Source organism: Dendropsophus ebraccatus, chromosome 8 (genome assembly GCF_027789765.1).
Source record: "Dendropsophus ebraccatus isolate aDenEbr1 chromosome 8, aDenEbr1.pat, whole genome shotgun sequence".
Taxonomy (NCBI): domain Eukaryota; kingdom Metazoa; phylum Chordata; class Amphibia; order Anura; family Hylidae; genus Dendropsophus; species Dendropsophus ebraccatus.
In genome coordinates, this window is record NC_091461.1 from 94,051,916 (window position 1) to 94,113,887 (window position 61,972).

The following is a 61,972-nucleotide window of genomic DNA, read 5'->3' on the forward strand; positions in this document are numbered from 1 at the left end:
TTATATTAATAATATTACTATCATCATTATTATTTGTATTATTAGGTCCTTTTGGCCGATATGGGGACTGAGATTTATTTGTTGAATGGAAGGATGATGGATTTCACCTATCACCCTGTTCCTTATGGGGTGCCACTACAAATTCCCTGTACTTGATGTTGACTTTGTGAGGGCTAATGACCGATTCCAACTACGAATAACCATGATGTTATGGTTATTCTTTCTAATAAGATAGTGATTTAGTATATTTATTGGTATTATGCACTTTATATGAATTACACCTCACATTTTTGTTTTCACTTGTTTTCGTTTTGATTATTTTCTCGTCCACTTCACACACTCGCGCACTATTCACTTTTTGGGTATAAACCCACACACCGTATAAGCAGCGTATTTACTGCTGCGATACGCAGCAAATACGCAGCAAACACGCAGCAAATACGCAGCAAAAACGCAGCAGATTATATCTAAATAACTGAACACAGCATCAAATCTGTACCAACAAATCTGCTGCGTATTTGCTGCGTATTTGTTGCGTATCTGCTGTGTATACGGTGTGTGGGTTTGTACCCTTTCACTGTATTTTGCACTAAGCTTTAGCCTATGTTCACACTACGTAAGCTTCCGGCCGTAGTGCGCTCCGTGAATATGCGGCCGGAAACTTACGTAGTTAGCGTACAATGCAAAGTATACGATCCCGGCCGCACAGTTCACACTTCGTACGAATGTACGCCGGGATCGTATACGGCGCCGTAAGAAATGAACCAGACCATTGTTTCCAGCCGGAAGGCTTGTAACTTACGCCCGCAGCGTATACCGCAAATCCGTACGAAGTGGTGATTTCTTCATTTTTCCACTCTTCTATGCCGATCCAAAAGGTTCTGTGGGGTGTCCGTGGCTAGGCGAAGATTTCCAAGTAAAAGACCGCTGTCAGATCGCTTAATAGGGGGCTCGGGAAGCAAGTAGACTACGGGCGTACGTTCGCAATGCGTACGCATTGCATACACATTGCGTACGCATCCGCCCGCACATCGAATATTCGCACACCCGTTGTTTCAGCCGCACATGTACGGCGCCGTACGAAATGCGTACGGATTCGTACATAGTGTGAACATAGCCTCATTGATTATTTTAGTGTGGCTTTTATATTTATATTAATTGTTGATTACACAGTAATGTTTATTTTTTTCACTGATCTTTGATTGTATATATCTATTGCACTATATTAATGGTTTTAGGATTATTATGGTATATTGTTGAATATCACTTTTAACAAAATTTTCTTTGCATATTTATTATTTATTTATTATGTAATGTAAATTGCAGGTATGCACTTGGGGGCTCGGTTCACACGTTGTAACAGTGCGGCTGTATTTGCGGCTGTAATTGTGCGGCGGTATTTTTGGTGGTTCGTGTGTATGCTTGGAAGTATAGGATATGCAGCTGCACAGTGCACACTATGTCTGAATCTACGGCCCTATCGTAAACGGACCCGTAAAAAATGAACAAGACCATTGTTTGCGGCTGGACATGCGGCCGTGGATTGACAGGCGGTCCGTACGGAGTACTTCAAAAATAGCCGGCAATTATGCCGAATGCCGATGCCTCTAATAGTTAATATATTAAATTAATCAAACACATTTTCTTTGTAATCAAGACACTTTCGTTGGTCAATAATTTATTTCTAACGAATCCATCATTTTGCAATTAAATATACTGTTAAAAAAAAATAGATATATAAATAAATGTATATTTATCTATATATTTATTTTTTGACAGTATATTGAATTGCACAATGATGGATTCGTTAGAATTAAATTATTGACCAACGAAACTGAATTTATTTCCACGAAAATGTGTTTTATTCATTTAATATTAATTAGTACAGGAAGCTCCATAAGCCGTTAATTCATATTCCCGGCAATAGAGCATTCTGTACTAATCATCACTTTACTTTAATGAAAACATCAAATGTTTCTTCTAATTATGTTATGACAATAGCATTATTAGAAGAAACATTTAGAATTATATGTGCGCTCAGCTGATTGGCTGTTCGGCTGAGCGCACATATAATGAGCCGGTCCGCAGTACAGTGACTTCATTGTGCTGCGGACCAGCGAAGAGGACACATCGGGGTGAGTATAGAGCTCTCCCCACCCCCTCCCCAGCACTGCACCCCTCCCAGCAAGGAAGGGGGGGTCAGTTAACCCCTTCCTTGCTGGGATGGGTGCAGTCTGACATCAGTCTGGCCCCCAGGGGGTTAAGGGGGATGCAATACATCCTCCCTTAACCCCTTGGGGGTCAGACTGTAAGCAGCAATCTGTAAAGATGCTGCATACTGTAAGGAGCACAACACCGCTCACAATGATGGGTGTTGTGCTCCTGTTTGTGTGTTTTTTGTGTGTTTCTCCCTTTTTGTTTTTCAGATATTGGTATCCTGGGGATTACGTCGGATTCCATGGACTACGTCGATGACCAGCGGTTGTTCTTTGAATTTTTTTAATAAAATGGTCAATGAGGGGTGTGGGGGTGTTTTTATTTGAATAAAAAATATTTTAAACTTGTGTCTTGTCTTTATTTCTTTACTTTATAGACTTAGTAGTGGAAGCCGTCTAATAGACGGAATCCATTACTAAGTTGGGGCCTAGTGTTAGCCGGTATAAAATGGCTAACACTAACCCCCTATTATTACCCCAGTACCCAATGCCACCAGGGGTACTGGGAAGAGCCGGGTGCCAGTGGTCCCGGAGCGTCAATATTGGCGCTCCTGGACCGGGCGGCAGCAGGCTGGTAAGATTTAGGCTGGGGAGGGCCTAAACCAATGGCTCTTCCCACCCTGGTGTTACCAGGCTGCTGTCGTTTGGTTTTTAACCCGGCTGGTTATAAAAATAGGGGGGACCCTATGCGTTTTTTTTTTTAAATAAATAAATAATTTAAAAAAAAACGCATAGGGTCCCCCCTATTTTTATAACCAGCCGGGTTAAAAACCAAACAAAGAACAACCGCTGGTCATCGACGTAGTCCATGGAATCCGACGTAATCCCCAGGATACCGATATCTGAAAAACAAAAAGGGAGAAACACACAAAAAACACACAAACAGGAGCACAACACCCATCATTGTGAGCGGTGTTGTGCTCCTTACAGTATGCAGCATCTTTACAGATCGCTGCTTACAGTCTGACCCCCATGGGGTTAAGGGAGGATGTATTGCATCCCCCTTAACCCCCTGGGGGCCAGACTGATGTCAGACTGCACCCATCCCAGCAAGGAAGGGGTTAAGTGACCCCCCTTCCTTGCTGGGAGGGGTGCAGTGCTGGGGAGGGGGTGGGGAGAGCTCTATACTCACCCCGATGTTGTCTCTTCGCTGGTCCGCAGCACAATGAAGTCACTGTACTGCGGACCGGCTCATTATATGTGCGCTCAGCCGAACAGCCAATCAGCTGAGCGCACATATAATTCTAAATGTTTCTTCTAATAATGCTATTGTCATAACATAATTAGAAGAAACATTTGATGTTTTCATTAAAGTAAAGTGATGATTAGTACAGAATGCTCTATTGCCGGCATATGAATTAACGGCTTAATGGAGCTTCCTGTACTAATTAATATTTAATTAATAAAACACATTTTCGTTGAAATAAATACAGTTTCTTTGTTCAATAATTTAATTCTAACGAATCCATCATTATATACTGTCAAAAAATAAATATATATATAAATATACATTTATTTATATATATATTTATTTTAACAGTATATTTAATTGCAAAATGATGGAATCGTTTACATTTAATTATTGAACAATAAAAGGGACTTTATTAGACAGAAAATGTGTTTTATTAATTCAATACATTAACCATGAGAGACATCGCAAACCCCGGTAATAGCGATTCATGTAAACTGTGTTCCCTGCTTTCCCAGATGCATCCAGAGGTGTTTGCATCACTTTCTTAAGATTTTATTTGTTATTTTTAGTTGAACCAGATTTCCAAGTAAATGACCGTATGTTTTGAGCCGCATGTCTATTTTTTCCCACGGCCGGAGTTTCATCCGCACATTTACAGCCGCATAAAAAATACAGCCGCACAGTTACAGCGTGTGAACCCAGCCTACTAGTGTATATTACTAATGTTAGAATGGAATAATTTATCTGGTCATTGACCGATCACTATGTGGAATAATGTATTAATTGATTGTATTACTATAATGTATTGATGTTAATAATTTAATCATTGTAAGATAGTAAGGGTATTATACTGATAGTATGCGATAGGGTTAAGTTGTACTATGTGTGCCTTTAATGATAGGCTCTGACGCGCATGTGGGCGTTCTTGATTAGACGCCAGTACGCGTGATGTCAGCGCGTTGTGTAGTTGAAACGAAGTTGAGGCGCATTATGACACGTCATCACGCCAACGCAAGCTGCTTACGATGGCTGCGTCATTACGCCGCCACGTTGCGACGCCACTATGGATGTGGTGGAGCGGAGATAGCCCTAGTAGAGATAGCCCTAGAATACGCCCCTCCTTTTTAAATCCCATCGGCCATCGGGATAATGATCTCTCCTTTGCCGGGAATTACCGCCAAAACTATTAGTGTAAGTAATTGAGTCTGAACCCAATTTGGGTGTATACCAACAATGCATCTGTGTTCCGTGTGTGTGTGTATATATATCTGTGGTAAATGAACTGAGTCCATTAGCTCCTGACGAAGCGAGCGAAACGTACGTTGGGCTTTTGTGCCAGACGGGCGGTAAGATTTCAGTGTGGTTTTTCTTGTGTTCACTTATTATTTTTTTTTGTGTATGGTTGGTAACTCCTGATTCCACCTCTGTTTTTTCACTAATACTATTATTGTGATTAATCCATGTAGGGGTTGCGCACAGCCCCCCTTCACTTTAAATTAACTTTGTTTTTTTATTTCTTTCATCTACCCTTTTGAGTGGTTCTTACATCAGGCATAGGTTTCCATACGAATAGTGACCACTAGATGGTGATGTTGTATTAACATTCACCTTATTAATTAATTCTTATAATTTTGTGATTATTGATTTCTGATCACTATATACCACACTGATATCTTCCTTCCCGCTTGGTTTTGACCTCTGTGTTTTATCCCATATTCTTATTCTGTGTAATTTTATTCATAATATCTAATAAAGACTTTTGTTATATTTTTTCAACTATTTATTTGTGCAATTTCTTCTGATGTCTTTTGGTTTATGCGTTGCACTGTAGGACTTATCTGGCAGGACTTTTTCTTTGGGGTTGCAGCACTTAGACCCGCCTCCCTCTTGATGTCTTCGTCACAAAATGGCTTCCACAGAACAGCTTGGGGTCAACAGTCATTAGGTAAGAATGAGTTTACTTCACTTCCTGGTGGGGGATTGAGGGGGAAAAAGATAGGGAAGGGGGCAGATAGGTGATTAAAGCCTATTACAGAGTTATATAACTTTATAATGCATTTCAATTACTGGAAAAAAGCTTTTCACTGGAGTACCTCTTTAAGAAATGGTTGTCATTTTTCTAACAGCCCAGAGGTCCACACTTTCTCTCTGACCTGCACCATTAGGCCATCTTCACACTCAGTATAACACTGGCCATTTTGTGACCCGTCCAGATTATACCCGGGTATAAAATGTCCTAGTCCAGAGTATACCCCGGGGTATAAAAAAGCCTGAGCCAGAATATACCCTGGGTATAAAATATCCTAGACCAAACTCAATCCGGGGTGTAACATAGCCTAGAGCAGAGTATAACCATCCAGGCCAGAATATATCCTTCTAATGTCAATCCAGGCCACAGTATACCCCTGGGGATAAACTCTACACCTGGGGGTGTAAAGCAGCCTAGGCCATGCTATATCTCTCCGGCCATACTGTTATTATTTCACTGGTTTTCTCACCCCTGGCCCAGGCAACAGTATACACCAGGGCATATATATTCTCATACCCAGGGGTGTAATATAGCCTAGGCTATACTATAAACCTGGGGACAGTCTAGCCCAGGCCACAATATATCCCGGGGGATAAACTCTATATTTAAGCAGGTGGAGGTTTTTATGGGCTGTGCAAAATTTTAAAATCATCATTAGACGCAAGTGCCTTGATACATCTTGCTAAATTTATTGCACAATTTATGCATTTTTTGCAGTCCGTTTTTCTTCATCCTTTTTTGCAACAAAAAAAAATGGAATAAAAAAAGGATCAAAACGCATCTTTTTTTAGTGTACACAAATGCGGTCAACCACTGTATTTGTGTACGCTAAAAAAAAAACGATGCATTTTTATACGTTTTTTTATTATGGAATGGAAAAACTGATTAAGGGTAGCTTTACACGTACCGGATGCGCAGCGGATTTCACGCTGTGAGTTTGCACCGAAATCTGCTGCGGATTCTGTACTGTGAAGCTGAATGGGTCCCATACACGCAGTGGATCCGCTGCGTGTATGGGACCCGGCCCCTTTAGCCCCCTGGCCGCCCACAGCCCCGGCCCCTTTAACCCTCTCGCTGCCGTCAGCCCGCCCGCAACCCTCAGCCCCGGCCCTGAGCCCTGGCCCTGAGTATACACAGCTGCGTTATGGGACCCGGCCCCCTTAGCCCCCTGGCTGCCGCTTTAGCCCCCAGTGCTGCCTGATTGGCTGATGGGGAGCGAGGGAAGCCGGGAGCATCGCACACAGCTGCAGTGCTGAGCAGGTAATGTATGCTCTGGGCTGGGGCTGAGGGCTGCGGGAGGGCGGCCGGCGGCGGGTGGGTTAAAGGGGCTGCGGGCGGGCGGCGGGGGGTAAAGGGGCCGGATCCCATACACCCAGCGGATTCGCTGCGTGTATGGGACCCATTCAGCTTCACAGTACAGGATCCGGTACGTGTGAAGCTACCCTAATGGAAAAACTGATCAAAATGGAGGTACACAAACGCTTCCTTTTTTCTCATCCATTTTGCAAAAAACGAATGGGGGAAAAATGGACTGCAATAACACAGTGTGAACCCAGTCTAAAACAGATTGGCTACAAAGCTATGCTAGGGTAGGATTTTGCGCAAAAAAAATGAAAATTTGCACTTGACAAATCTAATTAAAAATAGTTAATAGAACAACCCCCCTCCCCCTTGCATACATTGAAAACAGTGCAGGCATTGAAAACTGATGTAAAATTGCGCAAAAACCCTTGGACAGGTATTTATGAAGTGCACAAAATCTCCTTATTAGCCAAAAAAAACAAAACACAATGATAAATGTCCCCTATGGGGGAGATTTATCAAGCATGGTGTAAAGAGAAACTGGCTCAGTCGCCCCTAGCAACCAATCAGATTCCACCTTTCATTCCTCACAGACTCTTTGGAAAATAAAAGTGAATTGGTTGCTAGTGGCAACTGAGCCAGTTTTACTTAACAAACATGAAGTAAAGTGAAACTGGCTTAGTTGCCCCTAGCAACCAATCAGATTCCACCTTTCATTTTCCAAAGAGTCTGTGAGGAATGAAAAGAGGAATCTGATTGGTTGCTAGGGGCAACTGAGCCAGTTTCACTTTACACCATGTTTGATAAATCCCCCCCAATGTTTGATAAATCTCCTCCTATGTGTTTAGATTTTTAAGATTTCCATCAGTAGCTTCTCACTTAACTCAGCAGACAAAGCCGAATCCCCAATAAAATGTTGAAAAATGAAGTTTTTCTTGTGTATATCACTCACTGCTACTGATATCGTGGGGGTATGAATTGGCCTAGGTCAAAATACACCCGGGGTATAATCTAGCCTAGGCCAAAATACACCCGGGGTATAATCTAGCCTAGGCCATTTTAACCCCGGGTATAGTCTGGGCTGGGGTATACTCTGGCCTGTTACACTGGATCACAAAACGGCCGTGTGTTACTGCAGTACCGGCCGGATGATCTTCAGTTCCGGTGAGCTTGTGTGCGCCAGCATTCACCTGTGCACACAATGGAGCGTGTGGCTGGAGCTGCACACTCAATTGTGTGAACTGACAGGTTCTCTGCAGCTGTTATTCAATGAATAGCGGCCGCAGAAAACTGACATGTCAATTTTTTGCAGCACCACTAGAGATCCCGGCCAGAGTGTATACTATGGGGGACATTTATTAAGTCCAGAGTTTTTTGCGCCAGGCTTAAAGATGTCCCTGCAGCACCGACACTACGCAGATTTATGTAGAGACGCACTTGCCTCTATATAAATCCTGAGCACATGGAGGGAAACCTACCCCAGCTCTGAGCTTGCGTAGGATTGTTTATCATTTTTCCATGCACAAAATCATAAATTCAGCGGACCTAGAGTCTGTGTCGCCTGTTACTCCTTTGATTTTCCGTACACATTTACTATATCAGATACTTATATTGCTGGGTGTAGTAGTGCCAAATAGTTTTTCCAACTTGCTTGTGGATTGAACATTAATGTACAGCCTGAGAGCTTGTAATAGACTAGACAGTCTAAGGCTATGTTCACACAACGTTATTCTTCAGTAAAGAACAGCCGCTGATTGCAATGGAATTGGCGTCCGTTCTTTACTGCAGGGGCGGCATTGCATTGAAGTCAATGCAATTTTGCCCACTGTATTCACACATCGTTATTTTAATGGCCGTTCTTTAGAAATGACGTTAAAATAATGTACATGTCTATTATTTCAGGACTGAACAGCGTCCGGAGATAATAGCTGTTCACACAATGTAGCCGCACTTTACGTTGAAGTGAATGGTTAATTGATTTGCGAGCACACCCGACGGTTCCCGCAAGTCAACTGTAAAAAAGGAACGTTCCTGTAGCTGATACAGAGGTATCGGCTGCAGGAACGTGCTGAATGCTATACTACGCAACGGACGCTGTTAAACAAAGTGTGAACATAGCCTAAAAATGCACAATATTTAGGCAGTCACTCTGTAAGAACTAGACAATAATAACAAATCTGGACCAGCGTGTTCTGCGGAGCGTACATACAATTGTGACAGGGTAAAATCTATCACCAGACTCCTCTAGGAAAATATACCATTACCTGCTGGCCATTGCAAATGTATGCTTACAGATCAATCTCCCATTTTGGCCTTGGGTGGTTGGGGGGGGGGGGGGGGGGGGGGGGGGGGGGGGGGGTCCTGTGTGTCCTTTCTGTGGGTTTTTAATTTAGTGTAAAATGTTAATATTTCCATTAGGTAAACAACTGAAAACTAGGAATATTAAATGGACATGCTCTGCAACCCCACTTAACCCCTTGGGGGCCAGTGGGTCTCAGCATTAAAAATCTGCTGTGATCAATAAATTTGACATTTCTGATGACAGAAGTTATTAGATTTGATAAAGAATATGCCTGAAGATGTTAGAGATTCCCATTCTTTGCTTCAGTCATGTATAGCTAACTGCTGGGTTCCTGCAATACCAAGGCTTCTCCTTCTCTAGTGTGGAAGACTATTCTTCAGAAAAGAGACTGGGCTGTTGCATTTACCTTTTCAAGACACCACAGGCAGCATCCTATCTGCCACTACATCAGGGTCTGCCAGGGCAGCTTCCTCCTACATCACTACTGGTATCAACTTGCAGAAGCCCTCAAGCCAAGGTTTAATGATGCAAGTTGGAGGAAGTGCATAATGTGATCAGGATGGAGAGTGGCTGGGACGTGGTTAGTGATTTGCTGAGTGGGCTGTCACTCTCCTCTGGGCTCACAGTTTCGTTTTCCTCAGAAACAAGCACAACCGAAGCAGCTCGACAGTGTGAGAACCGCATCAAACAGCTCCCCATGTCTCAGCTTCCTAGACAATGTGAGTGTCATGTGGGGAAATATTGGGGGAGGGGCCATTACCACTGGATATGTTAAGTTTTACATGGATTGAAATGTTATGTGTATGATTGTAGATAAAGTTCTGCCTGGTTAGCGAACAGTAATGGGGCCGGCGGTGAGGGGAGCAGACAGTCCCCTGGGGGCCCCCTAGCGCAGTGGCAGTGTGGGTCACAGGCAGCGTCCTGCAGGCTCTGGCTGTCATCCCTGGCCACAGCTAATGGCTGCTATCACGGGTCACACACAGGCTGCAGGACGCCATGTGTGTGCTCCATGTGTGTAGCTCTCTCCCTCCCCCTCCTCTTCCTCCGTCTCCTGCTGTGACTGGTGTAATGTTACAGCAGTCGGGACGATGGAGGAGAGGGCTGCTGGATGAGAATGACAGCCTGCTGCTGCTGCCGCCATGTATATGAGGGGGATGCACCACTACACCCAGCCTGGCCTGCTTCCATGTACATAAGGGGGATGCACCACTACACCCAGCCTGGCCTGCTTCCATGTACATGAGGGGGATGCACCACTACACCCAGCATGCTCCTGCTTCCATGTACATGAGGGGGATGCACCACTACACCCAGCATGCTCCTGCTGCCATGTACATGATGGGGATGCACCACTACACCCAGCATGCTCCTGCTTCCATGTACATGATGGGGATGCACCACTACACCCAGCCTGGCCTGCTTCCATGTACATGAGGGGGATGCACCACTACACCCAGCATGCTCCTGCTGCCATGTACATGATGGGGATGCACCACTACACCCAGCATGCTCCTGCTTCCATGTACATGATGGGGATGCACCACTACACCCAGCCTGGCCTGCTTCCATGTACATGAGGGGGATGCACCACTACACCCAGCATGCTCCTGCTGCCATGTACATGATGGGGATGCACCACTACACCCAGCATGCTCCTGCTTCCATGTACATGATGGGGATGCACCACTACACCCAGCCTGGCCTGCTTCCATGTACATGAGGGGGATGCACCACTACACCCAGCATGCTCCTGCTTCCATGTACATGAGGGGGATGCACCACTACACCCAGCATGCTCCTGTTGCCATGTACATGATGGGGATTCACCACTACACCCAGCTGGCTGCTAGAGGGAGTAAGTATACTGTATATGTAGTGTGTAATGTGTATGAATGCTATGTGTATGATGGATGAATGCAGTGTGTGTTACATGTCATGTGTTAGTGTATGTGTGTGTGTGTGTAAAAAAATAATAATAATTATATATATATATATATATATATATATATATATATATATATATATACAGTGGTGCCTTGGATTAAGAGCATAATTCGTTCCGGGACCATGCTTGCAATCCAAATCCACTCTTAAACCAAAGCAAATTTTCCCATAAGAAATCATTGATATTCAAACAATTGGTTGCACACCCCAAAAATAATGATTTATTATTCTGAATAACATGTAAAATAGATTAAACAAACATTCAGAAACAGCAGAATCTGTGATATTATAAGTAACTGTACAGTAATGGAGAGGATGGGAAACACAAGGGCGGACAGAGACTGCAGGGAGCATGAAGGAGTGAGCAGGGCAGATGTGGGCACAGTATAGCAGCACTCTCTGTCTGGGGAGAGAGGGGTTACAGCTATGAAGAGATTACCCCATAGTCCTGTCCTCTGATGTAAGCCCCAGCCTGAAGTGGATCTGCTATGATTTGGAAGGTGAGGGAGTCTTTCTGGGTCATAGTACAGGGCTGTAGACCCCGCTATGCAGACCATGACCCTCTTCCACTCGCGCTCCCACCCAGTACAGGGAGCTCTTAAACCAAGTCATAATTTTGACAAACTGTGAGCTCTTAAACCAAAACGCTCTTAAACCAAGTTACTCGTAAACCAAGGTACCACTGTATATATTTTTTTTATTTTTTTTTTCCACTGACCCCAGCAGAAGTGTTGAGGTGACTAGACTGTGTATAGGAGCTGCAGCCATTCTCAGGCCTCATCAGTCCTATATAATTGCTGCACATGACCACTGAGGCCGGTGATTGGCTGCAGCTCATATGTATAGTGTATGATGATGTCACTAAGGGTAATATGGTGTATTTTATTCAGGAAAAATAAGGTGGTATTCAGTCCTTATGTTGTGGTCACTATATGGCGGTAATGTTGGTCTGTATAGAGTGTGTTGAGTCATTATGGGGCGGTCACTCTATGGTGGTAATATTGCTTTGTATTTAGAGTCCTTATGCGGTGGTCATGCTATGGCGGTAAGATTGGTCTGTATATGGTGCTTATACAGAGTCATTATATGGCAGTCAATCTATGGCGGTAATATTGGTCTGTATATGGTGCTTATACAGAGTCATTATATGGCAGTCATGCTATGGCGGTAAAATTGGTCTGTATATGGTGCTTATACAGAGTCATTATATGGCAGTCACTCTATGGCGGTAATATTGGTCTGTATATGGTGCTTATACAGAGTCATTATATGACAGTCATGCTATGGCGGTAAAATTGGTCTGTATATGGTGCTTATACAGAGTCATTATATGGCAGTCACTCTATGGCGGTAATATTGGTCTGTATAGAGTGTGTTTTTGGGTCATTAAGCGGTGGTCATGCAGTGATATTAGTCTTTACATGTGTGTGTTTTCTTCAGTAACAGTATGGCGGTAATATTGGTCTGTATTTAGTGTGTATATAGTGTCATTATGTGGCGGTCATGCAGTGGTGATATTATTAGTCTTTATATGTCTGTGTTTTCTTCAGTAACAGTAGGGAGGTAATATCTGGTCCTGACAGACAAATTGTTCTGAAATGACACATTTTTGTGTGAGTCTTTTACAACCCTAGCAAAGTAGTAAGGGCATGGTACTCTTAGATCATGCAAATGTGAAAGTTTATTTTACAGTGTAAGGCTATGTTCACACTACGTATATGTCCGGCCACATATTTTTCGCGGCCGGACATACACGTGTGAAACTCCGGCCGGGGATTTACGTAAGTTGTGGCCGGCTACGTACGGTCCGCGAACTTACGCCCGTAGTCTACTTACGCTTCCCGAGCGCCCTACGTAGCGATCTGACAGCGGTCTTTTACTTGGAAATCTTCGGCTAGCCCCGGACACCCCACAGAACCTTTTGGATCGGCAAAGCGAAGTGCAAAATGAAGAAATCACCACTACGTACGGGACCGCATGTTACGGCATTTTCGTCCTCAAACAATGGTCTGGTTCATTTTTTACGGCGCCGCATACGATCCTGGCGTAAGTTCTTACGTAGTGTGAACTGTGCAGCCGTAGATCCTATACTTTCCAATGTTCGCAAACTACTTAAATCTCCGGCCGCTTATTCACGGAACGCGCTACGGCCGGAAACTTACGTAGTGTGAACATAGCCTAAAGATACAGGTTTTTACTCCGACCGATATATAAAGTATATGTGGATATGAGGATATGTGACGTAGCAACGTTTCAGTCCTGCTAGGACCTTCCTCAGGCTGTGCGGTCTCTGAACGTGGTGAAAAGAAGGAGTCCGGACCCAAATGCTACAATATTTCAGCTTTTGGGGCCCCAACTTTAACTTTGGCCAGGGCCACATTTAGAGTACGTTCACACCTACCGGATCTGAAGCGGATTTGACGCTGCAAGTTAGCAGCGAAATCCGCTGCGGATCCAGTACTGTGAATTTGAATAGGTCCCATACACCCAGCCGATGCGCTGCATGTATGGGACCCGGCCCCTTTAACCCCCGCGCATCCGGCCGAAAGCCTGCCCGCCCGCAGCCCCGGACCCCAGCCCGCCCGCACCGCCGGCCACCCCGAGCATACATTACCTGCTCGGTGCCGCGGCTTGATTCAGGCTCCTGGCAACAGGTACATCCTCTTTAATCTGAACGCATGAATTGAACGGTGCCGGCACGGGGAAGCAGGTGCAGCGGTCCGTTTTTCGGACCGCGGCCCGGTTCCCGTGCACGGCGCCGTTCTATGCACCAGAACCGGCCGGTGCTCAAGCACTGGAGGCCGGCTCGCCCCCAGTGGGAGGGAATTCCCTCCCCTCTATGACGCGGCTCCCTCCCACTGAAGGCGGCACAGCTGGCCTCCAGTGCTTGAGCACCGGCCGGTTCCGGTGCGTAGAACAGCGCCGTGCACAGGAACCAAGCCGCAGTCCGAAAAACGCCGTTCGATTTGTGCGTTCAGATTAAAGAGGATGTACCTGGTGGTACATCCTCTTTAAGGTCATAACTGCTCATATGGGGGGGGGGGTTTACTGGAGGGGTTTATTTTGCTATGGGGCCCCATGAATCCTAGCTATGTTCCTGATTAGCTGGGTCTGTTTGCAGCTCCTTCCGCGGACACTGAAGGGCTACGGAGAAAATGCACAGAGGACTTCTGATGCAAAACAGCCTAATCTACATCACTATCTAAGTCACTATGTGGTGATGATGCAGTGATAATATTTCTTTCTTATGTAATGGTAATAGGGATGCGACTGGGGGGGGGGGGGTATGCGCGGCACACTGCCGTGAATGTCCCTCTTTCCTTCCAGCATAAGTTGGGAGGTATGGTTTATGTGATGTGACATCACCAACTTTACAGAGACCTGAACACGCCATGCTTTTAGTAAGTGCAGAGAGAATGCGCTATAGGGGAATCTCCCATAATAAGTGTCTATTAGTAATTTTCAGAACTTTTTTTGGGCAATAACATATCTTAAAGTGTAACTGTCATTTCATAAACCAAAATGAGTCTAAAGTGACTTCTATAGTGACCACTGCGGCCGGTGATGACAGGCCGCTGTGAATCTAGAGTGCGCGCGGGACCCCGGGAGAAGCGGACGGCAGGAGCAGCCCTGGAACGTGGATGGGCAATGTATATCGTTAGTCGCCAGCCACGCACCACTATTACACGTAGCGGTGCGCGGTCGGCGCCCGACAAAAATAGGGTCTAACCTATATCATTGATCAGCCGATGATCGTTGTCATCGGCTGATCGTTGCATTTATTACACAGAGCGATAATCGGCCGAATCGGGCCAATTCGGCCGATTATCGTTCCGTGCAATAGTACCCTTAAAGGGGTTATCCAGCGCTACAAAAACATGGCCACTTTTCCCCCTACTGCTGTCTCCAGTTCAGGTGCAGTTTGCAATTAAGTTCCATTTACTTCAATGGAACTGAGTTTCAAAACCCCACCCAATCTGGCGACAACAGTAGGGGGAAAGGGGCCATGTTTTTGTAGAGCTGTATAACCCCTTTAATATAAACAGCAAAAAACAATGGGGAGAAGGCATCTCTGGTACTCCAAAGGATGATAATTAATTATTATTATTATGTTTCTGGATGACAATAAAAAATGCTGATCCATTCCAGGTAGTACAGAAGCAGCAATAGGATCGGCACTCAACCCGGGACCACTTACCACTGAATAAACCTGTGTGAAGCGACTGTTCCGAGTGCAGAGTCTTCCTGCTACTTCCATCTCAGGAAGCGACTTCAAATGTTTTTATAGCATAAAGGAACAAAATGCAAGACCTAGGGAAACCCAATAGAATATCAGAAAACACTCTGCGAATGTTGTTATGTACTGTTTCCCCTGGCATAAAGGGGTCTTAAAAGGGTATTCCCAGTTGAACCAACCTGTGGGGCTTGTCTAGTTTATATTTTTTTCAAATACATTTATTTATCAAACTTGCCTCTTACTCCTGATATGTCTGTTATTTCCCTGCCATTGTTGACAGCTAGCTGTGTAGGTTACCTACCACTGCTCTACTCTAAAAGCAGTGGTCTGGCCGCTTTAAATATAGTATAAATATTTTGATATATATTATACAATATATTAAATAAATAAAGCCCCGTCCTCAGTTTCCCAGTCAGATTTACTAAGAGGTGCAGGCCTCTGCTTGGGAGCAGGTGTAAATCATGATAAATCAGGTGTGGGAGAATGCCATGCCTCCTCCCTGCCCACCCATGCAGTGGTCAGTCTATGGTGGTAATATTGGTCAGTATATAGTGTGTATAGTGTCTTTATGCAGTGGTCAGTCTATGGCAGTAATATTGGTCAGTGTATAGTGTCATTATGCAGTGGTCAGTCTATGGCGGTAATATTTGTCTGTATATAGTGTAAATATACCACCATAGAGTGGTAGAGTAAATTGCCACCATAGAGTGACCGCCACATAATGACTCTATATACAGACGAATATTACTGCCATAGAGTGAATGCTACATAATGACTCTATATACACACTATATACAGACCAATATTACCGCCATAGAGTGACCACCACATAATGACTCTATATACACTACATACAGACCAATATTACCACCATAGAGTGAACGCTACATAATATTGGTCTGTATATAGTGTATATACAAGCTCTCTGCTCGTACATGCCGGCCGCGTCAGCCCTCCTCCACCCCGCAGGGAGCACGGCGTCCCGGTGCTTCCTGGTGTCTACGGCCTCCCTGCGGGGTGGGGGAGGGCTGACGCGGTCAGCATGCAGTGCGGACCGAGAGACGGTATGTAGGAGCAGAGAGCGGCGGCCGCCGGCGAGACAGTGTGAGGGCCGGCGGCAGCGGGGAGTCAGCGGCGGGATAGTTAGAAAGTGGAAGCTGGGAGGAAGGGGAGCGGAGGAGGGGGCATGCTAGAGCCCCTGTGATGAACGGCTGTGCGGCGGCGGGGTAATGGGGATAGCACAGGTACTACTCCCCCATCCTCTGCTCATACTATGAGCAGAGGATGGGAGGAGTAGTACTGTGTATATATGTCCAGCACCGAGCAGGGAGGGAGGGGGGAGGTAGATGCACAGGCACTTCTCTCCCTCCCTGCTCGGTGCCCTCCAAATGTACTGGTTAAATACATTTATGGATTACTTTAGGAGCAAAGGACACTTGCTCCCCTATTTATTCCATATATGTATTCAAGCAAAAACATACTGTACATTACATTACATTTTTACATACACATCCATGTAATTCCAATTGAGTGTCCAGCAGGGGGCGCACTATATATATAGAAGTCAATGGTACTCATTGACTTCTATATGTAGTGCGCCCCCTGCTGAACACTCCATTGTAATTACACCCTGATTCGTGATGTCATCAAATCATTGAGAATTTGAAGTCTCTGTGATCTACTAAATTAAGGGAGATAGCAGTAAATGTCTATTTCCCGTAATTAATGTACATTAGGAATTTGTCTAACTTTCCATAAGTAATAACATATTAAAAAATACTTTTGGCCGGACATCTCCTTTAATATACATTGTACTGCATTTTGTATACTATCATTCCTGTAATCTTCTATTGGGGCCAGTTCACATGGAGCAAAAACAGCGGAATTCCATGGCGGAACTCTCCGCCACAGAATCCCGCCTGCCTCAGTGTGACACTGTTTCTCTATGGGAGGACTCATGTGCCTCTTCTCTCTGTGGCTGTCCGTTCAAAGAATTGACATGTCAATTATTTGAGCGGACATTCAGAGAGAGCAGAGGCACGCGAGCCCTCCCATAGGGAACCATTATCACACTGAGGCAGGTGGCAGATTTTACTCCTCAGATTTTACTCTGGCCCTTACAAATGATCAATCAACATCAATCTCAATAGACTGACCCTTTCTTTTTACTATTGAAATTTTTTTTTTACTGAAGTTCCTGTAGTTTTTTTGAGTGAAGTTTCTGTCCAGTAACCTGCTCTCAGGCAGCTGCTGCTGTGGCAATAATGCAGGTTCAATATGGCAGCCCCCACCATCATGTTAGGAGAGCAGAAAAAACACACAGTCATACATTCCTTTTAAGCATGAGTTGAGAATTTCTTACAGTTCATGTTATACTGAACTCATTTTTTTTCCTACTTTCAGTGCCTGATTCTACAATGTATGTAAGAATCAATGAGAATTCAGTTTATGCCAATCAGACTGTACCGAACCAAGCTCCCACAGCTGTTCCTAACTCCCTACAAAGTGTCTCCATACCGCTCCTGTCATACAATGCCTCTCCTTCAGGACAGGCGTCGACTGTCCCCAATGCGGCACCACAATGGAGTGTGGCTATAGTGCCAGCAAACTCAGAACGATCATCTCCTTTTTACCAAATATTCCTGAAAAGCAAACCGAAAGCATTGGGGGTAAGTAGCAATATATTATTTAAATGGATTTACAATCTTATAAAAAATAAAGAAATATACATAAATGTGTCTGAATGCTCATTGGGTGATGCCCCATAGATCATGTGGATAGAACCCAGGATGTTGATACTGCAGGGCCAAAACTGAAAAAGTTTTTGGGTCCTGTTCTCAAAGGAATCCAAAACATATTTAACCCCTTAAGGACAGAGCCTGAAATGGCCTTAAGGACAGAGACAAATTTTATGAATATGACCTGTGTCACTTTATTCATTAATAACTTCGGGATGCTTTTACCTATCTGGCTAATTCTGAGATTGTTTTCTCGTGACATATTGTACTTTACATTTCTGATAAATTGGAGTCGATACTTATAACGAATCTTTATGAAAAAACCCAAAATAACGTGAAAAATTGTGAAAAAATGCATTTTTCCAACTTTGAAACGTTTCTGCTTATACAGAAAATGGTTATGCCACATAAATGATATATTAAATAGCATTAGCAACATGTCTACTTTATGTTGGCGGCATTTATTAAACTATTTTTCATTTTTTTTTAGACAATAGAAAGCTTAAAACATTAGCAGCAATTTATCAAATTTTCCGTAAAATTTTAAAATCAGATATTTTTAGGGACCTGTTCAGGTTTAAAGTGTATTTGAGGGGACTGTATGTTAGAAAGCCCCACAAAGCACCCCGTTTCAGAAACTGCACCCCCAAACTCTGCAAAGCACATCCAAAAAGTTTTTTAACCCTTTAGGAGAGTCACAGAAATAAAAGTTAAGTGTGCAAGAAATTTGGAAATTTTAATTTTCTGTGCAGAGATTTTATTGTAATCCAATATCTTTCATAATTATAAACCTACTACCAGAGAAATGCACCCCAATATTGATTGCCCCGTTTCTGCAGTTTATAAAAATACCCCATATGTGACCCTATTGCATTGTTTGATGCAACCACAAGCCTCAGATATAAAGGAGCACCTAGTGAATTTCAACGCCTCCGTTATATTTGGTCATTTTTGACTGTACCACTTCAGGTTGGCAGAGGCTCTGGCAGGGCCGGACTGGGACTGAAAATCGGCCCTGGCATTTCAAAGCACACAGGCCCAACTTACCGTACGGGGTCGTCTATGCAGCGTCTACCAGACAAAGATTATAGGCTCTTAGCTCCAGCACCATCATCACCTCTATACAAACTCCCTATCTATATTGCTCCACGCTGTTACAGCGCCCACGTTATGCCCCTTGTAGTATTTACAGCCAGGTTCCCTCTATGTAATAGAAAGGCCCCCTGTGGTCTAGTGGTCTAAGGAGCATAATGATGGGTGTAGTAGTAGTGTGGGGGCATAATGGTGGGTGTAGTAGTGGTCTGGGGGCACAATGATGGGTGTAGTAGTGGTCTGGGGGCATAATGGTGGGTGTAGGAGTGGTCTGGGGGCACAATGATGGGTGTAGTAGTGGTCTGGGGGCATAATGGTGGGTGTAGGAGTGGTCTGGGGGCACACTGATGGGTGTAGTAGTGGTCTGGGGGCATAATGGTGGGTGTAGGAGTGGTCTGGGGGCACAATGATGGGTGTAGTAGTGGTGTGGGGGCATAATGGTGGGTGTAGGAGTGGTCTGGGGGCACAATGATGGGTGTAGTAGTGGTGTGGGGGCATAATGGTGGGTGTAGTAGTGGTCTGGGGGCACAATGATGGGTGTAGGAGTGGTCTGGGGGCATAATGGTGGGTGTAGGAGTGGTCTGGGGGCATAATGGTGGGTGTAGGAGTGGTCTGGGGGCATACTGGTGGGTGTAGTAGTGGTGTGGGGGCATAATGGTGGGTGTAGTAGTGGTCTGTGGGTGCAGTAGGGATTTAGTCAGAACCCATTGATAACACCCCCCCAGTGCCTCCATTACTCACACACTCTGCTGCTGCTGCTGCTGATAATGATGGTTCCTACCCTGTCCCGACTGCTGCTGACAGGGAGGAGGAGAGTCACACACAGGCGCTGCCCCCGGCTCTGGGCCTTCAGTGAGGGAGGTCATGTGATCTCTGCAGGAGAGGTCATGTGATCTCTGCAGGACCCAGAACTTACATGTAAATGAGCAGGCCTAGCCAATGCCTGCTCATTCTGCATGTCAGTGACGGTTTCAGCAGGGGCAGCAGGGGGCGGGGCTTCCCGGGACAGGAAGAAGAGGAGGCCGCACCGCACTGCAAGTGAGACAGACAGCCTGTAACCTGATGCTGCAGGGCTCTGTGATTGGCTGGGCAGCATCAGGTGTTTACAGGAGTTGGGGGAGGAAGTAGTCGGGTATGTAGGGGTCCGGACCTGCCCACGGAGGGGGCAGCCCCTCTGGCATTTACCAGAACTGCCCTATGGCCAGTCCGGGCCTGGGCTCTGGGGTTCCAAAACCTAAAAAACACCCCTAAAGGGACACCATTTAGAAAACTACACCCCTCAAGGAATGTAACAAGGGGTGCGGTGAGCATTTGGACCCCACAGGTGCTTCACAGATTTTCAGAACAATGTGGCGTGAAAAAAGAAAAAATTTTTTTTTACACTATAACGTTGTTCTAGCCTTCAATTTTTCATTTTCACAATGGGATAAAAGGAAAAAAAAAACACAAAGCATGTAGCGCAGTTTGTCCCGAGTACAGAAATACCCCACATGTGGACATAAAGTGCCAAGCGGGCGCAGGACGAGCCTCCAAAGGGAAGGAGCGCCAATTGGCTTTTGGAAGCTGAATTTCACTGGAATGGATTTAAAGAGCCATGTTGCATTTACAGAGCCCTCGTGCTGCCAAGACACTTGAAACCCCCCACAAGTGACCCCATTCTGGAAACTACACCCCTCAAGGAATCTAACAAGGGGGGCAGTGAGCATATGGACCCCACTGGTGACGGGCACAAATGTGGAACAATGTTACGTGAAAGGGAAATTTTTTATTTTTTCACTTTCACGGCACAAATGTGCCCGTCATCAAGGGGTCCATATCCTCACTGCACCCCTTGTTAGATTCCTTGAGGGGTGTAGTTTCCAGAATGGGGTCACTTGTGGGGGGTTTCCAGTGTCTTGGCAGCACGAGGGCTCTGTAAATGCGACATGGCCTTCATCATCCTTTCTGGCCGAATCCAGCCTCCAAAATCCAAATGGCGCTCCTTCCCTTCGGAGGCTTTCCCTGCACCCACATGGCGCTTTATGTCCACATGTGGGGTATTTACGGACTCGGGGGAAATTGCTCTACACATTTTGTGTGTTTTTTTCTCTTAACACCTTGTGAAAATGAAAAAATCAAGGCTAAACCAACATTATAGTGTAAAAAATGTAATATTTCATTTTCACGCCACATTGTTCCACATTTGTGCCCGTCACCAGTGGGGTCCATATGCTCACTACACCCCTTGTTACATTCCCTGAGGGGTGTAGTTTCCATAATGGGGTCACTTGTGGGGGGTTTCAACGGTCTTAGCAACACAGGGGCCTTTTAAATGCAACATGGCCCTCGAAATCCATTCCATTCCAAATCCAGCCTCCAAAAACCAAATGGCGCTCCTTCCCTTTGGAGGCTTACCCTGCACCCGCATGGCGCTTTATGTCCACATGTGGGGTATTTTCGTACTCAGGGGAAATTGTTCTACACATTTTGTGGTTTTTTTTATCTTGTAACCCCTTGTGAAAATGAAAAAATCAAGACAAGATCAATGATTTAGTGTAAAAATTAAGCATTTTTTACTCTAAATGTTGGTCTAGCCTTGATTTTTCCCATTTCCACAAGAGGTTAAAAAAGAAACTGAACACAAAACGTGTAAAGTAATTTCCCCTGAGTACGAAAATACCCCACATGTGGACATAATGTGCCATATGGGCACAGGGCAAGCGACCAAAGGGACAGAGCGCCATTTAGAGGCTGGAATAGAGGATGGAGGCCATGTCGCAATTACAAAGCTCCTGTGCTGCCAGGTCAGTAGAAACCCCCCACAAGTGACCCCATTCTGGAAACTACACCCCATAAGGAATCTAACAAGGGGTGCAGTGAGCATATGGAACCCACTAGTGACGGGCAAATTTGTCGAACATGTGCCATTTTTTTCATTTTCACGTCCCAAATGTGGCCATATCCCCGCTGCCCCCCTTGTTAGATTCCCTATGGGGTGTAGTTTCCAAAATGGGGTCAATTGTGGGGGGTTTCTACTGTCCTGGCCGCACATAGGCTTTGTAATTGCCTCATGGCATCCTCTAATGGGAATGGCGGCCATACCGATTTAGTTGGGGAAAAGGGACTATTCTAATTTATTTGGGGTATTAGGCCAATTAGTAGTTTATAAGGTTGAAAATGACAGGTGTCCATCAAATTCAACCTGTGTTGATCCAGAGGAAGGCAAAAAAAACCCTCGTGAGGCAGACGACAGTAGCCTCATCACAGGGGAAAAATTTCTTCCCGACTCCATAATGGCGATCAGAATAATCCCTGGATCAACGTGACCCCTGAAATAGGAATAAGGGACAGAATTTAGATAATGTAGAACCCCAGTGACGTGTGGTGCGCCTTGAAGCGATCCTGTATGCAGAGGCCGCGGTGATCAGGACAGGTGTCGCACTGGAAAATGGCGTCCTTCCTGATCCCCCTGTTACGCCACACTCTGCACTTCTTCTGGGGTCTCCTGTTTTCCAGTGTGGGGGACGTCACCTGGAAAATGTTGCCCTGGTGCGATACGGGGTCCTTCATATCCAGAAGCGCTGGGTCCGCTCCATGGCTGCTAAATATTAGGGCTTTATTACTGCTTCTGATATTTACGGATCGTGCCGCAAGCTACAGTAGCTCGGGCAGCGAGGGACCAGAAGAGGGGGTGCTGGTATAAAAGTTATCCCTGTACAGGTGGTAACCTTTATCCAGCAGTGGGAAGATCAGTTCCTGAACGATCTCCCCACTAACTCCGAGGATGGTAGGGGGGGTATGCAGGATTCGGGTGTCCCTTCCTTCATACACTCTAAGGGTACGTGCACACTGCGGAATTGCGACAGATAACCCTTCACGCATTCCGCAGCTGGCACCCATCGGTGGACTGATGCGGGCGCGTGTCTCCGTCCGTGTCACACTCCATTCTATGCACGGGCGGATTCCGCTCTCCGTCCAATGTGTTCATTCTTTGGATGGACGATGGAATCCGCCCGTGCATGGAATGGAGTCTATGACATGGGTGGAGACACACGCCTGCATCAGTCCGCGGGCGGGTTCCAGCTGCGGAATGCACAAAGGGTTATCCTTCGCCATTCCGCAGTGTGCACGTACCCTAAATCTGTAAGTGTACCCTGAGGTACTCTCACAGAGTGTGTAGAATTTCACGCCATACCGTTATCTCTTATTGGGACGGTACTGGCGGAAAAGACGTGTCTGGGGGGCAGCGTACGCTACGCTACCCCCAGACACGTCACTGGATGATGAGGATGATGAGGATGAATGGAGGAAAGAAGGATCCCCCCATTCATCCTCACTGGCTGTTTCAGTGTCGGAGGCAATAATAACGTATGCGTCCGACGCCGAAAACACCCTGGGGGCCATCTTTATACGGGATTAGTACATGGGGTATGTGAATGTGTTCTGGTGTAGTGTAAAACTTTATTTTGTGTAGTGTGGTGTAATGTAGTGTTTTTTTACGTTTTTTTTGACAGTAAGAAAAAATATCCCTACGCCAAGAAAGGAGCTGCTGATAAAAGCCGCAGTTATGTGCGGCACTTATCAGCAGACAGTGGCGGTAGGATATATAGGGGAAAAACGCCCCTACGCCAAAAAGGAGGAGTTGCTGATCAGCGGTGCACTTAGGTGTAATGCTGATCAGCACTCAGCGGCGTTAGGGCGAATAAAAAGAAAAAAAAAATTTGGAAAAAACAAAAACAAATCTTTTTACCCCAAAGCAAATGATCGGTGTATAATATACACTGATCAGCCGCTAGGGGGCAGTAGAATGGAGCTGGCGGAGATGGCCGAAGATGGGGGTGACGGAAAAGCCCGAAGAGCCGAAGATTCCCAATGAAGACCGAACGAACCCGGAAGTGGAGAAGAGGACGCGCGGAACCGCGAATCTTCGTTCCGGAGGCCAGGATCAGGTGAGTATGGTACACCTGCACCACACACACCTGTTCTGCACCCCTCAGCTACCTAGCTGAGGGGTGCAGAACCCGGCCGGACACTTTTTAACTGTTAGATCGCTGTGGGGGTGGCGATCGTGGGGGTGGCACCGGCGCCATCTTTGTTGGGGACATTAATGGCGATTGGTGCTGTCCCGGACAGCACCAATCGCCATTGCTTTCCGGGTCACCGATGATTCAGCTGCTATCGCCTGATCTGTATTGATCAGCCGATAGCAGCGATCGTCGGCACGGGGGGGGGGGTTAATCACCCCCCGTGCTGACGAGCAGAGATGGCCTGCTATACATTATAGCAGGCCATCTTCCCCGATCGTTGTGAACACACAGCGTTCGGGGAAACATCGGGCGTAAATTTACGTCCATTTGCGCTAAGTACCAGGGCGCGGGGGCGTAAATTTACGCCCGATGTCGTTAAATGGTTAAAGGGCTCATCCAGTGCTACAGAAACATGGCCACTTTCTTTCAGAAACAACAGGACTCTTGTCTCCAGTTCAGGTGCGGTTTGCAATTAAGCTCCATTCACTTCAATGAAACTAAGCAGCAAAACCCTGCACAAGCTGGTGACTAGAGTCTCTGGAAGAAAGTGGCCATGTTTTTTGTAGCGCTGGATAACCCCTTTAATGGATTGTCCAACTGTATATTTTTGCTGGAGCTGGACAATCTCTCTTTACTGTAATACTGTGCACAAAGCAACATGTTTCAAGTTGAAACCAAACTATTGTCTACTCTAACCCCTTCCCTCAGCATACATTCTGGGCCATGGTCGCCTCCGAAGTGGTATAACTTTATTTTTCTATTGACATAGCCATAAGAGAGCTTATTTTTTGCAGGACGAGTTGTACTTTTTATCAGTACCATTTTGGAATACATATGACTTTCTGATTATTTTTATTACAGTTTTTTGGTGTCAGATTTACAAAATACAGCAATTTTAGCATTTTTTTTAAATAGGTAGTTTTCACTATAATTTTTACATTGGAAAAATAATGACTGCACCGCACGCAGAGGCCACGCCCCCTCTGTATGCTGCCACATCCCCCAGGTCTCCCCCTCCCCGCCCTTCTGCCGCAAGTGACACAGAGAGCCCACTTGCGAATAAATTATTTGCAAATCAAGTGTTTGCGAATACATTTATTCGCAGGTTGGCTCTCTACGCCAGAAAAGGCCCAAGGCGCCACATGATAATTGTCCCCCTTATTGTTTATTTTATGAGGGGAGGGGGATGGGGGATTCAGCCTGTGCCGCAGACAGCTGAGCTTCCAAGATCCTGGCATGGGGGACCCGTACTACCTTTTTTTTTCCTTATGCTTTTATTAACTTTTCAATAAAATGAGGAGGGGAGTTACAGAAAGGAGAAGGGGAGGGAGAAGCTTAAGAGTAATAGCAATTGGTAAAGATACATTAGCCATGTAAACATATGACATTTAAATTCCATTTAATACGTTCTGTTTGAATCATTAAGTCACAACCACAATACCTAAGCAAAAAGGGGGGGGGGAGACCTGGGCACCCGTTGGGAAGGGGGGGGGGGGAGGGGAGATTCACGTCATGGAAACATAATGGTCAGATCAGGAGTTAGCTGTGTTTATATGTGATGGGTCTTCTCCAGCTACTTCCTGCTCCAAGTACCAGGTAGTACTGTGGTATAAAAACCCCAGGCCAGGGCTCTACCTTCCAATTGGCTGATGATGAAAGCCACTTTAGAGCGCTCGGTGGAAAACTGACTACTCGAGTCAAGAATCCTCTGCACAACTTAGAGTCCCCAGAGTACTTGCTTGGGAGAGCCAGTCGGAGTGAAGAAGAAGCGTCAGGAGGTGGTGTGCGCTGGGCAGTAGTCTGCTGCTGTAAGGCGGTAGTGAGTTGCTGGATCTGCTGCGACTGTTTCTGGATTTGTTGCGCCTGCTGAGCGACCACTCTGGCGACGTCACGGAGATCAGGCACCTCGCCGGGATCCATGGTTGGAGCCTACTGTAACGCCTGGAGTAGTGGATCCACTGGACCGACAGCAGCGATGGCACTAACCTCACCAGGGGGCGGAGTCTAAGGGGCCGCTGGTTTTCACCAGAGCCCGCCGCAAGGCGGGATGGACTTGCTGCGGCAGGCGACCCCCAGGTCGCTACCCCTGGCTTGGTTGCTGGTGTCGGCAGGCGAGGCGTGGCAGGAGATGGCACAGGCAATGGTCTGCAGGTGAGAGCGCACGTGACAGGCTGAACACGGGAACAGATGGAGTGACAGGGGAACAGGAACCAGGAACAGGGACTTGGGACCAGGTAACGGATAGGACTCAGGAACAGGGACTTGGGACCAGGTAGCGGAATAGGACACAGGAACAACAGGGGGCTGGGCCAACGCTATGGGAAGCATGTAGAGGCTCCAACACTAAGGACAGGGCATGCTGGGATTTATAGGGGAGTGATTGGTGCCACTAACCAATTAGGAGCGCACTGCCCCTTTAAATCTGAGACAGCCGGCGCGCGCGCGCCCTAGGAGGCGGGGACGCGCGCGCCGGCCGGCACAGACCGCGACATGCACGGAGGAGAGGTGAGGCACCCCAGGGGCCGAAGCAGCAGCAGCGCCGGGTCCCTACACAAGGACCCCGGCGGCTGCACGGGACAGGAGGCGGTCGCGGCGGCAACCCGGGACGCGGGAAGCCGCCGCGGCCGTGACAGAAGTCCTGTATACCTGCAGTGTATAGTTGATGAAGGTCCTGTATACGTGTACTGTATAGTTCGGGGGTCCTGTATACCTGTAGTATATATTTGGTGCTGTATACCTGTAATGTATAGTTGGTGGAGGTCTTTTATACTTGTAGTTTATAGTTTGAGGGTCCTGGATACCTGTAGTGTATAGTTGGTGGAGGTCTTGAATACCTTTAGTATCTAGTTCAGGGGTCCTGTATACCTGTAGTGTATAGTTTGAGGGTCCTGTATACCTGTAGTATATAGTTGGTGGAAGTCCTGTATATCTGTAGTGTAAAGTTTGGGGGTCCTGTATACCTGTAGTATAGAGTTGGTAAAGGTGCTGTATACCTGTAGTATAGAGTTGGTGGAGGTTCTGTATACCTGTAGTGTATAGTTTTGGGGTCCTGTATACCTGTAGTGTATAGTTTCGGGTCCTATATACCTGTAGTATATAGTTGGTGGAGGTCCTTTATACCTGTAGTGTAAAGTTTGGGGATCCTGTATACCTGTAGTATATAGTTGGTGGAGATCCTGTATACCTGTAGTGTATAGTTTTGGGGTCCTGTATACCTATAGTATATAGTTGGTGGAGGTCACGTGCACCTGTAGTGTATAGTGTTGGGGTCCTGTATACCCATGGTCTGGTACCTAGGGTAGCACCTTGCAGAGGGGCAGTACCCTGCCGTTCAGACTTGCCATAAAAACTGGTGTCTTTTTGAGGGGGGGTATGGCAGTATTGGTCAGGTCTGGTATAGCGGTGTTATCCAGTCACATTATGGTGGTATTGGTCAGGTCTGGTATTGCAGTGTTATCCAGTCACAGTATGGTGGTATTGGTCAGGTCTGGTATGGCGGTGTTTTCCAGTCGCAATGTGGCGGTATTGGTCAGGTCTGGTATGGCAGTGTTATCCAGTCACAGTATGGTGGTATCGGTCAGGTGTGTTATGACAGTGTTATCCAGTCACAGTGTGGCGATATTGGTCAGGTCTGGTGTGGTGGTGTTAAATGTGACGTCTGGAGCTATTACCTACCAATCTTGATGCTAATTGGTGAGTGAGGATGGAGCATCTTCAGGTTTAGTGCTTAGGGCAGCAGCAGTATGCCTTGTATACATGTACTGTATATTTGGGGTAGGGGGTCTATCAGTTATTTCTGTGAACCATTCAGATTCCAGCTCCCTATGAAAATGAAAGTAGTAATCCTATTGGTTGCTAAGGCTCCCGACTGCCATTTACTGCTGGGCAGCTGCAGCTAATTATGTCACCTGTGTGTGCAGTGTGGAGATTTTCCCATTCATCTCTATGGGGTGCTTTTCCCCCTCCCCTCCTGTACATCTGGCAAGGACGGGACCTTTGCTCTAACCTTCCCGGGCACCCAATGTATCTGTGTGCCAAATTTGGGGTCAAACGGTTCAGGCGTTTGGAAGTCTATACGGGACAGACGGACAGACAGACTTTCATTTTTATTATATAGATATATGTCAGTTAGTAATTGAGTGTTATTTAGTGTTAAATGAATGGTTTAACTGGTTAAGAATGCTAAATGTACATTAATAGTACCAAAATGTAAAAACTTAAGTAACATAAATAAAAAATAATCACAAACAAGTAAGATCAAATATTAAACAGAATTCTAGAAGCGTAGCTAGGGGTTCAGCCTGGGGGTGGAGGGGTCGAGTAACTAATGTTGCCCAGAGGGAACTTCAGCAGAACGTTTCTCTTTCTGAATGAAAAGGTACATTACTACAATTCCCACTTGTATTTTTAATCCTGGCGCATAAGCATAAAGTGAAATGGCAGAACACAGTCAGTAGTAGGCGACATGGAGAGAAGGAGCTGCTGCACATCACACCTATGGCTGATACTAATGCCACTCGGCTATTTTTAAAAGCCAACGCCAGGATGTTGGTGTATAATTTGATCAAACCATACTGCCCCGTGTACCATGTGCCTGTCTCCTGGTTCACACGGGTCCCTACACTAACTTCACACCGTGTCGGTCAGTGACTGTACAATGAGTTTTAGGCCGGGTTCACACAAGGTACGATAGCAGCCGTTCTGTGACATGGCCGTGTCACTGAACAGCCGCTGTGAGGTGAACTTCACTTCTTTTGATTTGGAATGTGGGTGCATTTGAGTGTGCCCACCTTCCAAATCACCATAGAAGACTTAACAATGAATAGCGGTCGCACAAAATTGACGTCAGTTTTCTTTGGAGCCGTATAGAATTCCGGCCAGAATGTATACAAAGTGTATACACTTCGGCCGGATTTCCATAGGGCACAATGTTACTTAAATTTTCAATAAATAACGGCCAGTGTTGCACCTGACGTTATTTAATAATAATTTATGTTGTGTGAACTTAACCTTACCAGTAACCTTACCTAACCAGTACACATAATAATTTTAATTTATTAAATTTATTTATTAATTTAAGCAGTTACCCTGCTTGGTGTAATTGATGCCCACAGTGTAGCACAATAATTATCATTATCACACAGTAAATGTATAGAATAGTATGGCCACTTTTTGGATAAAAGTATTGTGCGGACACATTAGCACATCTGGGCCTCTGTGTTTTTGAACACCTCTTTTGAGATGTGGGAGCAACTATTGACCCTGACCCTCAGTTTTTAAATTGGCTTATACAAAAATATGTAGTGTTGACTTAAAATGTTGTTTTAAATCTTTTTGCTCTATTTTCTTTTTCAGATTGTATTGATTGTTTCAGGCGTCTTGGAGATCATTTTTGGAATTGTTCAGAGTATTACCACCTTCTCTGTAGCAGCAGTGAGTGGTATTTTTTTCTGGGGCCCAATTTTTGTAAGTATTATCCCATTTTAATATTTTACAGTGAGCGAGAGAGAGATGAATAGAATACATTTCTTTACTTTCACCTTTCCTATGTTACATCATTCTGAATCTAAAACAGTCAAATAGAGATAAGCAAACCAAACCCAGTTTTGGTTTGAACGTTCGCAAAAGTTTCGGCAAAAAGATTCAGCAAGAAGGCAAAGAACCATTTTGTTTTGACCGAACTAGCGAGATGGTGTCAGCGCCATATCATAAATTGTAATTTTGTATTTCTTATATCAGGCATACCTTGCAAAAATGAGTAAGGGTCAAATGACCTCACGAAAACAAATAATGGTTTGTAAACTGCTCACAGCCAATCAGAAAGCTTTCTTGTGTCAAGGCAAAATCTGTATCATTGTTAATGTTGCAGTTTTTTTTTTTATTAGCGGCTCCGGAATTGGTAGGAACTGGTCAGCGAAATCAGTGAAAGGAAGGGTTTTGTGTAACTCTGGTACACTAATAACTGTTCTGTCTTGTCCACCCTCCAGTGTAGTGTCAGAGAGAGTATTCAAAATGGCAGGTGATGTCCCCACCCTAAAGCGAACAAGATTGTTTGCCAAAAATGTGGAAAAAATAAATATAGCATGTATCAGTGACGGTTTTAGAACCCCTGTGACTGATGCGATGCTGTCGACTGGTTACTATTACCACCACCACTGCTGTAGACTCACTAATATTACTATCACCCATGCTGCCTACCTAAATTTTTGGGCGGCTTGCAATAAGCCATTGCTTCTTTACCTGCCAGAAACAAAATCTGCAGTGGATTTAATATGTGTTAATATACTCGAAGGCCAGTTTCACACTTACAGCGCTGCAGCGGATTTCACGCTGCAAGTTCTGCTTTACATCACCGCAGAGCACCAGATGAATATTCATTAGGAGGAAGCTTTATACTTGGCTGCAGGGAACCAAATCAGCCTAACTGATTCGTGAAATCAATCTTTCACTGCTTACACTGATAGCTGTTAGGGCAAAGAGTCACATGGTACCATACAAATATCTGTCTGTGCTTCCATAACATAAAAAAATGTCTTTATTCTCTGGTGATAAATGGCAAAGCGGTGTTCCCAAGCCCCAGCCGTGCTTAGGGCTGTATTAGTTTCTCGCTATCACCAACTTCCCATCCCTGTTCAAACATGATTCACAGTCAGCTGTAACCTGAGCCCTATTTCCATTTCTCTCACTTGGGCATATTTTGCATGCAATATATTGTGCAGGCAGGGCCGGCTCCAGGTCTTTGTGGGCCCTTGGGCGACAGAGGCTCAGCGGCCCCTTTGTGAAGCAAGTCATGTGGCGATAGTAAACAGCAGGTATAGTAATTAGGCCCCCTAAGTGCCCTATGTAGTAAATAGGCCCCCTCTAGCATACTTGAGAAAGGCTCTAAGTAGCAGTTTAAATGTTCCAATATAACATAGCCCCCTACAGCATCCCCCACACAGTACAGTATATACACCTTGCAACAGCCCCCCATATAGTATAGCTCCCCTCTACAGCATCCCCTATATAGTACAGCCCACCTCTATAGCATCCCCCATACAGTATAGCCCCTCGCACAGCATCATATAGTATAGCCCCTCCTGCACAGCATCCCCTACATAGTATAGCACCCCCTCACAGCATCCCACACAGTATAGCACCCCCTCACAGCATCCCACACGTAGTATAGCCCCCCCTGTACAGCATCCCGCACATAGTATAGCCTCTCCTGCACAGCATCCCACACATAGTATAGCCCCCCCGCACAGCATCCCACACAAAGTATAGCCCCCCGTGCACAGCATCCCACACATAGTATAGCCCCCTGCACAGCATCCCGCACATAGTATAGCCTCTCCTGCACAGCATCCCACACATAGTATAGCCCCCCCGCACAGCATCCCACAGATAGTATAGCCTCTCCTGGACAGCATCCCACACATAGTATAGCCCCCCCCCCCCCCCCCCCCCCCCCGCACAGCATCCCACACATAGTATAGATAGTATAGCCTCTCCTGGACAGCATCCCACACATAGTATAGCCCCCCCCCGCACAGTATCCCACACATAGTATAGCCCCCCTGCACAGCATCCCACACATAGTATACCCCCCCCCCCGCACAGCATCCCACACATAGTATAGCCTCTCATGCACAGCATCCCACACATAGCATAGCCCCCCCGCACAGCATCCCACACATAGTATAGCCTCTCATGCACAGCATCCCACACATAGCATAGCCCCCCCGCACAGCATCCCACACATAGTATAGCCCCCCTGCACAGCATCCCACACATAGTATAGCCTCTCCTGGACAGAATCCCACACATAGTATAGCCCCCCCCCTTCACAGCATCCCACACATAGTATAGCCCCCCCCCTCCCGCACAGCATCCCAAGGCCTGCTTTGTAAGGAAAATACCAAACTAAACCGTGTGACACACAGCTGACTGAACCGGAAGTTCTGTTCTCACAGCGGCGTCAGAGCCTAGAGCCCTCCTTTGCTCTCCACTGCAATTGGGCATTTTAAAAGTCCTGCTATAGAGGCCAATAGTGGGACTTTTAAAGTGACACAGCGGGAGGAGGGGTAACGAGCACAGTTTGACAGCCAGACGCTGAACCTGGCGGCCGGGTGGGCCCCTAGAAGCCAGTGGGCCCCGGCACTTGCCCCAGTAAGCCGGGTGCTTACGCCAACCCTGTGTGCAGGGCACTGGACAGCTAATCTAGGACAACAAGCCAAAAAGATATCACAATCACATTTCTGAAATGTGCTTTTAAGTGGTTCCAATAGAAGAAACACCAGACCTCCTGACTAGTGTTGATCGAACTGTTCGAGAAAAGTTAAGTGCGAGTCGAACATCTCGATTTTCTCAAACTTGAACCGAACCAAACTTTTTACTGTTCGTTCGAGTTAGTGTTCGAGTTAAAGTTCGAGCGTCTTTTTGCCAGCCAATCAGTGCAGAGCACATCGAACTGTCAGAAACGTCATTGCTGAGATGTAGGGGTCTCATTGGCTGCTAAAATCACATGACCATCTCGTATATAACACTGTGATGTGTTCTGGACGCCATTTTCTGCGCATTCACTGTGCTGTACAGACTGCTCTCTGTGTGTCTGTCTGCTTGCATGCCGCTATTTAGCTTAGTTAGTTAGTGGAGCGTTTAGCAAGCTTAGGGACAAGCTCAGGGACTTAGGGCGAAGTGTAGACTTAGATGGCATTTTCCTCTCCATAGACAGCAATAATTGGGTTTGGTAAAGCTGGGTGACTACCATTATACTTACTACTATACAAGATGCTAGGTAAGCTGGGTGACCGCTACTACGTCACTACCGCCTCAACTCTGCTACGTCAATGCTGCCTCAACTCTGCTACGTAACTACCTTACTACCTCAACTCTGCTATATCACTTCCTTACTACCTCAGCTCTGCTATGTCACTATCCGCCTCAATTCTGCTACGTTACTGCCGCCTTAACTCTGCTACGTCACTACCTTATTACCTCAACTCTGCTATGTTACTACCTTACTACCTCAACTCTGCTACATCACTACTACCTCAGCTCTGCTATGTCACTATCTCAACTCTGCTACCTCAGTTATCCATTAAAAGGAGTGAAGTGTTTTACTCTCTTAAAAAAAAGAAATTTGTCATTTTTAGAGCCAAATTTTCTTCACTAAGTTATTCCAAGTATCCAGTTTATTCTTCTGGATGGTAATTCCAGCTTCTCCTCACCTGTATTGGTATAAAAATTAACCCAAACATCTCCCATTGACTTTAATGTTTCAATAGTTTTTTATTGAAAGATTTTCATATTTATAACAAACATAGATTAAAAAACAATAGCATAATAAAATGACAAAGTACAGGCTGGGATAAACAACAGCTGACGTATGCTTAAAGATCACATAATATACAAACTCGCTAGTCATAGCATATGAGTAACAATGCGATGGAGGGAAACAAAGGGCACACGATAACAAAAAGCAAGAGAGTGTTAGAGTATGCTGATATGAATATACATAGGAGATTATCAAAGATTAAAAGGTAGTAAACAATGCTCAAGAGAAAGGCTGATATAAGCATAATGATGACATGGACACGGGCAAGCAAGCCACTTGGCATAGGGAGAAGGGGCACACAGTCCGGCCTAGTCAGAGACCTAGGAGTATCCAATGATAAGACTGTAAGGTTCAAGCGAAAAAGATTAAGCAGAGTTCCATGTAGTTAGCAAACGCTGGCCCTCCTCCGGGCTGGTAATACCGTGTTGTACCTCATAGTATGGGACCAGCAACTGAGTTGAGTTTATCCACCTATATGAGATTCCTTTTTCCCTCAAAGATCTCGTGACACCAAAAAAAGCTCGACGTTTTTACAAAGTCACTGGAGATAGATCAGTAAATACTGTTCATTCTGTCCCTCACCGCCGCCATAAATTTCGCTTTCACATGAAAATAGTGGAACCGAACCACTACGTCCCTCGGAACATCAGATGGGAGATGGTCAGGTCTCGGGAGTCGCTTTACCCAATCAATAAGCAAATCTTGAGGTGAGCAGTCTGGAAGCACGCTACTCAGGAGTCTCTGTGTGTAAGATGGTAACTCGGAAAGAGCAACAGCTTCAGGCACTCCCCGAAGTTTACCATTGTTGCGCCTTTGAACATCATCCAGAATCTTATGTTTGTCACGAAATGACTGAAGTTCTTCCTCTAATTTCCCACAAGTAGCTGTTAAGGAATTGTATGCTCCAATAACCTCACTAAGTTTCAGTTCGGCTAACAATGCTCTGTCCTCCCCTGCTCTCACCAGGGAGGAGAGAGAAGCAAAAACGTGATTTTTATGCAGCAATGAGTCTCTCAAAGTCACAATCATTTCTTTCACTGCTGTAATAGACAGCTGAGCAGTGTACCTGAGAAAATAGTCCAAGCGCTTATCAGGACCATAGTTTAAATCATCTAGAGGAGAGATAGATGAAGAGCGAGCTGTAGAATCGTTGAGTACTTGGGGTGTCAGATGTTGCAGAGGTGCCGAAGGAGAAGCGCAGGTTAGAAGATAGTGAGGCACAGAGCTGTCATCGTCGCTTAAGAGGTGGCAGGGAGGAATACTTGTAAATGGCAGCGCCAGTGGAGAGAGTACACTAGGGACTGGAGCAGGGTGAGAGACTGCGTTGTCCCGGTGTGCTGGAGCAACGGCAGGGGTGTTGCACGGCAGATCAATACATTCAGCAGCAGGAGTGGTAATGTCCGTAGCAAACAGAGCAGGGAGACATAAATCCCAGCAAGACTTGGCTCTCAGTAGATGGTCCACGTCACCTGCCAGTCGCTGAGTAGCAGCTTCGGCGACTCTGAGCTTTCTCCGTCTCCGTTTTGCTGCCTTACTAGGTGACAATTTAGCTAGGCTCACCTCCTGATGTACATCCACATGTTCGGGTGCAGGAGAGTCCTCCCACGACTCAGCCGCACCTGCTAAAATAGTGTTGAGGAGTGAGCTCGGGAGGGAGCCGGCGCCATCTTGAAATGCCGGCGCTGCGGGGACCGAGGCCCGTGTCTTTTTTCGGGCGGCCGCTGATGCTTTTTTTAGATGTGTGCCGCATCCCGGTGTGTCTAGGAGGAGTTCCAGGGGTCTCCTGATGAAAAACTTGCCAACTGGAAGAAGTAAGATTCACTTGAAGATAGCTAAGGAGTGGAGCTCTGCTACAACGCGTCTGGTCTCTTCAGAAGCAGGCCACGCCCCCTGATCGGCGCTGCGGCTGTGTGTGAGGCTCCCGGCTCCTCTTGTTCCCCTTCAGCTAATCGGTGCACGGCAGCAGATCGATGATCAATGGGGCTCTGAACACCCAGAACCAGGCTGATCAAAACTTTTCACATGTCTCTATACATTCTCTGCAGGGAAAGTCTGGGGCAGCATGAGGTGCAGTCCTCATCTTCATCTCTCCTGCACACAGCCGGACCCCATTGACTTTAATAAGGTTCGATTCGAACCTCGAACCGAACACCAATACCATTCGAGGTTCGAATCAAACATTTTACTGTTCAATCTTCACTACTTCTGACTTGAGGGAGGGAATGAGATTTTTAAATGGTGGTCAGTGCTGGAAGGCTGAGACCTGAGCATCAATCAAATAGAGACAAGGCTGGGGCGGGGAAACAAGGAGAAATTCCAGCCCTCACATATGATGCATAATGTTGAAGAGACAATCACTTTAAGCATCAACATAGCCTCATGGTTCCAACTGATACTATTTAGGACTTTTGGGACCTAATGGTGGGACATTTATTGGAGGCCCATTGTTTATGGACTATTATATCAGCCTTTTCTCCGTAACTCTTAGTACACGTTTTGCTATTATATTGAACAAATGTATACCTGTATTGTGTGATTCTAACTAGAAGTTGTATTTTTACAGTACATCGTTGCAGGATCTCTGACCATTGCTGCTCATTCTAAACCCAACCTCTGTTTGGTGAGTGACCTGATAAATTATGTGTATAACCAATGTCACCTGATTAGTGATCAGCAAACTTGTCTAATGTTGGGGTTCAGCCAAACCCAAAGGCTCAACAATTTACTCCCAGTAGCTGTAGAAGTTGGATGCAGCCCTAGGCCTGTCATGAATACATGAATTCAGCCTATGGCTCTATCCATGTCTTTCAGGATACCCTTGGGCTGCACCCAACCTCTCCAGCCACTGGGAGTGAAATGCAGAGCGTTCAGGTTCATCCTGAACACCTGATCCCTGTGAAGGTAGTGGTTATTATAATTTAGAGCCTTGTGACCCATTGATGGTTATTTGGCCCAGACCTTATTTACTTTTATGGCTCATATTTCATCAGCTACCACACTTTTGAGTAAAAACTCATATAAGTTTGGAAAGTGAACAAATGTGGTCACTAGCTGGCTACCTTTGGGCCATGAGATCTGTGTCTGTCTGTGCAAAGATACTGTAGTACCAGATTATGACAGGGTGTCTGTGCCTTGGATGGCACAATTGTAATTTGAACGATACCTGAAAGATTTCTCAGTCAGTAGAAGGTAATAAAACAAGATAGCCAAGGCTCCTATTTCAAAACCAAGTGCCAGGTGCCAGAACTTTGCTTATGGTCAATTTTTTATAGTGATCATCTGAACTAATAGCATCACAGGTCTTTATGGTGCTGTTAGTTTAGGTGACAAGACCAGTATTTGTGGCCTTAAAGGGGTACTCCGGCACTGATTAAAAAAAACGGAGTCTGTTGTTTAAATTTACTGCTGTTTGCAGCTACCTGAAGCTCCAGTTGGTGTGTTCATTTTTTCTTCACTTCCTGGTTTGGGCTATCTCATGATGCACTTTGTCTCCTGTGATGTCTAACTGACTCTGTAAAACTGTTAGATGGCTTAAAGCTTGCTCAGCCAATCAGAGCTGAGCAACCTGAGTCATCTGACAAAGGGAGGTTGGCTTAACAGAGCTTAGACCCGCCTCCCTCTTGATGATGTCACTGTCACAAAATGGCTGCCACAGAGCAGCCTGGGGTCAACAGTCATTAGGTAAGAATGAGTTTACTTCACTTCCTAGTGGGGGATTGAGGGGGGAAAAGAATGGCGAAGGGGGGCAGAAAGGTGATTGAAGCATATTACAAAGTTATTAGAGATGAGCGGACCGTCTGACTTTTGGTCCGACGGCATCTGCGCTCTATCGTCATGCCTGTGATCCCGGGTGCATAGTTGCGCTCCTGGGAATATGCGGCCAGGATATTCCAGGGAATTCCAGATCGATTCCCTGGAATATCCTGGCCGCATATTCCCGGGAGCGCAGCTTTGCACTGGGATCACAGGCATGACGATCTCTAAAAGTTATATAATTTTGTAATGAGTTTAAATTACTGGGAAAAAGCTTTTGGAGGCAAAATGTGCTGTCAGCCAAATAGATGTTACTTCAAATTTGTAGCTCCCCTATGAACATGGCTGGACTGAACATACATGTGTTTTCTATGGGGAGCAGATTTGCTCAGCAGCTTGAAATCAATGGAACCTTAAAAATTTCCAAAAAAAAAAAGAAAACAAAATTTGTGCGCTTTAAAAACCATGGGGAACAGTTGCCCTGGGCAAGCTGTGTCAGTGGGATGACTACAGTGCACAATGGCTGATGGAGGATTGTGTGGCCATTGTCTGCAAGGTTATGCCTGAATAAGAAGGTTGTTTGCAATGTACAGTATGTACTCCACCAACACAGTTTATGCAAGGGGATAATGTAGGGCTGTGTTCACATAGAGCACAAAGTAAGCTGATGGTGAGCCAGAAAAGATAATAGTTTTTTCACTCTCCAGACAGCCCCTTTACATGGAAAATCCATGTTTTTATCCATAACCCATATTTTAGGCTATGTATTAGGGCTGGGCGATATAAACGATATGCCAAAATATCGTCATCAATTCGGTTGACGATATAGATTTTTGGCATATCGTCATATCGCGATATACCACGGAGCGGTAGTGAATAAGCTTCTCACTTACCGCTCCGTGGTACCGCGCTGCAGGGCCTTCCGTTCACGCATCGTCAGCGCGCTAGCGCGCTGATGCGTGTGACGTCAGGTCTCCCAGTGCATGCTGGGAAGAAGACGCGGCCCGTCTCGCCTCGCGGACTCCATCAGCCAGCCCTGCAGGAAAGGTAAGTAGCAGAGGGGTCGGGGGGCGGCAGATGGCTTGGCATGGGGCTGATGATGGCCCTGGCTGGGGGGACATGATGGCTGGCACATGAAATGGCTGGAAAACTGAGAGGGGAGATGACTGGCACTGGGGGGGGGGGGCTGATGACTGGCAACGGGGGGGCTGATGACTGGCAACGGGGGGGCTGATGACTGGCAACGGGGGGGCTGATGACTGGCAACGGGGGGGCTGATGACTGGCAACGGGGGGCTGATGACTGGCAACGGGGGGCTGATGACTGGCACAAGGGAGGGCTGATGACTGGCACAGGGTGGGCTGATGGCACAGGGGAAGGCTGATGACTGGCAAGGGGGGCTGATTGGCAAGGGGGGCTGATGACTGGCGCAAGGGGGGCTGATGGCACAGGGGAGGGCTGATCACTGGCACAGGGGAGGGCTGATCACTGGCACAGGGTGGGCTGATGGCACAGGGGAAGGCTGATGACTGGCAAGGGGGGTGATAACTGGCACAAAGGGGGCTGAAGGCATAGGGGAAGGCTGATCACTGGCAAGGGGGGGGTGAGTATACACACAAAAAAAAATTATATATCGTGATATATCGTTATATCGTGCATGCATCAAATTATATCGTGATATAAATTTTAGGCCATATCGCCCAGCCCTACTATGTATATTACATTTATTTGGATTTTGTTTTAACAGGTGAAAGGATCCCTCTCCTTAAACATCATCAGTTCCATCTTCAGTTTTGTTGCTGTGATTCTTAATATCATTACTCTAGTAATAGTCAGTAATTTCTATCAATACGATTACAGAAGTGATTACAGAAGCTACAGGGTCTATGTAAGTTTTAATTACCTTCTGACTAAACTATTTAGGAAAACAACATTTTTTCTAAAATGAATTCATGATAATAAGATTCCTCAACAGATTTTCTGAGGAACATGACAGGTGCTGACTCCTGAAGTCCTGTGGAAATTGTTGTTACACTTGAAGGGTTGGTTTCCTCTGGGCTACACACTACAAGCTCTGTTTCCAGATAAAAAAAAAAAATTCTTGCAAATCTAAATATTTTGTGCTGGAAACACATGGTGGACTACCATAATGGCCACAAAAATATATGATGGTAGATTAAAGGGGAACTCCGGTGTTTTTTCCCCCAAATTAACTGGTGTCAGAAAATTATATAGGTTTGTAAATTCTATGTAAAAATTTACATAATAACAATTTACAGTTTTCCAGTACTTTTCAGCTACTGTATGGCCCCTGGAGTTCCCCTTTAAGGTCCTCTAGAGTTCCCCTTTAAAGAACAATTATAGTGTCCATAGATAAATATCTGAGATGATTTTGTCTAATCCGCTCAAAATCTCTCTGCTGGGAATATCTGATTGGCTTTACCTACCAATTTGTATAAAACCTCTAAAATGTATATCTCTGGAGTATCAGGTTGAAAATGAAGTTATATTATCCCCCTATTGTACACTATTGTACGTCTTAAAGGGGATATCTAGGATTAGAAAAAAAGACAATTACTTTCTTGCAAAACAGCACCACCCATGTCTTCAAGTTGTGTGTGGTTTTACAATTTAGCTCCATTCAGTTCATTGCAACTGAGTTACAAAACCCACCCCCAAACTGAGGACAAGAGTGGTGATGTTTGTTTAAGCCTGGATAACCCCTTTAACTTCCGTCCAAAAAAAGGCTGCTGATATGTCTTCTTTACATAGAACAGGTAGTAGCGGGTGCGTTACATAGACTCTCTCCTGTAGCTGTTGCATTCTGTGGGTGAAGCTATATAGCAGCAGGCTTATCAGTGTAGCTGCTAGAGACTTAGGGGCCTATTCCACGGAGGGATAATCGGACGAATCGGCCCGATTCGGCCGATTATCGCTCCGTGGAATAGAGACAACAATCAGCCGATGATCGTGTCATCAGCTGATCGTTTATTTAGGTGCAAACCTAATATCATCGGTCACCAACCACGCATCGCTACGTGGAATAGTGGTGCGCGACCGAGGATCTCACAAACAGCATACTTTACCTCACCAGGCTGCAGGTCTTCTCCTGCGCTCCTTCTCTCTGCCCCGCACGCAGCAGCAGCAGCAGCTTCGGAGCGGCCTGAGAACACAGACCGCTCAGTTAATCACTGTCCGCTGCGGTCCCGGCCAGTTATTGGCTGAGCGGTCTGTCATTTCAGACAGGCCGCTCCGAAGCTGCTGCTGCGCGCGGGAGAAGGAGAAGACCTGCAGCATGGTGAGGTAAAGAAGGGTAAACAAGGGCTGCAAGGACATCGGTAACTGTGTCCCTGCAACCCTTGCTAAACGATTATCAGGCCGTGGAATAGGACCAGTAAACCAGCGCCGATCTAGCAGTTTACATTATTGATCGGGCCCCCATCGGCCCGTGGAATAGGACCCTTGGGCCTCAGTCAAGGATGTAAAGGATAGAGATAGACACTGTACAAGACTTCATGATAACACTAAAGGCACAGAATTTTGCCATTATTACCACAACAGTCTCTCTAAAATGACATCAAGCTGCTTTATAGTCACAGTCTTTGAGAACAACTTGTAATAGCTGAAAACAGCAGGGCACACAGCGTGGTACTTCCACAGTCCCTGGTCACAGCTATTGTACAATTCACTACAAAATGTAGCTCTCATACTGTACAACACTGTAGGCAGAAAGTATAAATTCATAATTATCAGAATATGATGATGTAAAGCAATATTGTGTGTATATATATATATATATATATATATATTATACATATATATTATATAACTATACAATATTGCTTTACATCATCATATTCTGATAATTATTAATATATATATATGGCAGCCAATTCTGGCTTTTGGAATGGGCCTCCATTAGTCCTCATTTATTTTCTTTTTGGATGCTGACTCCTTTTGGCTTTGTGTTTACAGGACGGGGCAATTGCTGTGCCATCTTTTCTTCTTATTATAAATTTGTTTATATTCTGCGTGTCCCTTTCTCTGTCCATTTTTGGATGTCGCTCCATATCGAAAGAATACCCAAACAACCCTCAGGTAAGAAAATACAGTGTACAATGGGTAAAATGTGTGAATATTCAATAGACACTAAAAAAAAAAATTTTCTGAGATCCTATTGAACAGATATTTGGCTGTATTAAAGGGGTTACCAAGGGCTGCAAAAACATGGCCACTTTCTTCCAGAGACAGCACTGCTCTTGTCTCTAGTTCAGGTGTGGTTTGCAATTAAAGGGGTTATCCAGCGCTACAAAAACATGGCCACTTTCCCCCTACTGTTGTCTCCAGTTTGGGTGGGGTTTTGAAACTCAGTTCCATTGAAGTAAATGGAGCTTAAAGGGGTAAAGCTGGTCTTACTCACAAAGTCCCCCTGAGTATTTTGAGCCGTCTCCCTTCTTTCTAGCTGCTTCCGTTCCTGAGTTTTAAGTTTTTCTAAAGGATGGTCTATAATTAGGAAACTACGTTTCCCATCATGCAATGCTTATGCCTGAAAGATGGTGAAGTAGCAGAACTGAGATGGCAATGATGGTGTAGATGAGCTGAGATGGTGTAGATGAGCTGAGATGGTGACGCTGATATAGCAGAGCTGAGATGGTGACGCTGAAGATATAGCAGGGCTGAGATGGTGACGCTGAAGATATAGCAGAGCTGAGATGGTGACGCTGAAGATATAGCAGAGCTGAGATGGTGACGCTGAAGATATAGCAGAGCTGAGATGGTGACGCTGAAGATATAGCAGAGCTGAGATGGTGACGCTGATGATATAGCAGAGCTGAGATGGTGACGCTGATGATATAGCAGAGCTGAGATGGTGACACTGATATAGCAGAGCTGAGATGGCAATGATGATGATATAGGAGAGCTGAGATGGCAATGATGATGATATAGGAGAGCTGAGATGGTGACGCTGAAGATATAGCAGAGCTGAGATGGTGACGCTGAAGATATAGCAGAGCTGAGATGGTGACGCTGATGATATAGCAGAGCTGAGATGGTGACGCTGATGATATAGCAGAGCTGAGATGGTGACACTGATATAGCAGAGCTGAGATGGCAATGATGATGATATAGGAGAGCTGAGATGGCAATGATGATGATATAGGAGAGCTGAGATGGTGACGCTGAAGATATAGCAGAGCTGAGATGGTGATGATGATGATGATATAGCAGAGCTGAGATGGTGACGCTGATGATATAGCAGAGCTGAGATGGTGACGCTGATGATAAAGCAGAGCTGAGATGGTGACGCTGATGATAAAGCAGAGCTGAGATGGTGACGCTGATATAGCAAAGCTGAGATGGCAATGATATAGCAGAGTTGAGATGGTGACGCTGATGATATAGCAGAGCTGAGATGGCAATGATGATGATATAGGAGAGCTGAGATGGTGACGCTGATATAGCAGAGCTGAGATGGCAATGATATAGCAGAGCTGAGATGGTGACGCTGATATAGCAGAGCTGAGATGGCAATGATATAGCAGAGCTGAGATGGTGACGCTGATGATATAGCAGAGCTGAGATGGTGACGCTGATGATATAGCAGAGCTGAGATGGTGAGGCTGAAGATATAGCAGGGCTGAGATGGTGATGACGAAGCAGCGACGAGAGATGGTGAGATGGGGGGGTTGCAGACGGCCACCAAGTGAGATGCGGGTGGGGGTGGGATGCGGGGCGGGGGGGATGGGGGTGTTTCACGCGGGCGGCCGGGTGAGATGCGTTGGGGGGTAGTCATGCGGGCAGGCTGGTGGCTGGGTGAGATGCGGGGGGGGTGGGGGGGCGGTGAGCGAGCGGTGTCATGCGGGCGGGCGGCTGGGTGAGATGCGGGGGGGGGGGCGAGCGGTGTTATGCGGGCGGGGGCGAGCAGTGTCATGCGGGCGGGCGGCAGTAGAGCATGGAGCTGCCGCATACATCAATACATTGTGGCCGGGGACAGGATCATCTTTCTGCACCTACATGCCGGCTCCTCTACCTGTGACTCTCCCGCCTCGTGCAGAACTACAACTCCCCGCGTGCACGGAGAGAAGGCTGAGCATGCTGGGAGCTCTAGTTCTGCAAGAACCGGGAAAGCCACAGCTACTGCCGGGTGAGACGCAGGGGGGTGAGCTCCGGGCGGGGGGATTGGCGATGGAGGGTGCCGCGGGCTGTACTATGGGGGAGGATGGTGGGCGGCCACCGGGAGATCGCGCTGCGGCGGGAGGGGGACGAGGGTCACCGGGAGATCGAGTGGAGCGGCCGCCGGGTGACCTGCGGGGGGGGGGGGTTAACACAGAGTGTGGGTACGCTCCAGGTGGGGGGATATAGGGTGCGGGGCGGGTGAGCGGTGATAGGGTTACACACTGTGTGTGTGTGTGGGGGGGGGGGGGGGGGTTGCTGTCAGAGACAGAGAGAGAGAGAGAGACAGTGAAGAGCAGCAGCCGTGTCAGTGTCTTTCACTTCAGTGGACTGGGTTAGAAGCCTAACCCAGCCCATTGAAGAGACTGAGGACACGTGATGCCGTCTCGGAGGGTGCGGGCCAGGAGCAGGGAGCGTGTCGGGTTGGACTGAGAGCTGATGATTCTATGCATTCGGTGGGGGTGAGTGCATCGAGATAACAGCAAAACTCTGCAGAATCCATAAGAAGTTTATATTGGAAATATGCAAAGCTACGGGTGGGCAAAATATTAATGCAAAAATAATTTTGGGGGGAATACCCCTTTAATTGCAAACCGCACCTGAACTGGAGACAACAGTAGGAGGAAAAGTGGCCATGTTTTTGTAGCGCTGGATAACCCCTTTAAGCTCCATTCACTTCAATGGAACTGATCTACCAAACCTGCACCCAAACTGCAGTGGTGCGGTCTCTGGAAGAAAGTTGCCATGTTAGCGCTGGATAACTCATTTAAAGGTGTTTTCGGCTCCAATTTATGTGTTCTTTAGGGCATATGCATGTTACAGATGGAGGCTGCTTCTATATGATCTTGAATGGATAGCCACCAATTTATAATGCATCTTGCTTTGGTGGCCCATCCACAAACTACAAGATCAAAGACATGTAATAGTACATTTTCTTAGCAATAACCAGTTGTATGGCAAATGTTGGTCTATATTTCATTGCCAGAATCCTCCTCCACACACCGACGAGGGGCAAATACCCGAAACAGTTGCTTGGGATGGATGCCTGGCTTTGGTTATCCTTTGTCTTATGTTGCAATACTCGCAACCGATTTAGACTTTAATGCAAAAGGGGCCACCCTGGTATTTCCCTATTTATGTCCCAATGCTTGCAACAGAGTGGGATTTAAGGGGCTACGTATCAGGGTGGTTTGGTGATCTCCCAATTGGGAGGCACCCCTTGGCAACAGGCTTCCTTCCAGGAGGGATATCTGGCTATTCCTGTGTTTTGAGACTCGCAACCGAGGCTCCACGGACCCTTCCTTTGCAGGGCAAATGTTTTGCCAGTTGTATTTCTAGGGTTTTTTTAAGCGAATTCTATAAAAATATGAAGTTGTCACCCATCCCTGGTTAAAGTTATAACTTTCAAATTTAACACAGAAACTCATAACACTCATAGGCTATGTTCACTCAACGTCCAAAAAAGGAAAAGGGCGTCTGCTTTTTGTGTTTAAAAAAACATCAGTTATTGCATCATTTTAATTGGCTCGACTAGAATAGAATCGACTGGTAGAAATAAATGGAATAACGGACGTCTTCTTCACACATTGTGCTGAATGGCGGACGTCTTTTGAGGCGGACGCATTCAATACAATGTGTGAAAAAGACGTCCGTTATTCGATTTATTTCTACCAGCGCATCTTCACATTTGCACCATTTTAATGTGTAATTCGTGCCATTTGTAAGTGTATTCTAGACTAGAGTGGCTTTTCCCCCTTTTGTGCCTTTATGTGCCATTTTTTTAAAGTTTTTTAAATTAGCTGTGAAACTGAAGACACAGCAAGTACCAATAGACCTATTCTAAAAACAGACGTGAGGGGTGTAAACTTTAAAAAAAAATCGCAATGAATTGACTGCGCAAAAAATTAAGACTTTTCTACCACCTATGTAAAACGTTGATAAATTCTCCCCATTGTGTTTAAAAATTGATGTTGATATGTTGCCTATAATTCCTTCATCACCCCCCAAAATGAATATAGACCCCAGGTTCAGACAAAAATAATTTCAAAACCAGACCAAACTTTTCCTTTTTCTTTTTTACTCTTTGCTTTATTGTACTTATTGTTTGCTTTATTTTAGGTGTTTTTGATCCAAAATGATGCTATGGTTTCCATGAATTGTTCTACAGCCCCAGCTACATTTTCAGGAAATAATCAACCATATCCAACAGCAAGCGCACCACCACCTCCACCTTATACAGTTCAACAAGTCAAAGCTAAACATATGCCATAATTACATTCTATATTTCAAAGAATGTTCCCTTTCAATAATCTCTAAGAAGTAATACAACATATTCTACCTGTCCACTTGGAACTGGTATTTTGCCAAGCTGAATGTAAAGTGTACCTGTCGCTTTAAGTGCCTTTTCAGGATAAGCCGTCCTGTGTGTGTACATGAGGGGCAACAACAGATCTTGCCCTTTCTCACGTGTATGATAATTTCAGCAGAGTTTTGCTCTGCAAAGTTTTATTTTAGCTGTTTTTCTCTCTCTGTTCCCAAGCATAGACTACATATCCCCCATCCATCTCCTTCATCCCTCCTTCATTGACCTGTATTGCTTGCAATCTAATCCCTGAGCTAGATATATATTCACTTGTACTATTCATATATGCAAAGTTTGTTAAAAAGACAATACCTATTTACCAAAGATTATCAGAAATAAAGTTGGTTTGGAAGAAAAGCAGTATGGTTGGTTACATTGGTATAATTATCCGCTGCTGTACATTGCTGTATCTATAAATCCCTCAAAACTTTAGTTTTATTTAGCACAGTATCACATCAATTTAGTTCAAAGTAGTTCTGGATAGAGTCATGGATCATGTGATAACCCAACAGCTTCTCAAAGTATGCTTGGGCCCAAAGTGATTGTTGGCTTGTGCCTGTCCTGCATTGCAGCTGTAGACATCTGAGAGGTTACACCCTCCCTTAAGGCCCTATTCCACCAACAGATCTGACGACAGATTATCTGCCAAAGATTTGAAGCCAAACCCAGGAGTGGATTTGAAAAGAGGAGAAATCCAGTCTTTCCTTTATAACCTGTTCTCTAATTATAGTCTGTTCCTCGGTTTGGCTTCAAATCTTTGGCAGATAATCTGTCGTCAGATCTGTTGGTGGAATAGGGCCTTTAGCCTGCAGTGTATACAGTGTAACCCTCTGAGTTAGCTCTCTACCCCCGGGAAGCCAGTCTCTCACTATCTCTGGTCTCACCCTTGCACTCATTGAACCAGCAGTACCTCACAGACTAAGGGTGGTATTACACAGGCCGATGGAGGCCCGACAATACCTGTAAACGAGCAGCGATCTGCTAGATCGTTGCTCGTTTACTTGGCCTATTACACGACCCGATAATCGTTAAACAAGGGCTGCAGGGGCATCGTTACCGATGTCCTTGAAGCCTTTGTTTAAACTGTATACATACCTAAACCATGGTCCAGGGTTCCTCTTCTTCTTAACTTCTCCCCGGGTCCGCGCACTTCAGCTTCACAGCGGCTTGTCTCTGCTGACAGGCCGCTCGGCCAATCACTGGCTGCGGCGGTTCTTGCCTGTGATTGGCCGAGGGGCCGGTCAGCTGACACAGGCCGCTGAGAAGCCGTAGCGCACGGGACCCGGTAAGAAGCTCTAAAGAAAAGGAACCCTGGACCGATTCGGCCGATTATCGTTCAGTGTAATAGTACCCTAACACTATCTCTCTTGCTCACCTGGACCTAATTTGTAGCGCCTTTCACGAATGTGGTACCGGTCCTTTAAGAGCTTGTTCAGTAACACCCATTTAGAAGCAAATACGGTACCAGCCTTTTAAGAGCTGATTTGGTTTTTAAGTGCCACTTTGATACCAGCCCTTTAACAGTATTGTATGGACCTGCCATCCTCTATTGTCAAATAGGGAACATGTGACTGCGTGGATGTTGTCAGGCATTGAGTGATGGACCTGCGAGTTTCTATTGGCTACAACATTTCAGATATTTCCATGTGTGCTGTTATTGGCTGGTTAGTGCTGTGTGATATTTGAATTTTTGGGCATTCTGTCATTCATTTCTATGGGGAATTTTTGGTCTTTAAATACAAATTAAAAAAAAAAAACTAATCCAATCAAATACAAAAATATGTAGCACACCTGTCACTGTATTATTTGCAGAAAGTCGGAAAGAGAAAAAAAGAAAATTGATTCATTCTAGCTGTTATCGTCTGCGCCTATGCCTCATGCTGCAGCGACGTGAAAGTGAATTGGTGTCGGCATGTTGGACTTTTTGGGAGAAAAAGTAGTTTTATTTATACGACGAGGCGGCCCTAGGCCTGCAGCGCCTCTCTTCATTTTCAGCACACCCCTGGGTTGGATGCAGGTGAGGAGATAGTTGCTGGAGGCCTAGGGCACGTTACATAAAACTACTTTTACTCCAAAATACTGGCTTCGGGTAAAGGCCAACCCCTGAACCAGACACCTGTACAACAAGTTTGGGGTGGCTATATGCCGGTACAGATTTGCTTTGCACAAAATGGCACAGGCACAGAAGCAGTGTCCATTCCATCCGTAGCAGGTGCACAGCTATCACTATTTTACTATTGGGATCAGAACAGCACTCTGATCCTAACAATTAACCCTATAATCCTAAGCAGTGCGACCACAGAATCTAGCAGGGTTAACAGATAAGGAAATCTGCCTCTGTTCACTTTTGGGGCTCTACAAAGTGATAGCAGAGCCTTAACCCCTTAAGGACAGGGCCCATTTTCGTTTTTGCGTTTTCGGTTTTTCCTCCTTGTGTTTAAAAGGCCATAGCACTTGCATTTTTCCACCTAGAAACCCATATGAGCCCTTATTTTTTGCGTCACTAATTGTACTTTGCAACTGCAGACAGAATATTTGCATAAAGTACACTACGAAACCAGAAAAAAATTCAAAGTGTGGTGAAATTGAAAAAAAAAACGCATTTCTTTTATTTGGGGGAACTGTGTTTTTACGCCATTCGCCCTGGGGTAAAACTGACTTGTTATGCATGTTCCTCAAGTTGTTACGATTAAAACGATATATAACATGTATAACTTATATTGTATCTGATGGCCTATAAAAAATTCAAACCATTGTTAACAAATATACGTTCCTTAAAATCGCTCCATTCCCATGCTTATAACGCTTTTATCCTTTGGTCTATGGGGCTGTGTGAGGTGTCATTTTTTGCGCCATGATGTTTTCTTTCTATTGGTACCTTGATTGCGCATATACGACTTTTTGATCGCTTTTTATTACATTTGTTTTATCTGGATTTGATGCGACCAAAAATGCGCAATTTTGCACTTTGGGATTTTTTTGCGCTGACGTCGTTTACCGTGCGAGATCAGGAAAGTGATTAATTAATAGTTCGGGCGATTACGCACGCGGCGATACCAAACATGTTTATTTATTTATTTATTTGTTTACTTTTATTTAAAACCTGGGAAAAGGGGGGGATTCAGATTTTTATTGGGGGAGGGGGCTTTTTACTATAAACAACACTTTTTTTTTGTTTTTTTTTACACATATACTAGAAGCCCCCCTGGGGGACGGCGCTATCTTGGACGAGTCCCCGGCCGGCATCAGTAACGGAGATCGCTCCTCCGGGACAACGTCCCGGAGGAGCGATCTCCCCCACTAGACACCAGGGAAAGGTTGCCTCCGGTAATCGGAGGCAGCTGTCAACTTTGCCAGCTGCCTCCGATTAGCTAATTAGCGGGCACGGCGATCAGACCGTGCCCGCTAATAGCGGCGGTCCCGGGCTACACGCGGCACCCGGGACCGTGGCGCTTCAAGGCGGGGCCGCCGCGCGGCCCCGCTTTGAAGTGCTAATGAGGACATATGACGTACCGGTACGTCATATGTCCTTAAGAGGTTAAAGGGGTTGTCCAGCGAAAATCTTTTTCTTTCAAATCAACTGATATCAGAAAGTTATATAGATTTGTAATTTACTTCTATCAAAAAATCTCAAGTCTTCCGATACTTATTACCTGCTGTATGTCATGCAGACAAAGATAGGAACTCTCTCTCGGTTTTCTATGAATCCCCATAGAAAACCTCTCCTACTCTGGACAGTTCCTGTCTCGACCAGAGTTGGCAGCAGACAGCATTGTGTCAGACTGAAAATAAAGCTAAAATTATTATGTTAATTTGTTTTCCCTGAGACCCATTGGCATCACAACATATGGGGTAAATTCGCCCCTGCGAGCCCCTGGGACGAAGGAATATTTAATGAAAAAATAACAATTAAATTTTAATCCCCTCCTCCATGAGGTATAAATAGGCTGCACCTCCCCCTAGACCTCAGTCTAATTATAAAGAAACATAAAACACAGGGAGGGAGTCTTGTGATGCCAATGGGTCTCAGGGAAAACAAATTAACATAATAATTTTAGCTTCCCTTACGTCCCATTGGCATCACAACATATGGGGAATTAGCAAGCATTATCCCCAATGGGCGGGTTATTTATTACGTCCGCATTAAGAACAGATCTTGCAAAGGTTGTTCTTGACAAGAAAGAAGTATGCAGCCTGAAATATCTCACAAAGGTAGTCAAAGACGACCAGGTAGCTGCCTGGCATATGTCCTCAAGTGGCACAGCGGCACGCTCTGCCCAAGTGGAGGCCACAGCTCTAGTAGAGTGAGCCCTGGTAAATTCTGGTGAATCCAGGTCTGCAGAGGACTAACATAAGGCAATGGAGTCACAGATCCATCTGGATATTGAAGGTTTTGAAGCCTTTCTCCCCTTGTTCTTTCCTGCGAAAGGGATAAAAAAATTCTCGTCTTTACGAAAATCACCTACTCTATGTAGATAGATCTTGATAGCTCTGGATACGTCCAATAAAGAAAGATCCAAGTCTTCTTCAGATGATCCAGTAGGAGAAAATACAGGCAATACTATAGGCTGGTTGATGTTGGCAAATGAAGCCACCATAGGCAGGAATCCTGGAAGGAACCTAAGGATAACCTTGTCTTGGGAAAAAAATCACGTATGGAGGTGCGGAGCCAAGGGCTTGAAGTTCTCCAACTCTCTTAGCAGAGGTAATGGCTAGTAAAAGAGAAACTTTCAATGTTAACTTGAAGTCTACTTCCTCCCAAGGCTTAAAGGGAGGAAGACACAGGCGTCTCAACACAAAGGATAAGTCCCATGGGTCTACCTGATTTACCAGGTTAGGCCTAGTCTAGCCTTAACAAAATTCTTTACCTCCAAGATCTGAAAAAAAGGTGAGTTTAGGTGTGCAGAGAGGGCTGCTATCTGCACCTTGATGGAACTAGGTTTTAATCCTTTATAGAAGCCTTCCTGTAAAAACTCCAATGACTGTGGAGTAGAAGGTTTAAGTCCATCAATACTCCTGCTTGCACACCAATCTTGAAAAATCTTCCAAATACGTGCATAAGATTTATTTGTAGTGCTACTACGAGCGTGAGAAAGGGTATACTATACCTTCTCAGAAAAACTGGAGTCTAATACGGTCCTCTCAGTCTCCAAGCTGTCAAGCTGAGGCTGGAAAGATTCCTGCACAGATGTTGACCCTGGAATATTAGATCCGTGTGCAGAGGTAACCTCCAAAATTCCCCTCTGCTCATATTCATGGGCAGGGTGAACCATGACCCCTTCGGCCAGAAGGGAGTTATTATTATTACTGACAACTGATCTTCATCAAACTCTTGGAATCATGGCTATGGGAGGAAAGATATACGCCAGCTGGTATGTCCATGGTACTGTCATTGAGTCCACTACCGTGGGATTGTCTGCCCTGTAAAGGGAGCAGAAATTCCTCAGTTTGGCATTGCTTGCTGATGCCATGAGGTCTCTCTGAGCAAGCCCCCACCTCTGGGTTAACTGAATGATTACTCTCCTTGAGAGAGACCATTCCCCCGGTAATGTCAGGCCTCGAATCTGCCAATGTATTGTCGACACCCCTGATATGAATGGCAGAGAGTCTGGTTATTCTGGTTTCTGCCCAACAGAATATCTTCTCTACTTCCCTGAGGAGAGAAGGGGATCTGGTACCTCCCTGTTTAGGTACGCCACGCAGGCCATGTCGTTCATCCGGATTCTGACTGCTCTCTGTAAAATAAGAGGAGAAAAATGAAGAAGAGCTAGGTAAATCGCTCTGAGCTCCCTCACGTTGGAGGGCAGAGCGGATTTCTATTGACTCCAAGATCCTGCAGTCGTGATGACTGTCAGATGAGCTCCCCAACCTGTTCCTGAAGCATCTGTCGTGATGGTTATCCAGTGTGGTTCTGAAATTAAAACTCCATGTTTGACTTGTCTCCACCACATTAGAGAATGTCTTGTTTGAGTCGATAGAACATGCATCGCATCCAAGTCCTTCAGTCCTTGGTTCCATACTGTTAGTGCTTCTCTCTGAAGAAATCTCATGTGTTATAACGCCCATGGCACCGCGTCCGCAGCTGAGGCAAGAAGCCCTAGAAAGCGCATTAATGTTCTTATGGATACCTGACGAGGAGGAATTAGGAATTAAGTCTGATTTCTCTATGTTGATAATCCAACCTAATTGTTGAAGTATGTCCTGGACATAGTTCAACTGAACTCTCAGAAGATCCTGAGTCTGAGTCATAATCAACCAATCGTCAGGGTAAGGGATAACTTTATCCCCTGTAAACAGAAGCGAACCATCATGGTGACACTACCTTTGTGAAAACAAAGGGTGCAGAGGTATTCCGGATGGAAGGACTTTGAATTGTAAGTGTCTTACCTTCCCCTGGATTTGGATGGCGATTCTTAAAAATCTTCTGTGAGCCTTCAGAATCGGTACATGAAGATATGCATCCTGTAGATCTATGGTGACCATAAAATCTCCCTCCTGGAGGATAGATTTTACCGATCTTATGTTCTCCATGTGGAACGTCTTCTTTACGATGCACCTGTTGAGATATCGCAAATCTATAATAAGCCTTCACTTTCCAGATGGCTTCAGCACTAGAAACACTGGGGAGTAAACTCCCTGACCGATCTCGGATAGAGGAACATCCTCTAGAGCCTCAATGGAAAGGAGGTGAAGAATTTCTGTCTCTAGGACTAAGTGTCTTTCTGGCTTAAGATTTCTTGACAGAAGAAATCTTGGAGGAGGAAGAGATGATAAATGAAGGACATAACCATTTTGAGTAATATTTAACATCCAGTGATCTTTTCTTAATTCTTCCCAGGCAGGGAGAAACAAACTCAGACGTCCCCCCACTGGACTGGCATCAGAAGTCTGGTTTCTTGGTGTCCTTATTCTGCTGCTTCCCGGAACTCTTCTGGAATATTTTCTTCCTCGACCTCTGTACTGGTATCTCCCTTTGCCTCGCTGAGGAGATTTTGCTCTGCGAAAGGAATCACGGCTTTTATAGGACAATGGTAGGGACTTCCCCTCCTTGTCAGACAATTCCTCCATTAATTTATCTAGCTCAGTGCCAAACAGCCTACCTGGCTGGAACTCAATATTACAGAGCTGAATTTTGCTGTTAGCATCTCCAACCCAGGGTTTTAACCATAGCACCCTTTGGCAGCGGTCGAGAGCATACTAGTTTTTTTACGCTAACCTGGTTCCCTGAGATGCAGCATCGCAGAGGAAGTCAATGGCCATAATGACCTTTTTTAAGGAGTGAAGGACCTTGTCCCTGCTAGCTCTACCTTCCAAATTTTCCTGGACCTTGGCCAGCCATCTTCTTAGGCTTCTAGAAACCTCAAAAGAAGAAATGGAGACTGCCCCTTGGGCTGCCGCTGCCGTATATGATCTCTTGAGGGCTACCTCCACCCTTCTATCCATCAGATCCTTAACATTGGATCCGTCCTCCCCAGGCAGCACAGTACGTTTCGACAGTTTGGCTATGGCCGGGTCCACCTTTGGAGGCTCAATCCAGTCCTTACATTGTTCTTCCTTGAGAACATATAAGGTCTTAAACCTCTTGCTCAAACCCGGAGCCTTTTCCGGTTCTTTCCATTGCGCCTGTAACATAGACAATGAAGTCTTACCCACAGAAAAAGCCCTAGGCTTTTTTGAGGAGGACGAGTCCTTATCCTCTTCTATTGCTCTTCCTACCTCTCTGACCGCTCCTTCAGTGTGACCTTCTCTGGCTCTGCTTCTTCTCCCTTACCTCTTACAGTGGTCAGTCCTGGGTCCCCTCCTCTTCTCCCTCTATACAGCCCCCATCGGACAGACCATCAGCAGGTTTGGCCTGCAATACCATCTCTATGCTGATGACACCCAGTTATATACCTCCTCCCGCGACATCTCCCCTGCCTTCCTGCAAAATACAAGTGACTGCCTATCTGCTCTCTCTAACACCTCTCTGTTCCTCAAACTTAATCTCTCTAAAACTGAACTTCTTGTATTTCCTCCCTCTAACAAACCTAAACCCGACATCTCCCTCTCAATCTGTGGTACTAGCATAACTCCTGTGCATCAAGCTCGATATCTGGGGGTCATGCTAGACTCTGACCTATCCTTCATTCCCTATATCCAAGCTCTTACACGCTCCTGTCATCATCATCTCAAAAACATCTCCAGAATCCGTCCATTTCTCACCACTGACACCGCTCAGACTCTTACTGTCGCCCTGATCCATTCCCGATTTGACTACTGTAACTCCCTACTAATTGGTCTTCCTTTCTCTAAGCTCTCCCCTCTCCAGTCTATCCTGAACGCAGCAGCCAGGCTAATCTTCCTCTCCAGCCGCTATACCGACGTCTCCCTTCTGTGCCAGTCACTGCACTGGTTACCACTTAAATATAGAACACAGTTCAAACTCCTCACCCTCACCCATAAAGCTCTCCACAACTCTGCCCCTCCATACATCTCCTCCCTCATCTCCACCTATCATCCTCCCCGTGCTCTGCGTTCTGCTAATGATCTTACACTAACCTCTTCTTTAATCAGAACTTCTCATTCCCGCCTCCAAGACTTCTCTCGTGCTGCACCAGTTCTCTGGAACTCTTTACCCAAAGACCTCAGACTTATTGCCAACATCCCCAGTTTCAAGCGCACCCTGAAGACCCATCTCTTCAGGCGTGCTTATAACATTTCGTAATCTCGTCTCCCTTTGCTATCCCCTCTCTATAACTTCTTTGGTGCTAGGTACACTGTCCTTAGAAAATGGAATGTGACTGGCTTGCCCAGCCGCCTATAGGCACTTAGAGACTCCATGTACAATGACTGGAACATTGACAAATAAAGCACTTGTTGCCTCTTAAGTTACTCCCAGTCATCCTAGCCTGTAAGCTCTTGAGAGCAGGTCACTAATTTGTTATTGTAATTTATTCATTGTATAATTTAATATATAACCTGTAATGTATTTATATATTTAAATAAGCGCTGCAGAATCTGTTGGCGCTATACAAATAAATATTTTTATTATTATTATTATTATTATTTCCACAGGGTGTATTTCAGCTTGCACAGCTTAGCAGAGCTTATGAATTCTATCAGCTGTGAAATACCCCCTGAATAATTCTTTCTCATCTTCAGAAGTAGAAAAGGTTTCAGAAGAAGATGATGAGTTAACTTCATCAATCACAGTAAAACTGAAAATGACCATAATCCTACAACCATAAAGTAATATACTCAAAGGCTGGGAGTATAGGGAGAAATACTCAGTTTGGTCTTTATCTTAGGACACGGGCGCGATTCTCATTAGCCGCTAAAGTCTTTTGCACATAGTCCTTGACCCATACAACTACATCTTGAACATCAGGCTCCTCATAGGTTTAGATCGGCATGGAGGACAGCGTACTGAAACACATAGGCATTCATAAATATTTTTATGAAGGAAAGGATGAATCTTATCTGGAAAAAATTATCCTCCTACGGTATCCATAGCCATCAGGTAGAGGAGTCTCACACTCGGCACATGAAGTGCTTCCTTAGAAGGTCTTTTGCCAGCAGCAAGACTGGTCTCCATTTCAGACATCTGCAAATAATCATATCATCAATCATGTATTACAATACATATAAACCACTAGCCTGGCTAGAGTGATACCGGAAAGAGACACTAGGTGGCAGCAACACTTACTTTTAAGCATATAGAAGAGAGATCACAGCACTTTGCACTCAGATGATTTCTATTAGATCCAAATGAGCCACAGAAAATCCTTCCAGAGGAAGACAGCCAGACCTAGAGGTATCAAAGCTTACCTTCTGCCTTGAACACACAGCTAATCCGGCGTGCAGAGAGCGTGCGCCGCTGCCGGCCCCCGGAATTGACATCACGCAGATGCCGCAGTGCTGAGACGCGCGCAGCGCCGATGCGTTCCACAGTCGAACGCGACTGGAAGAAAAGCCAGCGGCTCGGGTGACACACAGAGTGCGTTCCAAGACGCACTAGGTAAGAAAAACTTAAAGCTAAGACCTGCAGAAGCAAATATCAGGATACTACCTGGACACCGGCTCCAGCGGCATCACAGCAATCATTACCTGGAGAGAAAACCTGAATGCAACAGGTAAACAAAGCATAAAAACAGAGGAGGGACAAAGTCCCCTAGGGCTAACAGCAACGAAGTAAAAAAAAGACTGAGGTCTAGGGGGAGGTGGAGCCTATTTATACCTCATGGAGGAGGGGATTAAAATTTAATTGTTATTTTTTCATTAAATATTCCTTCGTCCCAGGGGCTCGCAGGGGCGAATTTACCCCATATGTTGTGATGCCAATGGGACGTAAGGGAAACAACATTTTCTGCATTACCTTCAGTAGCTAATAAGTATGGGAAGACTTAAGATTTTTTAATAGAAGTAAATTACAAATATATATAACTTTCTGACACCAGTTGATTTGAAATAAAAAGATTTTCGCCGGACAACCCCTTTAATAGTAGCCAGGGCAAATGGAGGCCTCACTAAGGCCTCTGATGTCCTGACTTCAGAAGCCAATGACAGACAGGCATAATACAGTACATTGCAGTACGGATCTGTACTGCAGTGTATTACACCTGCAATCAGATGATGCTACAGTTAAAGGACAACTCCCACTGGACACCCCCCCCCCAAAAAAAAACAAACACAGACACACACAGACATCATACTCACAATCCCTCTGGTAACGATCGTCACTCGATTCGACCGCCGTCCGCCTCTGAGCAAGCTAGAAGCCATATGATGCGCTCCAGCCAATTAAAAGGCTGCTGGTGCGCATGTGGACCAGCAGCCTTTTCTATCCCATTCACTTTCCATGAAGACGCCAAGGAGGAAGAAGACCCGGACCGCCCCCTGGCTCTGACGTCGTTGTCACAAGATGGCGTCACGGGAGAAGAGGACAGTGACGACCATAATAGGTAATGTATAATTTCTTTAACTTCTGGGGGGGGGGGGGGGTCGGTGGTCCGAAAGTGGGGGAAGGGGGCCAGATCGGGTATTTAACCACATTACAAAGTTATATGTAATGTGTGTTAAATAAGCAAAAAAATAATAATTTTGTGGGAGTTGTCCTTTAAGTTCCCTAGTGAGACAGTTAAAAATAATGTAAAAGTAAAAAAAAAAAAACACAAAAAAAAAACTGCAGGGCCGCTTCTGCCATGACATCCTTATTTCGCCTCAGGTGCCAGGTTCTCTGGTCCCTGGTCCCTGAGGGGGCATCAACCTCAGTGACCATCTAAAGGATTCCAAGCAGGGCCCTGGAACAGCTCTGGCACATCACTCACATTATTGGATTCTGCAGCTATTTGCCAAAGATAATGAGGCTGCTCAGAGGCCATAGAGGGCTCCTAAACTCTCTTTATCTAACTAAAAGGACCTGAAAAGACCTTCATAGTGATGTCATCAAGTCCTTAGCGGTAATAGAGAAAGGGTAGGGGTTGGAAACAATTACTGTATATTGGGGGGCTATAAAAGGAGAATTAGAACTCTATATTATATATATGGGGCCCAGTGGGAGCAGTATTTAGGGAGAATTATATGTGGCAGTATATGTGGGATGGGGGGCATGTTAGTAGTATGTATAGGAAAGAGGGGACCATTGGGAGCAGTATATGGGGGTGCCATATGGAGCAGTATATGGGGGGGGCTCTGGGGCAAACAGTATTATGGGTTCTCTGAGGATGGCACAATTAGGGGTCTCTGAGCCTGGTTGTATTAGCAGCTCTATAAGATCGGCACTAATGTATAGAGTATTTACTGTAGTTCTGTATGCATTACTGTATGTTCACTGGTTTATAGTTATGTGTGGGATATACAATATCCACTGCTGCTGTATAGTTGTGTATGTTAACTGCTGGTATATAGTTTTGTTTGCGGGTGGATAAGTAGGAGGGGCTGGCGAGGGATGTTTCAATTTTAACCCTTAGGCAGCAGAAAACCTAGAATTACCCCTGCATATCTCATCATACCTGGTACAAGAAGGTGGCCATTTATCTCACGCAGGTTGCAGTTTTTAATTCCTGTATAATTTATAAAATGTCCAACAAATATTTTTACACTATTGGAAAAAATGGTGAATCATCTTCTCTGGTAAGTACCTCCTCTTTTCCCCATTCTATCTTCTGATGGTTTGGTGAGTAGTAAGACCTTGTTCACACTTGTGTTGCTTGGTGGCCGCTTTCTCCGCCGGCAGTGCCTGAGGGGTTTGGGGGGGGGGCCTTGGTGTTCCTATGACAGTGGGGTTGCAGTGCATTTCTTTGGTCCCTCCTCCCTGCTTGAGCTTGCTTTGCGGGGTTGGTGGTCGCTGACCGGCACAGTGTCATTTAGCATAGGGACTCATGTTTTAGAGACCTGCACCTGGTACATAAAGCAATATGGTTTGATCAAATTATATACTAACTTCGATGTTGGTTTTTAATGTAGCTGAACAAGCTTTTGTATGAACCATGGACTTCATTGCAAATGTATCAAGTCTTTGAATCTTTTATCCAATATGAGGCCATGTAACACACATTTTGCATTTTCACCAGGGGCATAGCTAAGATTCACATGACCCCATAGCAAAAAATTTTAAGGGGCCCCCCTCCACTTTGCACAACGCAACACAGTATATCAGGGGTCCTCAACTGGCGGACCGCGGTCCGAACCCGGACCGCGGAGGCCAGCTGTCCGGACCCCTGGTCAGACCTCCTAACTGCCTGGGACGGACCGAATCCGGGGCGGTTAGGAGGTCCCGCTCCCCACCACACTGCCTCCCGCCCCATAGGCGTACTGTCCTTAGATTTCAGTATGCCTGTGGGGCTGGGGGCAGTGTCGGTCCGGCCCCCAGCTGATATGCGCTCTCTGGGGATGTCCCGGGGATTCCCCAGCAGAGCGCACACCACAGACCTCAGTGTACGCCGCCGGCCTGAACTTCCCGGAAGTACAGGCCAGCGGCGTACACTGAGGTCACTGATGCGCGCTCTGCTGGGGAATCCCCGGGACATCCCCAGAGAGCGCGTATCAGCCGGGGGCCGGACCGACAGGAGAAGAGAAGAAGACAGCCGCAGCGGGGGAGCGAGGTGCTAGGTGAGTTGTGGGTTGTTTGTTTTTTTTGTCTGGGGGCCATCTATAGGGGGATATACTCCTGGGGGGAGCTCACAGGGGGCTATATACTACAGGGGGAGAGCACAGGGGGCTATATACTACTTGGGGGGCTATATTCTACTGGGGGGAGTTCACAGGGGGGGCTTTATACTACTGGGGGGGCTATATACTACTGGGAGCTCACAGGGGGCTAAATACTACAGGGGGGCTATATACTACTTGGGGAGAGCACAGGGGGGCTATACACTACTGGGGGAAGCTCACAGGGGGGCTATATACTACTGGGGGGAGCTCACAGGGGGCTATATACTACAGGGGGAGAGCACAGGGGGCTATATACTACTGGGGGTAGCTCACAGGGGGCTATATACTACTGGGGGTAGCTCACAGGGGGCTATATACTACAGGGGGAGAGCGCACAGGGGGGCTATATACTACTGGGGGAGCAACAGGGGGGTTATATACTATCAGGGCAGTCACCCCCTTTGTACCTAATATCAAAGGGCTGGTGAGAGAGAAAAAATGCCAGTTTTCCTGCTAATAAGCAGCAATTCTGTATGTAAATATTTGAGCGTTTGTGAAAATTAACAAAACATGTTCCCTACTGATGTTCAGCTCGGACCTTCACCTGACAATAGACCCCCGTAAGTGGACCTTCACTAAAAGTTGTTGAGTACCCCTGCTGTATATGCTCTGTGATGTGGCCAAAAAATAAAATTTCTCGTGGCCAGAGGCAGAATCCTGGCTGCAGCCACAAGAGTGATTGCCAAAGCAGATTTCCAATGGCTGCTTGCTATAACAGTCCACTGTTTTTACCTATAAGGGCCCATTAGGCGCTCTTATGGTTAATACATAGGTGCAGGAGCAGACTGCCTTCTGCTTAACCCCTTATGTACTGCAGTGTGTAAGTGACCAAAAGTTCAGAAGACAAGGAGATATCTGCTTTACTGCTGGTGCACTGATAACCCCTGACATCTGCACGGTGCTCTGCACATTTTCCTTTCCTACTTAATTGTGCAGCTGGAGAACAGAGGTCAGGGGTTATCATCGCAGTGAAGCAGAGATCTGTCTTCTGCTTGTTAACCCTTTTTATGTGTTGCAGCATGTAGGTAAACACTGGGTCACATACACACTGCAGTACACAAGGGGTTAAGCAGAAGGACAGACACTCTTACCTTCTCCCCCGGGTCCCCCCTCCTGCACGGGCCGCATAGCAACTGCCTACCCTGCCTCTATGGTAGCTACGCCACTGTTTTTGACATTCACATTTAACTTTTGACTCATATGGTGGCAGAGGTTCTAAAATGATATCTGAGATGATACTAAAAAAAGCACATAGGGTCACACATAGCATAATTCTGCAGGAAGGGCCGATGCCTAGGGCAGCACCTTGCAGGGGGGCAGAAACAGGGAGCAGGAGGAAGGAAACAACTTTTTTTGTTTTATAGTCTTCCTTTCAGACTTGTCAGTAAGGGGGTAGGGGGGATATGGTAGTTCCTAGTAGTCATGAGCTATTACCAGGATTATTGGCCATACGGCTATTGTTTACGGCATGAGGGTCTGGTTTCGGCTGCATGTGGTGTCGTACAGTAACTGTGGGAATGCGGCCTAAGACAGATCAGATATCAATATGATGTTCAGAAACTAGAAAATCATGATGCTAAATTGGTGAGTGAAGATGGGGCGTCTTAACCCTTAGACGACCCAGGGCGTATAGTTACGCCATGGAAGTCTGTCCCCAGACGACCTAGGGCGTAACTGTACGCCCTGGGTGTTTCTCACGCTATGAAGCGTGCTCCGGAGCGGAGCGCGCTTCATAGCAGGTGGGGGCCGGCTGCAATCAGCAGCCGGGACCTCACCGGTAATGACACGCTGCAGCGATCGCGCTGCCGCGTGTCATTAACTCCTTAAACGCCGCGATCGTGGCGCGACCGCGGCGTTTAAGTGTAAGTGACAGGGGGAGTCCCCTGTCACTTACCGATCGGGACCCCCGCAGTGTGACTGCGGGGGTCCCGATCGGTAAAACGGGCCGCCGGAGCTCTCTCACCTGCCTCCGTGCGGTCCGATCGGCGCTCTGGTCACTGAGCCTGCACAGACAGGCTCAATGAGCAGAGCGCCGATAACACTGATCAATGCTATGCCTATGGCATAGCATTCATCAGTGTAAAAATCCAAGTACTGGATGTAAAAGTCCCCCAAAGGGACTTCAAATGTGTAAAAAAAAAAAAGTTAAAAACACTAACACACTACCCCAAAGCCCCTCCCCCAATAAAAGTTGAAATCACCCCCCTTTCCCATTATATAAATAAAACATATAAAAATAAATAAATAGATAAACATATAATATACCGTAGCGTGCGTAATTGTCCGATCTATTAAAATATAACAAGCGTCATTGCGAACGGTAAACAGCGTACACGAAAAGAGGGAAAAAAGTGCGCGGATTACCGATTTTATGTTACATTATATATATAAAAAAATTAATAAAAAGTGATCAAAACGTCCGATCTTCACAAATATGGTATTAATAAAAACTAGAGATCATGGCGGAAAAAATGACACCCCATACAGCCCCATAGGTGAAAAAATAAAACCGTTATAAGCGTCACAATAGCCCCATTTTATTTATAATTAATTGCCAAAAAAAAGGATTTCATTTAAAAAAAATATATAACATTAGAGAATCTGCGTAAACCTGCATATGGTTGTGTTTGGACTGACCTATAGAATAATAGTGTCATGTCGCTTTTACCATATAGTGCATTACGTAGACACAGGAACCCCCCAAACGTTACCATATTGCATTCTTTTTTGCGATTTCACCAATTTATATCTTCATAAATAATATATTTGGAATTCCATCATACATGTTATGGTAAAATGAAAGACGCCATTACAAAGTACAACTATTCCTGTAATAAATAAGCCCTTACATGGCTTGTAGATAGAAAACTGAAAGTGCTGGAGCTCTTAGAAGGGGCGGAGGGAAAAACGGAAACACTAAGATCAAAATTTGCGCGGTCCACTGGGTCATTTTGGGCCTGGTCCTCAAAGGGTTAAAGCGTAACTGTCATGTTTTTTTTATTGCAGAAATCAGTAGAATAAGCGATTTTAAGAAACTCTGTAATAGGTTTCATCAGCCAAAAAAGCCTCCTTCTGTACTCAAGAAGCAATCTCCCAGCCTCCCCCCTGACTTCTT

General features: G+C 45.7%; 1 protein-coding gene across 1 annotated transcript; it reads left to right on the top strand.

The window, feature by feature from the left end:
• The first annotated feature begins 9,511 nt into the window (after positions 1 to 9,511).
• Positions 9,512 to 45,860, top strand: LOC138798738 (membrane-spanning 4-domains subfamily A member 8-like). Its single transcript, XM_069979310.1, has 7 exons — positions 9,512 to 9,760; positions 17,626 to 17,891; positions 29,414 to 29,524; positions 35,941 to 35,997; positions 38,878 to 39,018; positions 41,106 to 41,228; positions 45,423 to 45,860. The coding sequence occupies exons 1-7, from the start codon at positions 9,601 to 9,603 to the stop codon at positions 45,573 to 45,575; spliced, it is 1,011 nt and encodes a 336-aa protein (XP_069835411.1). The 5' UTR covers positions 9,512 to 9,600; the 3' UTR covers positions 45,576 to 45,860.
• The last annotated feature ends 16,112 nt before the right edge of the window (positions 45,861 to 61,972 follow it).

Excerpts from the sequence above, each read along its gene's own strand:
- LOC138798738 (XM_069979310.1), top strand. The coding sequence starts at position 9,601 with ATGGAGAGTGGCTGGGACGTGGTTAGTGATTTGCTGAGTGGGCTGTCA. Across the intron at positions 17,892-29,413 it reads GCAAACCGAAAGCATTGGGG|ATTGTATTGATTGTTTCAGG; the intron begins GTAAGTAGCAAT and ends TTTCTTTTTCAG. Across the intron at positions 29,525-35,940 it reads TTTTCTGGGGCCCAATTTTT|TACATCGTTGCAGGATCTCT; the intron begins GTAAGTATTATC and ends GTATTTTTACAG.